This window comes from Glycine soja, chromosome 14, assembly GCF_004193775.1.
Source record: "Glycine soja cultivar W05 chromosome 14, ASM419377v2, whole genome shotgun sequence".
Taxonomy (NCBI): domain Eukaryota; kingdom Viridiplantae; phylum Streptophyta; class Magnoliopsida; order Fabales; family Fabaceae; genus Glycine; species Glycine soja.
The window spans coordinates 43,028,254-43,100,342 of NC_041015.1; the positions used below are offsets into that span (position 1 = coordinate 43,028,254).

A 72,089-nucleotide genomic window follows, 5' to 3' on the forward strand; every position below is an offset into this window, starting at 1 on the left:
GTTTTCTTTATTTTATTATTTCATAAAAAAAGTTCTATTTTAATTCCTATTAAATAAATAAATAAAACATCATTTTTATTTCTAAAAACACGTGTATTTTATTTACCTTAAAACTATTATTTTAATTAATTAAACTATTTCTCTTTATTTGTTTAATTATAAAAACTTTATTATTTTTAATTTATTTTACGAAAAATGGGGTGTTATAGGAGTGACTTTCTATCGAGTTTCATTATGCCCTCTTTGTTGTGTACTACATTTTGATTGTTGTCTTCAAAATTCTGTTGTTGTTTAGGTGCGTAATTTGATCCTTCACCTTGATTCTTCCCTTTCTTCCAATTTCCCTTGCCTTTCTTGTTTCTGCCTTGATCGCTGGAATTCCTTTTGTAAGTTTGAGCCTACAAAGCTTTGTTTGAGGATTTCAATGAATTTATTTCATTGAGTCTCATTTCTTGTGCTTCAAGAATCCCTTGTAGCTCTTCTACTTTCATTCCTTCAAGGTTTGTTCCTTGTTCAATTGTAACAACAATGTGATTGAACCTTGGGGTTAAGGTTCTCAAAATCTTGTCCATTATCATTGCATCTTCTATCTTATCACCATAGTTCTTAATTTGATTTGTGAGGATCAACATTCGAGTGAAGTACTCTGCTAAACTCTCTTGATCATTCATTTGCAGAAGCTTATACTGCTTCCTTAGGGTCTACAATTTCACCTTCTTCAACTTTTCAGCACCCTCATAGGATTTCGCGAGAATATCTAATGCCTCCTTTGTAGTATTCACACCTAATATCTTCTCCAAGATATATGCATCAACACTTTGATGAATGATGAACAAAGTCTTGCCACTTTTGTTATTATTTTCTTCGTATGCTGCCTTCCGCGCTTCTATTAGAGCTACATCGAGTTCTTGAACACCAGATTTGATGATATCAGTAACATTTGGAAGTGAAAGATTGCCTTTATCTACGCATACCATCAATCATAATTCTTCCCATTAAGAATGGGAAGAGAAGCTGGCAAATTCCCTGATGCGGATATCATCTTTGAATTAATCATAAGCTCCCACCAAGATTAGGAACGAAGCTCTGAATACCAGTTGTTTGAGTAGAAAGACAAGCCTCACACATAGACTCACACAGTATAACAAAAACTATGAACTATTGATGGTGAAGGTGATGATCGAGAGAGAGGAAGGAAGAGAGAATAATAGTTTGTATTAATTTTTCATACACAAGGTATCAAATGCTTACACTTAACAATGCACATGCCTCTTAATTATGAGGCTTGTTGGTTATAAAAAACTTAACCAAGTAACTACCTAACTAGTAGAATTAACTACCATATGAATTATCTAACTTCAACAAAAGCAACAAAGGAAGGTTGCAACATGAGAGAGAGAAAGGTTCCAATGGAAAGGAAAAAAAAAACAAAGAAGAGTGAGAATCAAGAGTGGTTGATCAAGGGTTTGTGAGAAAAATAAAGACTAAAATATTGCTTTTGTTGTGGGTTCATCATTAACTAAAAGAAGTTGAAACCAAAGGTTCTCTATTGTATCTTACCAAACTTTGATTCATAGTGGAGTTGCTCTCTCTCGTGGATGTAGGTCACATTGACCAAAATTTTGTGTGTTCTTCATTCTCCCTCTTTTTCTTATTAACTTTATGATTTTTCATTTATGATTTTGGGCATATACGATTCTACATAATTTCTTTATTTCTATTGTTATATACATCAATTTTACTGCATATTTTTATGTTTTTGTTGCTACATTTCTCTACATAAACTATATATGTAGTGTTATTGTTTTGTTGTGTTTTCTCTACTCTGCATAATTTATTTTTTCTAGTTTATGTAAAATTGTTTTTTTTTGTGCATATTTGGTTGTTCTTTGGTATTGATGTATGGTTTTATTAGTGTGCATTAAATTTGCACTTCCTAATTGGTATTAGACCAACAATTGGTGCCTACTATAGGAAATTAGGAAGAATTAGCATCTTGCACAATGGGTAAAAAATATGACTATGAGAAATTCTCTAGAAATAATGATTTCAAGTTATGGATAATCCAGATGCAGGCAATCTTAGTGCAACAAGGATGTGCAAAAGCATTGAAGGGAAAGGAAAATATGTCTTCATGCTTTCTCAAAAGGAGAAGAGTGATATGATTGACAAGGATAAGAGTGTTATAATCTTGTGTCTTGGTAATAAGTCACTAACAAAGGTTGCAAGAGAGAAGACCACAATTGAAATATGGTTTAAATTGGAGTCTCTATACATGACAAAGTTGTTGACTTAAAGAACATTGAGGTGAAGCTTCATGATGAGGAAAAAACTTTGCTCCTTCTCAACTCTACCAAAATCATTTAAGTGTTTCAAGGATGCTATTCTATATGGAAAGGATCAAACTATTACCTTGGATGATGTTCAAAAATCAATTCAAATAAAAGAGCTTCAAAAGCTACAAGATTTGAAAATCGGGGATAATGGTGAAGGCTTGAATGTATCAAGGGGAAGGAGTGAGAAGAAATGACCAAATGGGAAGAAGTCTAGATCAAAATAAAAGGGTAACAAATCAAAGTTCAAGTATTTTAGCTATCATAAAATTGGTCATTTCAAGTAAGATTGTCATGAGAAAAAGGGCAAGGAATCTAGGAATTTGGTTGATTCATTAGATGTTGTGGTTGCTTCGGATGGTTGTGAGAGTGTGGGGGTGTTATTTGCATCAACCTCATAAATGTAAAGGAATTGGGTTATGGATTCTGGGTGTACATATCACATGTGTCATTTGAAGGACTACTTTGAAACCTTGGAGCTCAAAGAAGGTGGAATGGTACTTCTAGGCAATAATAAATCATGTACGGAGCAAGGTATATTTACTATCCGGCTGAAAGTGCATGATAACCATGAAATTATATTGCAAAATGTGAGGTATGTTCCCAAACTTAAGAGATATCTTTTGTCTATGAGCATATATGTTTGATGTTTTAGCTTACTCTACTAAAATAGAACATGGTATGATTAAGGTTTCTAACGGTTCTTCAATAGTTTCTAAGGGAACTAAGAGGAATGGTTTATACATTCTTGATGGTTCTACCATTATTTCTTATGCATCTATGACTAGCCAAACATTGCATGATAGACCAAGTTATGACATTTGAGACTAGGGCATGTTAGTGAAAGAGGTTTAGTGAAATGGAAAAACAAAACTTGTTGAATGGTGACAAATTGGACAAACTATAATTTTGTGGTCATTGCATATTAGGTAAATCATGAAGTGTTAAATTTGGATCCGATATGCATGTTTCTATTAGGCCCTTTGAATATGTTCACTTGGATCTTTGGGGTCTTTCAAAGGTGAAGACACTTAGAGGGGGTTCCTACTTTCTCATCATGATTGATGATTTCTCTAGAATAGCGTGGATCTATATTTTTAAAGATACAACTATAATGTTTCAAAAGCTTAAAGAATGACACACTCTTGTAGAAGTCAATTAGGAACTAAACTGAAATTTTTAATGACTAAAAAGGGCCTAGAATTTGTTTTAGAGTAATTTAATGAGTTTTTCAGGAAACATAGTATTAAAAGGAATAGGACTGTGGCATAGACTCCTCAACAGAATAGCCTAGCCGAGAGGATGAATAGTACCATTTTGGAGTGTGTGAGGTGTATGCTTTTGAGTGTAGGATGCCTAAAAGTTTCTAGGGTGAAGTTGCAAGTACTGCAAATTATTTTATTAACAGATGTCCATCTTAAGCTATAGAATTCAAGACACCTATGGAAATGTGGAGTGGTAAACCGACATATTACTCTAATATTAAAGTATCTAGTTCTCTACCATTTGCTTTTGTTAGACAAGACAAGCTAAAGGCTCGAGCTATGAAGTGTATCTTTATTGGTTATCTACATGGTGTGAAAGGTTACAAGTTGTGGAAGTTAGATCCTGATGATTAAAGAGGCTTTATCAATAGGGATGTCACATTTGATGAGACCAAAATGGGGATGATGTGCAAAGGCCTAGTTAAAAGCAACTTAGAAGCAGAAAAAGAGAACGCTCAATTTGAGGTGGAGTCTCCTACTTGTGCTACTAAAGATGGCAATCCTCCACCAATAAATGTTGTAGATCAACAACCACTAATAATATTAGACCATCAGTTGGTTAGGGATAAAGAGAAGAAGATGGTAATAGCTACTAAGAGATGTGGGTACATTGATCTTATTTTCTATGTTCTTAATATGGGTGAAGAGATTCAAGACTCGAAACCAAAAAGTTTTAAAGAGGCTAAGGAAAGTGAGGAATGTCAAAATTGGTTGCAAGCGATAAATGAAGAAATGAAGTCCATGGCAAAAAACCTGACTTGGAAGCTTGTGGATCTACCTAAGAATTAGAGGGTAGTTGGATGCAAGTGGATCTTCAAGAAAAAGGAAGGCATTTCGGGTGTGAATAAGGAGTGGATTTGTTATAGTGAAAATTTTCACTTGTGGTAAAACATTTTTCTATAAGGATTTTGATGGCAATTGTAAATCAATGATATATAGCTAGAGCAATTGGATGTGAAAACCACTTTCCTACGTGGGGACTTGGAGGAAACTATCTATATGCAACAATCAGAAGGGTTTGCAAAGGACAAGTCCAAGGTATGTCTCTTGAAAAAAATCCTTTTATGGTTTGAAACAAAGTTTGCATCAATGGTACAATAAATTTGATGGCTTTCTTTTGAGATTGGGATTCTTAAGGAGTAGTTACGATAGTTGTACTTACATTTTAAGAAAAGGAGAGAAATATGTTCTTTTCTTGCTTCTATATGTGGATGACATTCTTATAACTAACTCTAGCAAGGATGACATTGGCAAGCTCAAGGAAAAGTTGAATTCATAATTTGAGACGAAGGATCTTGGCATTACAAAGAGGATACTAGGGATGGATATTGTTAGAAACCGAGAGAAAGGGGAATTGTTCTTATCTCAACATGGTTACTTGAGGAAGCTGGTGGAATAGTTTAGGATGCACCAATCGAAGCTGGATAGCACACCTTTGGGTCACCACACAAAGCTTTCTATCACACAAGCTCCTAGCACCGATGAGGAAAGGAGTAAGATCGGTTCTATTCCCTATGCTAGTGGAGTAAGAAGAATCATGTATGATATGGTTTGTAGTAAACTAGACTTGGCTCTTGTGGTTAGAATTATTAGTCATTTTATGGAAAATTCGGGTCAAGCTCATTCAGAGGATTTGAAGTAGGTGTTGAGGTATTTGAATGGTTCTTTAAATGGTGGTTTGAGGTACAAGACAGACAACTAAAGGTGGATATGTTATTAAAGGGTATCAGACTATGCGTGGAATGTGGGTACAAGGAAATAATTATCCAAATATGTGTTCACTTTGTTTAGGATTGCTATTTGTTGGAAAGAAACCTTACAACCGGTGGTAGCTTTATCTACAACTTAAGCTGAGTATATTTCTCTTGTGGAAGATGTTAAGAAAGCTATGTGGCTAAGAGGAAGGATTGGTGAATTGGGAATTAAACAAGGATGTGTTGCAGTCCATTGTAAAGTGACAAAAATAACACAAGAAAAGGGGGTTGAATTGTGTTTTCATAAACTTATAACACTTTTTCAAAATAACTTGTATTTTATACCAGTTGAGAAAGTAATAGTTCAGAATGAAGAACTATTTTGAACTCAGAGCGAAAGTTCAAACAATTTCTGGAAAAAGAATTTTGTCATGTCAGAAGTTTGTTTCAAAAAGGTTATTCATATACAAAGGTTTGGTTGTTTTGTTCCTTTTTGAAAGAGTGTTCAAACTTAGTGTCTTCGAAACAAAGATGTGATTTTGTAGTAAAAATAGTGCAATGAAGAAGGAAAGGGAAGAAGATGATGCATAAAGGTTTTATACCAATTCATCCCAACCTTGAGCTACGTCCAATCCTCATCCTTTAAGATGAAAATTTCACTAACACAATTGACAACTACTAGATCATCCAACCACTTTATTTCAATAACTTTATAGCAACCCTATTAGACTTCACACTTAGCCCACTGCTAGACCAACAATCCCATTGGTTTACACTTTGCTAGCCACTTGTTGGACTTTACAACAAGGTTTTGTGTTTAACTGCACACAGACATATTCTCCTTACAGGAAGGGATTTCCACTCAAGAAATGCTCAAATCTCACTTCTATCTACGAACTATTATAGATCAAAAGCAAACATGGAAGTGGGTCTCTCTCTCTCTCTCTCTCTCTCACTAAGAGGTGTTGAAGCAACAATGACAAATTCTCACATAAAGATGTAGCTTGAGATTTTCTCTCTCTAGATAGCTTCAACTATTTGCACTATTCTCCTTCAAGTCTTTTTAAACTTCCCAAGATAGTCATTGGAATGGAGCCTACACAACCGATAAAGATGATAGTTGTCCAGACTTAATAGTCATGCAAAACTGTTATGAAGTTTCCATTTTAAGGAACACTTATGATGAGCATTCTGAAGACATGTCAGAATGGAAATTCTGATGATGTTGAGGAAGAATTTTTTTCTAAGATGGATCCTTCTAATGTAGATAAACAGGTATGGCTTTATAAGGAATCATAGTTTCACCAATCTTAACACATCTTCATAGCACAAAGCATTCTGAAGTAGAATGCTTCACAGTTTCTTAAGTGAAGGTACAATTGCTGGAGTGTTATAAGTGTTCCATCCTTGAATTAGGTTGGACAATGCCTTTAGTCTTCATTATGATGTTGCACATCAAATCTTCATAAGGACAACACTCAAATTTCAACTAACTAAATCTTGAAATGCTTTGAACATTCATCTTTTGTATATGGTTGCATAGGAAAGATGACATGTCTTCAACCTCTGCCTTTTGATGAGTTAGCATTCTTTAGTAACTTCATATAGAAGACAATATGTTGCCTTGAGGTGTAGAGACAAACAATTCTTAGTTCAATTCTTAGAGTCATATTCTTCATCATTTTGATGTCTATGTTGTAGCTTCCTTCTAAGGTTGATAGCTCCTTTGTAGCCTTTGATAAATCTTCTATGTAAGGCCTTGTTATTGTCTAGAACTTTGACAAGATCAAGTTCTCAGAGGAAATCACAAATCTTCATCATGTTGATAGGCTTCAAATAGTCTTATGAGGTTTTTACTCTTGACAACAATTCTGAGATAACCTTCTAAGCTTGTTCTAAGCACCTCAGAATGCATGCACATATCTGTTTTTCATAAATGTTTTAACACTAAAACACTTCAGAAAACAATTCATTCATTACATAATTTCCCTCATCCTTATAATTTGCATTGCTAATGGTTTGCCATAATTAAAACTTGGGATGTGGATTGACGCATAAAAATAGTGCTCACACAAGGGCAAGTGTACTCTATGCAGTAGTAACAGTAGACTAAAAGCCCGATTATCAAACCTTAAAGACCAATTGTATTCCCAAATAGTCAAAATTATTAAACTAAAAATTTGAGACAATTTAAAAGAAGGTTGAATTAAGGATTAACTAATTTATCAGAGTTACCTAAAAAATCATAATCAAAGGAAAACTAGAAAACCTATAAGAAATTAACATAGACATGCCACAAAGGGAGAACGATGATCACAATCCATCCTTATGATGTTACCCACGCTTCAAAACTCTTAAAACCCCTCAAATTGCTCTCAAATTCGTAAATTTGATAAAAGATAAAAAGATATAGAAAACTACCCCTATTTATAACTTCTTAAAGATATCAGTCAAAAAGACACACTATGGCCATGGTGAACTCCACTATGACCATGGTCAAAAACTTGTGACTTTGAAGCTTTAGGGCCTTGTGGAATGACTATGGCCTTCATGGAGTGGACTACAATCATCATGATGTGACTATAGCCATAGTGAGTTCACTACGACCATTGTCAAAGGGGCATCATCACATTACCAAGGCCATCATGTTCACCACGATCATGCTGGATGTACTACGACCGTGGTCAAGTGATAGAGTCTTCAAATTTTCAGGTAAAAGTGTAATTTTTCACTATTTTCACTTAATTGAGCGACTATGCATCTGCAAGACAAAACTAGCTCCCAAACATGAGTTTTGCCAAAAAAAGTGCATGCAAATAGCACAAAATATCACTGCAAAAGTGGTTTATTAACCTCCCCATACTTGAGCTTTGCTTGTCCTTAAGAAATTATTCTAGTTCTCTAATCAAAATAAATTCTTCCAAGTCAAAACTCATGCATCAAAAACCCTCATTTATTCAAAAGTAAACTCACACATTAGGGCATCAGAAATTGACTTAGGAATCCATCATCCTTATAATCAACACATAAATAGTCTTAAAGAGATTCAAGTTCACTCTGCTCACCATCTCTCGGTGTTATACAAATAGACATTCACACTCAATATCACAATTCAATGAACAAGTTCATGACTCTGTAGATTAATCAACTTAACTTAAATAAATCCCAAAATTTCAGAATAAGTGAGACATATTAGGTTGTAATGGACCAGACATGTAATAGAAGGTAGGTACTGAAAGAAACAAACTAACAAAAGGCTCTAGTCAATCATATGAAAACACTCAGAAAGCAGAGGAACTTTTACCTATTTTTGCACCTTTCTTTTCACTTATACTTTTGATCCATTTTTCCTTCTCTCTTTTTATTTGCTTTGGGGTAAACTTTATTTATTTTATTATTATTATCATTAACCCCTTTTTGTTTTTTTATTTCACTTGAGAGAAGTAATTAGGATTCATTCGCCGACACAACCCGTAATGTACATTAGCTAGTTCCCCATTTTTCGTCAATTGAACTTGTTTTGAGTAGGTAATTCAAACCTAATTGCTGGTATAGATAGTATTGAAGGTGCAAGAATGAAGGTGATTGACAAACGTCAAATTTATCAGATTTTCATATGCATTTTATGACATTTATTTGGCATTTTAGTTAACTTTAGGCCTTGTTTTGAATCAAATTAACTTTAAATTCAGTTTTAACTTTGTTTTAGGTACAATTTTATGTTTTAGTTATTTTTAATGAATCTTTGATAGTTTTTAAGCAAAAAGAAGTCGTTCTGATAGGAGTTATAGAGGCCCAAAATCAACAAAAACTTATGGAAGGAGAAATTGCAAAAAATTAAAGATAAAAGCTAGGAAAATCAAGAGCAAGATATTTTTCAAAGATAAATCAACTGAAGAAGAAGATAATTACTCGAATTAATTATAGATATTATTTGTTTGTAATTTCATGTGATTATCTCATTAATTAAACCTAGTTATAATTCTATAAATGGGAGGCTAGACATTCATGGTAACATGCATAAGTCCCGAGTAGTTCTTAAAATTATATTTTAGACTTCCACCTACTAGACATCTCCATTATTCCATTAGACATTCTAGGTTTCATTGTATTATTTTTATGAGTGCAACTCCTTCCACATAGGAGAGGAAAGGATGAACCTTGTTTCGCTTTCATTCTATAAATTCAATACTTCATCTTGAGTTCTTTATTTGTTTTTGTACTTAATGCTTTTATTTGATTGACCATCTTATAGATGAATTCAAGAATTGACTTGTGCTTTGGCGAGTCTCGTTGAAACCTGGACATGAATCAAGTACTTATTTGGGATTATCTCTAAGGATAGAATAATCTCGATTAAGTCTTGCTAATTCTCAACCTTTAATGCTTATTGCTTGTGTCGGTGTGTTCAAGGGATTGGATATCGGGCAAGTAGTTTAGAATCGACGACCATACGAGAGCTGGATAGAATACATTAGTGAATTGAGGATGAGCATGAAATATGAGTAGAGAATTGTGAAGTTACAATGGATCAAGAGAATTCCAAGTTCAAACCTAGACATTCATTCATCAAGATCGATGTTGCCATCCAAGTCTAGTATTTCTATCATTACTTAATTATTTTTTTATTACAATTTATTTTGTTATTTATTTCATGATAATCACACAAAAAATACAAAAACCTAGTTATTAGTTAAATAATTACATGAAATCCCTCCTTTATTCCTTTGGGAGACTACCTGGATGATAGTTCAATTACTACATCATGATTGGGTTACACTTGGCTTTTACCTAAAGCTCACCAACATGGCTCTACAATTTTCCGATGGTTCTAAAAAGAAAGCACTGTGGAAAATGGTAAATGTGATGATAAAGGTAACTCATTTAACATTTATAACTGATTTTTTTGTCATATATATATAGGAGGACCAGCAAGGTCCAACCATTCTAGGAAGATCCTTCATGAGAACCGTTCATGCAACCATCAATGTTCGTAAAGGAGTGATGTGTCATCATTTTCTCCTATTTCTTAATCCTTTTTGTCACCATTTTAATTACTGATTAAACTTAATTGTCAAATTAATTATGCAGTTTTATCATTTGGGCCTACTGGATTAATTTTGTGTTTTTAATTTAATTTCAGGAGAATTATAAGCAATTTGGCTTGAATCCAGAATTTGGCTTGGACTTGAAGAGAGCAGACTATTTTAATCTACCAAATCTTATCTTATCTAGATTTTATCTCATCTAGATATTATTTCATCTAGACTTTATCTTATCATATCTAGATTTTATCTCATGTAGATATTATTTCATTTAGATCTTATCTTATCTTATCTAGATTTTATTTTATTTATGGGCTTGGACTTAAAACAAATTTGTAAGCTTTGGGGCTGAGAACATATATAACAGCACCAACGTTCTAGTTTGAGCTCTCTCTCTTTTTTGTTTTAGGGAGAAAGAATAATTTTAGGTTTTGCAAGTCCAGTTTTTACTATTTATGTAGCAATAAAATTTCGTTTTCTACTTCAATCTACAATTTTGTTTCTACTGATTAATGGAAGGCTAAGTCTCCAGCTTTGTTTTCTCTTGAGGATCAAGCACAACTCTCTTTGAGGTTTTATTATTTCTATTGAATTCTGATCAATTTTTCCTCTTCACCAATTACTCTATATTTGTTGCTATTAATCCATGCATGCTTAGTGCTTGATTAATTGTCTCTGCACTTAATTTACGTTCATGCTTAATGATCAATTTGTTCATGATTAATCGGTGTATGTGTTGCTTAATCACATAATGAATGCCTTATGTTAAATTTCGCTTAGTAATTCAATTTAGGGTTGGATTAAGTGGTTGAACTGATAAATGATAAATCTTCGTAACTTAGGATAAGAGACTTACTTGTGAATCAAGGGGAAATAACATGTTTTAATTCTGTTAATTTCTAATTCAAATTTGCTTGCTTTTTAATTTACAAAAACAAACAACCCACCCAATTCATCACTATTTTATTACTATCTGTTATGAACATTTGGTTGATCATTGCTCGTTGGGAGACGACCTAGGATCACTTCCTAGATACTGCATTTTTAATGTTTATTTGATTCGGGTATGGCCTCGATCAAATTTGGCGCCGTTGTCGGGGAGCAGTGGGCCAAAGGTTCATAATAGTGTTTAGTTATCTTATTTTGTGTAGCGTTATGTTTTTGTATTTCAGTTGGATTCCTTGTTTAGTGACTTTTTTAGCGACTGTTTTAGTGATGGATTCAGCGACTGATTCAGCCTTTTGTTTTGCTGTGAACAGTGCTAAGCTGTGATTAGCGACTAGGAATTAGTGACGGATTTTGCAATTTAATTAACGATTTTTGTCTTGATAGTTAGAGTTTTTATTTTTGGCTGAATTTTTGTGTGGTAGCTTCTTTTGATCCATATTTTGTGTGAAAAATACTAGGAGCACTTGGTGTGGCATTATTTGAGAGAGACAAAAAAATTTGGAACTTGTTTTTAGCAAAACTTAAAACGGTCATAACTTTTGCTCCGAGTATCAAAACGACTATTATTATATATGCATTTGGGGTAAATAAAATTTCCCATACTGTGGGAACCGGCTAAAGCCGGTTGGGGACTCCCAAACTCCAAAAATCAGCCGTTTACTAAGTTTTTTTTATTTTTTTATTTTTCAAGTATTATTGTCCTATCTTTCTAAACTTTGCTTAGGTAGTTTTCATAGTTAGACTTTGAATTTTTGTTTGAAAATTTTTGTGCTATCTTTTCATGATTTTAGGGTGTTCCTCACAAAATTTCAGCTTATTTTGATATCGTTTGAGTATAGTTGTAGTTTTACCCCCTTGTTAGGTGTTGTTGAGAAACACATTATTTGCTGCATATAGTGCATGACTAGGAGCAATCCAGGTGATTTACAACCCTTCGATCCTGAAATAGATAAAACCTTTCATAGATTAGTTAGGCATAGTGTGCATCTTGGTCATTTTGTGCATTTTGAGCATTTTGTTGAGGGTGATTTTGAATATTCTGATTTTGAGCATTCCACTACTAATTTTTATACTAAGAACATGGCTCAACCTCCACCTCGTGAGAGGACTCTTAGGGAGATGGCTGCACCTGATTTCACTTATGAAAGCTTGTGCATTCAATATCCTGATGAGGGTGTTCCATATGTTCTCAAGACTGGACTAATACATTTGTTGCCCAAGTTTCATGGTCTTGCAGGTGAAGATCCTCATAAACATCTTAAGGAGTTCCATATTGTTTGTTCCACCATGAAGCCCCCTGACGTCCAAGAAGATCATATCTTTCTAAAGGCTCTTCCTCATTCTCTGGAGGGAGTGGCAAAGAATTGGCTATACTACCTTGCTCCCAGGCCTATTTTCAGCTGGGATGACCTTTAGACGGTGTTCTTGGAGAAATTTTTCCCTGCATCTAGGACCACTGCCATCAGAAAAGACATTTCAGGCATCAGGAAACTTAGTGGAGAAAGCTTGTATGAGTACTGGGAAAGATTCAAGAAATTGTGTGCAAGATGCCCTCACCACCAGATTTTTGAGCAACTCCTTCTTCAATATTTCTATGAGGGACTTAGCAACATGGAGAGGATTATGATTGATGCTGCTAGTGGTGGAGCTCTTGGTGATATGACCCCTACTAAAGCTAGGGATTTGATAGAGAAGATGGCTTCCAACTTCCAACAATTCAGTGCAAGAAATGATGTTATTGTCCTTAGAGGAGTCCATGAGGTGGCCACAGATTCATCTTCATCTACTGAAAATAAAAATTTTGAAGGAAAACTTGATGCCTTGGTCAACCTAGTAACTCAGCTTGCCATGAATTAGAAATCTACACCTGTTGCAAGAGTCTGTGGTCTATGTTCTTCTGTAGATCACCATACAGATCTTTGTCCTTCTTTGCAGCAATCTGGAGTCAATGAGCAACCTGAAGCTTATGCTGCAAACATTTATAATAGACCTCCTCAACAGCAAAACCAACAACAGCAGAATAATTATGATCTTTCAAGCAACAGATACAATCCAAGTTGGAGGAATCATCCAAATCTGAGATGGACAAGTCCTCCACAACAACAATAGCTTGTCCTTCCTTTTCAGAATGTTGTTGGTCCAAGCAAGCCATATGTTCCTCCTCCAATACAGTAGCAGCAACAACAACAGTAACAACAAAGACAACCAGCAACTGAAGCTCCTCCTCAACCTTCCTTAGAAGAGTTAGTGAGGCAAATGACCATCCAAAATATGCAATTTCAGCAAAAGACAAGAACCTCCATTCAGAGTCTGACAAATCAGATGGGGCAGATGGCTACTCAGATGAACCAAGCTCAGTCCCAAAATTCTGACAAATTGCCTTCACAAACTATGCAGAATCTGAAAAATGTGAGTGCCATCACCTTCAAGTGCCTCCATCAGTAGCAGCACCTGTACCTAAACCTGTCAAGCTTCATTCTACACCTAAAAAAGAGGATGAGATAGTTGCACAAAAGAGAAAGCTTCCTAACAAAAATTTTCATGTAGGTGGACCTTCTTCTAGTAATTCTGACTTACAGTAGCCTACCATCCCTCTTCCATTCCCACCTAGAGCAATTCCAAACAAAAAAAATGGAAGAAGTGGAAAAGGAGATCTTGGAGACCTTCAGGAAAGTAGAGGTGAACATACCTCTGCTAGATGTCATCAAGAAAATTCCAAGATATGCCAAGTTTCTAAAGGAGTTGTGCACCCACAAAAGGAAGTTCAAAGGCAATGAACGAATTAGCATGGGCAGAAATGTGTCAGCATTGATAGGTAAAGTTGTTCCTCACATTCCTGAGAAATGTAAGGACCCAGGTACTTTTTGTATACCTTGCATTTTTAGGAACAGTAAATTCGAGAATTCCATGCTAGATTTAGGAGCATCAGTTAGTGTCATGCCTCTGTCCATTTTCAATTCTTTATCTCTTGGACCTTTGTAATCTACAGATGTGGTGATTCATTTGGCAAATAGAAGTGTTTCTTATCCCGCAGGTTTCATAGAGGATGTGCTGGTTCGGGTTGGTGAACTTATTTTTCCTGATGATTTTTATGTGCTTAATATGGAAGAGGGATTTTCCCATGGTTCAGTTCCAATTATTTTAGGCAGGCCATTTATGAAAACAGCCTGAACCAAGATAGGTGTTTATGTTGGCATATTGTCTATGAAATTTGGTGATATTGTTGTTCATTTTAACATTCTTGATGCCATGAAACATCCATCTGAGGATCATTCTGTTTTTCATGCTGAGATAATTGATCAGATTGTTGATGATTATATGTTTGATTTTGATTCTCTTCATGGTAAGAAACATTCATTTTTATCTGATCTGCACACTTGTCTTTCCTTATGCATTGAATCTGAATCTGAGTTTGAATTTGAACTTGTATCTAATTTTTATGCTGAGAATGAATTTGAATTTGAGTCTGGTTCTAACTTTCTAGGTGTTGTACCTCTTGATGTTGATTTTTTAGAGTCAAAATGCACTAACCATGTTGCAGGAAGTACATATACTTCTGACTTGCTTTATGAGGTACAGGCTAAGGAACCTTTTTCTTCTCCTACCCTAGTTCCTCCCACTGTTCAGCCACCACCCACACCAGAGTTGAAGCCCTTACCTGCAAACCTCAAATATGCTTACTTGGAGGACAAGGAAAAATTTCCAGTGATCATCTTTGCCATTGGATGGACTTTAGTAGACATTCCTGGTGTTAGCCCATCTACATGCATGCATAGGATAATTTTAGAGGATGGAGCTAAGCCAGTGAGGCAGCCACAGCGGAGACTCAATCCCGTTATTCTAGATGTGGTGAAAAAGGAAGTGACCAAGCTCTTACAAGCTGGAATCATCTACCCCATCTCTGTCAGCCAGTGGGTGAGTCCAGCCCAAGTGGTTCCTAAGAAGACAGGCATCACAGTGATCAAGAATGAAAAGGATGAGCTTATCCCCACAAGAGTGCAGAACAGCTGTCGAGTCTGCATTGATTATAGGAGGCTGAATCAGGTAACCAGAAAATATCATTTTCCCCTGCCTTTCATTGATCAAATGCTTGAGCGCTTGGCAGGTAAGTCTCATTACTGTTTTCTTAATGGTTTTTATGGTTATTTACAAATTCATATTGCTCCTGAGGATCAAGAAAAGACCACATTCACCTGTCCCTTTGGCACTTTTGCCTATAGGAGGATGCCCTTTGGCCTATGCAATGCCTCTAACACTTTCCAGCGGTGTATGCTTAGCATTTTCAGTGACTTTTTAGAGAGTTGCATAGAAGTGTTTATGGATGATTTTACTATTTATGGATCCTCTTTTGATGCATGTTTGGATAGTCTGGATAGAGTTCTTAATAGATGCATTGAAACTAACCTTGTGCTAAATTTTAAAAAATGTCACTTCATGGTATAACAAGGTATAGTGTTAGGGCATATAATTTCCAGTAGGGGCATAGAGGTAGACCCTACAAAAATAGATGTTATTTCACAATTGCCTTACCCTTCTTGCGTGCGAGAGGTTTGTTCTTTTCTTGGTCATGCAGGGTTTTATAGACGCTTTATCAAGGATTTTAGCAAAGTGGCCCTTTCATTATCCAATCTACTGCAAAAGGAGGTGGAGTTTGATTTTGATGACCAATGCAAATAGGCTTTTGATTGCCTCAAGCGTGCAGTGACTACCACCCCTATCATTCAAGCACCTGATTGGACAGCCCCATTATAGCTACTGTGCGATGCATCCAATTACGCATTGGGGGCTGTCCTTGCTCAAAAGATTGATAAGCTACCTCGGGTCATCTACTACACTTCCAGAACTTTGGATGCTGCTCAAGCAAATTACACTACCATAGAGAAGGAGCTACTAGCGATAGTTTTTGCTCTTGAAAAATTTTGTTCATATTTGCTTGGTACTCGTGTTATTGTTTATACTGACCATGCAGCTCTGAAGTACCTGTTGAAGAAGGCTGAATCAAAGCCTAGATTGATCAGGTGGATGCTTTGGCTCCAAGAGTTTGATTTGGAGATCCATGATCAGAGTGGCGCACAGAACCTCGTGGCTGACCACCTGAGTAGGATTGAGCGTGTGTTTGAGGACTCACCCATTCGGGATGATTTTCCGGATGACCATTTGTACATTTTGTATAGTATTTTTGATTCCTTCCCCTCTCCTTGGTTTGCTAATATTGTGAATTATTTGGTTGCTTCTATTTTTCCTCCCTTAGCATCTAAAGCTCAAAATGATAAAATTAAGAGCGATGCTAAGCATTATATTTGGGATGACCCCTATTTGTGGAAGTTGTGTAGTGACCAGGTTATTAGGAGATGCATTCCAGACCATGAGATTGACTCAGTCCTACAATTCTGTCATTCTTCAGTACCAGGTGGCCATCTTGGCATATAGAGGACAACTCGCAAGGTGCTTGACTGGGGTTTCTATTGGCCCACCATCTTCAAGGATGCGTGGAGAATTTGTAGCACTTGTGAGCCTTGTCAGAGAGCAGGCGGCTCACTTTCATGGAGACAGCAAATGCCTCAACAACCCATGTTATTTTGTGAGGTGTTTGATGTTTGGGGTATAGATTTTATGGGGCCTTTCCCTGTCTCTTTTGGTTTTGTTTATATTCTCCATGTTGTTGATTATGTTTCAAAATGGGTGGAAGCCAAACCCACCAGAACTAACGATGCTAAGGTTGTTATGGATTTTGTTAGATCTAATTTGTTTTGCAGGTTTGGAGTCCCTAGAGCCATCGTTAGTGATCAAGGCACCCACTTTTGTAACAGATCCATGTATGCCTTGCTCAAAAAGCATGGGGTCGTGCATAAAATTTCCACACCATACCACCCCCAAACTAATGGGCAGGCTGATATTTCAAACAGGGAGATAAAAAGGATCTTGGAGAAGATTGTGCAACCGAACAGAAAGGATTGGAGCACCAAGCTAGATGATGCTCTTTGGGCGCATAGGACTACCTACAAAGCACCCATAGGAATGTCTCCTTATCAGGTTGTCTTTGGCAAGGCATGTCATCTTCCTGTAGAGATAGAGCACAAAGCCTACTGGGCTGTAAAGACCTACAACTTCTCTATTGATCAGGCTGGAGAGGAAAGGAAGTTGCAACTAAGTGAGCTAGATGAGATCCATTTAGAAGCCTATGAGAATTCCAAATTCTACAAGGAGAAGACCAAGAAGTTCTATGACAGCTTGATAGCTAAGAAGGACTTCGTGATTGGACAGAAAGTTTTATTGTATAACTCTAGGCTCGGACTCATGAGTGGTAAGTTGAGGTCAAAGTGGATTGGTCCTTTTGTGGTGACTAATGTTTTTCCTTATGGTACAGTTGAGATCAAAAGTGAGTCCACAGATAAGAGCTTCAAGATCAATGGACACCGGCTGAAACCATTCCTCACAAATCCCTCCTTAGTGGATGTAGTGGTGGAGGAGACCTCCTTACTTCACCCTACTTCTCTTCCGCCATGACTTAGGGAGTTTTCTTTTTCTGTCTCCTTCTTTACTTTTATTGCACTTGTCCAAATTTATTGACTGCTTTGATTGTTCTTGATCTTATGATTGTGCTACATTGAGGACAATGTGTTGTTTAAGTGTGAGGGGGGGGGGAGGAGAAGATTGTTCTTTAATTTTTTTGGGTATTCTAGTTTAATTTTGTTAGGTTTTCTAGGTTAATTTTGTTATTTTGGTTTTATGTTTTGTGTACAACATTGAATGTTCTCTTTGAATTATAGGTTATGTAAAGGTAATGGGTAATTATTTTTGAAATAGGAGTTTCTTGGCATTTTGTGAATTGAAATCCTTGTTTTTCTCTGCATGTCGAGTTAGTTTTGAAAGTTCGAATTGAAGGTGATAGATTTACCCTTGGTAAGAATTTGAGCCATCATCATCTATTTTATTTGGTGTGTTTCGCCCCATTGATTGCTTGCACAATAGCCTTGGCTTGACTCTTGTTGATACTTCTTGCTTCACATGCATGTTGGGAGATGATTTAGGAATTTTATTCTTATAAGCCTCTAGCCAAATGAGCCTACCTTGAATTAATTCCTTTGATAGCCCATTTGAGCCTATGTCCTCCTTTCTTTGTTTTGAAGCTCATTACAAGCCTTAAGTGAAAAACCATGATTTCACCCTACCCTTAAGGAATTTTGGAGCTTTGGAATTGTTTTGGGAATAAGTGTGAGGGGGGGGGGGGGGGTATGTTTCATTGAATGATATGTTTTTATTGGCCATGCTTGATGATGTATACATATATTGCCTAATTGTTGCTTTATTTTTCAATTGCTTTCAAATGCTACTGTCCACAATAATAAAAAAATCAAATAAAAAAAAGAATGAAGTTGAATGAATAAATGAGGTCTTGGTTTGAAGACTTGGATTGGTTTGAGGACTTGGTTGATTTTGTTTTGGGTTTACTTTTTAAAGCTTAATTTGTAATTTTGGTTTTGGGGTTATTACTTTTTCTTACTTCCCACTTATTCCCCAATGCTCCTCTATTCCTTTGGGTTTTAGCTACTATCCCATACTTTCATCTACCTTGTCCTTGGCCCCATTACAACCTTAAAAGACCTTTTGATCCTCATGTGCATGTGCTTGTGATGTGGTTGTCAATTTTAGAGTCTTGCCAAGTCTATGTGGTGTTTGTTTTCATGGGTGCTCTGAGAGTAAACAATAGCCTAGACACTTGAGAGATAGAGTGCATATCTTGTGAGGCTCTATCACTTTTTGTTCTTGAGCTGATTGATTATCTTGCCATGTTTGAGATGCTTGGATGATTTCCATGACGGCCTTGATTCTTTAACTCTTTACGTGTTGGATGTTACCAATTCTTTTCATTCCTTGAGATTCATTGAGAAATATGTAATTGTTGTTGTGCCTGTTTGTTTCTCTTTAATGTCTTTGGATTTGTCCCTTGCTTTGTTTTTGTAATTTTATTTTGTCCAGGAGTGCAAAAGGCTAAGTGTGAGGGGATTTGATGTGTCATCATTTTCTCCTATTTCTTAACCCTTTTTGTCACCATTTTAATTACTGATTAGCCTTACTTGTCAAATTAATTATGCAGTTTTATCATTTAGGCCTACTGGATTAATTTTGTGTTTTTAATTTAATTTCAGGAGAATTATAAGCAATTGGGCTTGAATCCAGAATTGGGCTTGGACTTGAAGTGAGCAGACTATTTTATTCTACCAATTCTTATCTTATCTAGATTTTATCTCATGTAGATATTATTTCATCTAGATTTTATCTTATCATATCTAGATTTTATCTCATCTAGATATTATTTCATCTAGATCTTATCTTATCTTATCTTATCTAGATTTTATTTTATTCATGGGCTTGGACTTAAAACAGATTTGTAAGCTTTGGGGCTGAGAACATATATAACAGCACCAATGTTCTAGTTTGAGCTATCTCTCTTTTTTGTTTTAGTATTTTTCGTTTTAGGGAGAAAGAATAATTTTAGGTTTTGCAAGTCCAGTTTTTACTATTCACGTAGCAATAAAGTTTTGTTTTATGCTTCAATCTAAAATTTCGTTTCTACTGATTAATGGAAGGCTAAGTCTCCAGCGTTGTTTTCTCTTGAGGATCAAGCACAACTCTCTTTGAGGTTTTATTATTTCTATTGAATTCTGACCAGTTTTTCCTCTTCACCAATTACTCTATATTTGTTGCTATTAATCCATGCATGCTTAGTGCTTGATTAATTGTCTCTGCACTTAATTTACGTTCATGCTTAATGATCAATTTGTTCATGATTAATCGGTGTATGTGTTGCTTAATCACATAATGAATGCCTTATGTTAAATTTCGCTTAGTAATTTAATTTAGGGTTGGATTAAGTGGTTGAATTGATAAATGATAAATCCTGGTAACTTAGGATAAGAGACTTACTTGTGAATCAAGGGGAAACAACATGTTTTAATTCTGTTAATTTCTAATTCAAATTTGCTTGTTGTTTAATTTACAAAAACAAACAAGCCACCCAATTCGTTACTGTTTTATTACTATCTGTTATGAACATTTGGTTGACCATTGCTCGTTGGGAGACGACCTAGGATCACTTCCTAGATACTGCATTTTTAATGTTTATTTGATTCGGGTACGGCCTCAATCAAGGATTCTACACACATAGAAGGGGCAAGAAACAAATGTTCTACTACATTCAAGAAATTGAAGATTTTCCCAATGAATCGGCTCTCCAACAACACCATCATACAACACCTTGGCAATCCATATGTCATATGTCATGCTATTCACGTTAAAGAAGCGCTTCGAGGAGGCAACCTAGCATTTTAACTTTAACTTATTCTTTTTGCATTTTAAATTTTTAGGATAGTTTAAATTTAAATTTATTGCATTTTAATTCTTAGTATAGGTTTTAATTTTAAGTTTGGAGTTCAAAAAAATAAAATAAATTATCACTCAGTAGCATAGCGCTAACTTGCATTTTTGAGTTTTGTTCATCATGTGCAGCGTTATTAATGACCAGCTAGTTTGGAGGACCACATACTCACTGTCTAGGGAGGTGGCGAGGCTGCAATGGATAAGAAGAGATGTTAAGGGCTCTTCAACCCTAAGTGAAGCCTTTCTTACTTTTTAATTTTGCTTTATTAGTTTAGTTGTTTGGTATATGTATGGTAGTTTAGGAATATGTTTATTATTAGGAAGATAAAGAAACACAAGTAATTAAGAAGGATCATCATTTTCTTGCAAACCCACCATAAAATATTCTTTTTTGCTTAAATCATTCTTTGTATGGTTGAACTCAAATGCTAAAAGTGAAAACCATTGATTTTCCTTGATTGAGATGTGTAATGAGTTTGGCATGAAAAATTGAAAGCAAATAAAGCAACTTGTATACCTAGTCCGGTGAGTGAGTGATCCTTATAATGATACAAATATATATTAAGAGACACTGTTATTTCTCTCATAGTAGACTTGATTAAATCTCTTGTACATTGATTGCAATTGTATGCATTGAAATGATCAAGGTCATATTTTCATGTTTAACCAAAAGCAAAAAGTCTACCCTACATTGTTTATCCCTTGCACCTTACTTTGAGCTTAATTGATGTATCCTTTTCTAATTCCCTAACCTTAAAATTTATATGCTTATATATGTGCTACTACCCTTATCTTAAAGGATAGGAGAGCATAGGTCTAGGAATTAGGATATGTTTTAAGTTTGGAGTGGAAATGCACCACTCAAAGGGAACAAAATAAAGGGTACCAACAAGCTTTCACGTGAACAAAGGTTGAAAGTATTATCCTCATTCTCTTTTGTAGAGTATTGAAAAAAAAAATTTTAAAAAAACAGAAAAATAAAGAAAATCAAGAGAGAAGCAAGTAAAGAAAAAAAATCAAAAATTGAGGACAAAACAAAGTATGTATGAAATTGAAAATCTGGGGTACCAAGGATTGGTAGGAAGTGAATGAAAAACCAATGAATAGACTAAATGCTTTACTTCCTTTGAGTTACTTTTGAATATCTAAAGAAACCAATTTTCCTTGTTAGCCAAGCCCCATTACAAGCCAAGAAAGTCCTTAGTGATCTTTGCATGCATTTGATGGGTTGATTAACTTGAGATGAAAGCCAAAGTTAAACTATGGTGTCTTAAGTTGTGAATTGAGTAAACACTAACCCAAAAGCTTAAGAGTGAAACACTTATTGTGAGGGCAAGTTGCTATGCCATTAAAGTTGATTTTCATCCTTGTTTCATATTTCTAACCATACATTTGATTTGGTTGAGCTAAAAATTTGAATGTGGGAACCATAGTTAGTTGATTGAAGTACATGAACAAAAAATTGTTGAATAAAGGGTAATGCAAGAAGAGTGTGCATGTAACTTGTCATTGTATATCCTTAGTCTTTGGTTTTAATTAGTCTTTTGTTTTTGAGTCTTAGTTTAAATTTTGTTTTTGAGGACAAGCAAGGTTCTAAGTTTGGAGTGTTGATCAACGTCAAATTTATCAGATTTTCAAATGTATTTTATGATGTTCATTTGACATTTTAGTTAAATTTAGGCCTTGTTTTGAATCAAATTAACTTTAAATTCAATTTTTACTTTGTCTTAGGTAGAATTTTATGTTTTAGTTATTTTTAATGAATTTTTCATATTTTTTTATAGCAAAAACAGGTCATTCTAACAAGAGCTCTAGAGGCCCAAAATCAACAAAAAGTTCTGGAAGGAGAAATTGCAAAAAAAAATGAAGATAAAAGTTAGGAAAATCAAGAAAAAGATATTTTTCAAAGCTAAATCAGCTGAAGAAGAAGATAATTACTTGAATTAATTAGTACTATTATTTGTTTGTAATTTCTTATGATTATTTCCTTAACTAAACCTAGCTATAATTCTATAGCTATAATTCTATAGATAGAAGGTTGGGCATTCATTGTAACGTGTAGAAGTCCCGAACAATTCTTAGAATTATATTTTAGACTTCCACCTACTAGACACCTCCATTATTCCATTAGACACTCTCGATTTCATTGTATTATTTTTATGAGTGCAATTCCTTCCACCTAGGAGAGGAAATGATGAACCTTGTTTCGCTTTAATTCTATCAATTCAATACTTCATCTTGAGTTTTTTTATTTATTTATTTCCATACTTAATGCTATTATTTGATTGGTTATCTTATAGATGAATTCCAGAATTGACTTGCACTTTGGCGAGCCTAGTTGAGACCTGAACATGAATCAAGTACTTAATTGGGATTATCTCTAGGAATAGAATAATATTGGTTAAGCCTTGCTAATTCTCAATCATAAATGTTAATCGCTTGTGTCGGTATGTCCAAGGGATTGAGTATCGGACATATAGTTTAGAATCTACGACCATGCGGGAGCTGGGTAGAATACATTAGTGAATTGGGGGTGAGCAAGAGAGATGATTAGAAAATTGTGAAGGTATAGTGAATTGAGCAAATTCCAAGTCCAAAGCTAGACATTCATTCATCAAGATCGACGTCACCATCCAAGTCTAATATTTCTATCTTTACTTAATTATTTTATTTTTTATTGCAATTTATTTTATGTTATTTATTTAGTGACAATCACCAAACAAAAATACAAAATTCTAGTTCTTAGTTAAATAATTACATGAAATCCCTCCTTTATTCCTTTGGTACACGACCTAGACGATAGTTCACTTACTACATCATGATTGGGTTACACTTGGCCTATAAGTTGAATCTAACGTGAAATAAAATCCTAAGAGTAATGCTCGTCTTAAATTGCTATTCACTTCCTATCTATTACATTTTTTAACTTCCTTAAGGTGTTTACGAAAATGCCACAGGAACTGAAGAGAAATAGTGCTTTTGTGTGTTTTTTCTTAAATTTATTTCAGTAAAAAGTACTGATGATTTTTGTTTATGACATGATCAATGATTTCTTCATGGTAATATTTTTTTTGTTGTGATAAAGTATCAATTAATGAGCTTGATCTCCATGACCACTGTGAGTATAATTTTTAAATATTGTTCAATTATTATATCTAAAGCAACAAATTTAATTGTAATATTCTTCATTCTTTTCTTTTCGCTACCACAAAAATGGTCTTCTACAACACAGGTTTTACAATGGTTGTATAAAAACAAATGTTGTAAGTAAAGCAGTGGCAATTTTGTAAATAAATGGAAAATTTAAAGACGGTGTTGCCAAAACCGTCTTTGAAAATGCACTACGACATCAGTTCTTGGAGAACCAACGTAGAATGCGAGAATACAATGTCTTCGAGGAATGCACGGACTAGCTCTCTCTCTCTCTCACTCTCTCTCTCTCTCTCTCTCCTTATTTTCATCTTCTTTTTAATCTCTCTCTCCCTCAATTTTAGAAAACCCTAAATTCTCTTCCTCGCTCTCTCTCTCTTCATACCTCCATCGTTGTGGAGATCCCCACAGAGCCGGTGAAGATATAGAGGCACAGGTGTTCGTTGCTCACGAGATTGAGTTGGATTCTTCACCACCGGAAGCTATCCTCTTTCTTGTCCGAACATGGCATTTGCATCCTCCTTATCAAGTACGTCTACTAAACCTCCGTTTAAACCCCCATCTCCATGCACGTATGGCAAATTCAAAAACCTTATCTTGTTATTGAAAATGTTGAATAACAGGGTCCTACAACTAATCACGGTGGATCTTTGTTTGGTAAAGTTTGGTCTTTCATTCTTTAACAACACCTTATCTTGTTATTCAATCCAAATCCCTTTGTGGGCACTTTGCTTTGATGTTGATAGGCCAAGAAGTAATTCATAAACCTCCTTATAGTTTTCCTTCTAATTACAAAGTCCATGTAATTCTTCTTTTCCATCTAAAGTTTTTGGTTCATTCAAATGTAGGAGTAGAAGTCATGTTCGGTGGGACATAAATTTGGGTTTAGTGGGGATAAGAAACCTGATGTTGCATTTGGGTTACCTCAACCAGGTGGAACAACTAGTGTTCTGCGATAGATGGAATCATCACAATACTATGCTGAGAACAATCTTGCCATGGCAAGACGATGGGTAAGCTCTATTGTAAAGTGTTATTCATTAGATTTGACCATTTTCTGCCTGTATGTTGCTTAGTTAGACACCATGGTTTTTTTTATTGTTTTTATAGTTCCATGGAAATATGTGAGTCAGAGAATAAATTTTTTGTGTCAATAAGACAATGTTTTTATAATAATTTGTGAAGAGAGAGTGATCCATTCCAAAAAATTTCAAGTGTCAATGAGACAATGATTAAACTAATATTCCATTGTCTTTGTTTACTAGGAGGGGATATAACATTGTAATGACAACCATCCTATCATCTGATGTTCTTGTTGGATATTTTTCATGGGCTGAGTATGATATCATGGCACCAGTGCAACCAAAAACTGAAGTTGCTCTTGCAGCTGCATTCATTTTCAATTGCGGTGCTCGAAATATGCGATTGCAAGATCTTGAAGCCCTTGAAAAATCTAACATCAAGATTGACTCTTATGGTGGTTGTCATAGGAACCGTGATGGAAGAGGTACATTATAATAATTTTTATAAATCTATTTAACTATAATATCTATTAGGAATATTTTATCCCTGTTAATATTATTATAGATGTTTTCTTGTCGGAATTGTAATTGCAGTATCCCCCTTTGTGCTTGATCTTGTTAAGTGTGTCTCTGTTTAAATCACATTTCTTCTACCTTTTAGATGATACTCTATTTACTATAAGCAATTGCACTTTATATATTAATGCTTGTTTATTTTGTTTGGAAAAAGAGGTAAGAAAGTAATTAAATTGCCAATTTTAGACACTGAAAGATTGTAACATGGTTCTAATGTGCCTGCAAAGGCTTCCAAGTTTCTAGGGATAACTTTTCTTTATGTCGAATACTGTTCTAATTTTCATTGGACCTGATAGCATGGACTGAGCACAAATTGACCAACAACCTTGTGCTGAAATACTATCATCTATCATTATATATTTTCCTACTGTACTCTCTTTCACCTCAAGATATATATGGCTTCTTTCTGTTTAGCACCTTTTTCTTATGTTTTTTAAAAAGGGACAAAACTCAAGTACAAGACCTCAGGTGTTTTTAATGTTGTTCTCTAATCAAAATTGGACTTTTGCCTTGGTCACCCATAACATAAAGGTTGACATTAAAGGAACACACTGGTTAATGAGGTAAAAGTCTAATTTTGATTAGAGAATAACATCAAAAGGACCTTAGAAGTTGCACTTAAGTTTTCTTGTTTTGAATCAATTGTTCCAGTCTTATGTATGAAATTAGAGTATAGAAGTATCTTAAGAATAACTTTAGTCTACACTCATCATTATTAACTTCTTTAAAAATGTTAAATTCAAATTCTTTTGAATTAATTATGCATATCTTTTTTAAAATTATAATTCTCCCCCTCCAATATATTTAGATTCTACCTGAATTAGTTATGCAAAAATCCCTTATAATTTTAAATTTTTATTATTTCAAATATATATGTATATATATTTTTTTTAATTTTACCTAAGCTTGAAATACCTGTGCAATGCGCAGGATACCTACTAGATATAAAACTATAAGTCCCATACCTTGCTATATTGGTTACTAGGTGAAAGGCTTTAATGCCTTTTTTAAAACATAGAAAAGCATGCAAACTTAATGTTATGTTGTCAAGCTAGTGTCCAAGTCTAGTTTTGAATTTTTAATTACATTAAATCTTCTATTATTTACTTTGAAATTTTCTACCAATGCATCTCATAATTTGACTTAGTTAAGTATATCTCTGGCACTGTGATATAGAATATATAGAAATCCAAAAAGGAATGAAAGTGTTATGTTAGGCATAAACAGAGGAACATACTTTTAGGAATTTACTATTAAGGTAGATTTTGTGTAACTTATTAAGGATTTTTTTATATATTTTCTTTAGAATTATTTTTGGCATTTAATTTTTTCACTTAGAGTCCTTTAAAAGGCTCTTGTTCTAAACTTGAATTCAGTTCAGGGTTTTGAGTAATATTATCAATTTGTTCTCTTCAATTTTCTACTTCCCATTCTCTCCTTTTTCCATTTTGTTCACTCCAGTTTTCTTGATAAAAGGAGAAAAAAAAACTGGAGCAATTTTCTTAATAATTCATTTTGTTCACTCCAGTCTCACTCCTTTTTGTTCTAAACTTGAGGAAGATTATGTAACTGAAAAATTCTTCCAATCCCTTGTTGCTGGTATGGATATATAATTTATCTCCATTCTCTTACTTGCATTTAATCTATATACAACATTATTAATGTAAGACTAGATGTTCGTGGGCTTCAGGAACACTTGCATCCCATCTGATTTCTTTTACATATAATTCCATAACTTGCCAAGATTTTCTGTTGCAGAAAGGCTATTGCCAAAATTTAGCTGGATTTCAATGCTTAATTTGGAATAACTTGATCGATATTAATGATGATAAGTTCTTCACAAATAAATTTAGGAAAATATTTCTTGAATACATGGTGTCAATTTTTTGATGTTCAAATAAAGAAATTCTTAAATTTATTGATAAACTAATCCTTTTTTTAGTTCTTGGATAAAGTAGATGTTGTTTAGTTATAATTAATTGTTACAAAATGTTTTCAATTTTATGTTGGATTAAGTGGCCTCGAAATAATTAAGAAGAGGGGGTTGAATTAATTATGAACGTGTCTTGTATAATTAAAAATCTATCCTTCTTAATGTTACTAGATTCAATTAGGCTTTTACTACTAAGTAAAGAACAAAAATAGAAACTTAACCAAAAGTAAAAGCAATAATTAAAAGTACACAGCGGAAATTAAAGAGTGTAGGGAAGAAGAAGACAAACACAAGATTTATACTGGTTCGGATACAAACCGTGCCTACATCCAGTCCCCAAGCAACTTGCGGTTCTTGATATTTCTTTCATCCTTGTAAAATCCTTTACAAGCCAAAGATCCACAAGGGGTGTACTCTCCCTTGTTCTCTTTGAATAACCAAGTGGATGTACCCTCCACTTGAATTGATCCACAAGAGATGTACCCTCTCTTGTTCTCGGTATAACAATCCCCAAGTAGATGTACCTTCTACTAGTACCACAAAGGATGTACCCTCCAATGTGTTGGGACAAAGAATTCTCAGGCGGTTAGTCCTTTGAAATCTTTTGCTTAAGGGGAAGCGAAGAATCAAAAGAATTCTTAGGCGGTTAGTCCTTTGAATCTTTTGTATGGGAGAAGAGAGACACAAAAGAATTCAGGCTGTTAGTCCTTCGTTCTTTTGGAAAAGGGAGAAGAGAATGATAAAGATGAATAGCACAAGTTTTTTTTAACAAAGAACTTTTCTTGGAAGAGAAAGTGTTGATCAAAAACTTTTAGAAAGATAAAGAGAAATGAATCAAAAAATTCTGTAGAAAGATATTGAAAGATTGATTGAAAGATGTTTGAGAGACGATGTTGAAAAAAGATTGAAAGAGAGATGATTCAAAGATGATTGATGATTATTAAAACTCATGCCATGGTCACATATTTATAATCTCTTGATGACTCAAGTCAAAGCTTGTGACTCTTGGTAATTTCTTTAAAACTAGTCACTTAAAAAGTTGTGAATTTTGAAAAAATCTTCAAAAACAAGTCACTTGAAGATTTGTGACTTTTGGAAATGTATTTTTCGAAATTAGTCACTGGTAATCGATTATCATTAAGGTGTAATCGATTACACATCAACAGATGTGACTCTTCATTTTGAATTTTGAAAATTAAAACGTTTAGAAGCTCTGGTAATCGATTACAAGTATCGTGTAATCGATTACACAAGTTTAAAATGATTTAAAATTGTTTAAACACAAGTTGTAACTCTTGAAATTTGAAATCTTAACGTTTTAAAACACTGGTAATCGATTACTATCTTCTGGTAATCAATTACCAGAGAGTAAAACTCTTTGGTAATGATTTTGTGAAAAATTCTTGTGCTACTCAAAGTTTTGGAAAACTTTTTTTGTACTTATCTTGATTGAGTCTTCTCTTGATTCTTGAATCTTGAGTCTTGAATCTTGATCTTGATTATTCTTGAATCTTGATTCTTGAAACTTGATTCTTGAATTCTTGAATATTGATTCTTGAATCTTTGAAATTTTCTTAGCTCTTGATTCTTTGGCATAATCAAAATAACCTTGGAGGCATTGCTTCCACATTTTACACACTTGAATATGATATACTCTCAATGTCTTGAGTTCATTCCTTCATAGTAATTGGCAATATACTATGCATTTGTGAATGAGCTTTGAAATGATAAACCAAACTTAAAATAGTGTGCAAGTTACATTTGGTAATGGGCATTGTTGGCATAAATTAAATAAATTATACTGTGAATGATGTGGATAGTTACAATAATTCCTTAAAGACAATTTTTTCTCTAACATGTGATAATATATTAATAATGTTAAATCAAGTCCAGTGTTGTTAAACAACAGCTATGGCGGAATGATATTAAAATGTGAATGGATTTTGTGTTGTGGTTCTTCTGTATTTATGATCAATGGGGTGCATCCTAAGTTATCTTATTAATATAGGTGGAAGTATGAGGGCCCATCTGATTCCTTCAAGGCCCTTGTGGATATGGCAGTTGTACATTCTTCTTGCCGCCTTTGCATTCACTTGGCCAAAGTGAGTAGAGAGAAGGAAGAAAATAGTCCAGGCTTCAACAAATGCCCTTGCAACTCTACTAGAGGGCAAAAAATTGTGTATCATATTTATGTGAGAGAAAAGGGAAGGTTTGAGATGGAATCCATTTACTTGAGGTATACTATTTACTTTGATTAGTAACTTTTTCTTTAGGCTATAGTCCTATTATAAGTTTTCATCTTATAGTATGATAATTCTTTCCCATCAAAATTTATGATTGTGTTTGATCAGAATTAGTCTAACTCAAAAGACTTACACGAGAAGAAAATAAGAAAGGTATAATGAATTTAATTTCTCCTATAAATTAAAATGAACTTGTAGACTTTAACTTTTATTGAAATTTTCCCATCTAATGTTTCCAAAAGCTGAGGTTATGAGTTGATTTTAATGTATTGGAGATGATCAATTCATTATACTTCTTATTTTCTTCTCCTATCAATAAGTACTTTTGGAGTTTATTCAAACAAGACTATATTCATTATGGCTCTTCCCATTTTAACTGTCATGAAATAACATAATGACAACTCATTGTTTTAATGCCATTTGGCAGGTCTAGCAATATAACTCTAGAGGCCTTGAAGTTTGAGTTGTTTCAAAGTTCACATCCCTGAATCATGTACCTATATGGAAGACAAAAAGACCTGAAGTTCTTAGAGGGGCCAATGATTTAAAACTCTACAAAATATACCTAGTTGGCTTGACACAAAAGGCAAGCACTTTATCACTTCAGCTTCAAAGGGATGTGGATTTCAGGAGTCACTTGGAAAGCCATCCTTGTGCAAAGTTTGAAGCCATTTTTGTGTAGCATGCACTAAAGAAATTGTAGCCAATGCCCTGCAGGTAAGTCATTAGCCAATGCTTTGTGTCCTAATTAAAAGTGTGATTGATTGCGTTTTTTTATTGGCTTTGATAATGCATGATTGTGTGACAATCTCAATTTCAAAATTAATAATTGGGTTGGGTGAAATTTCAGAATTCAGTTGGGATGTTGATGTATATGAAATTTATATTTTTTTTTTTGAAAAAATACATTCTAAGATGATTATCTGAAAAACCGTTTTAGAATGTCTACCAAAAAACCGTCTTAGAATCCTCAAAATATTTTTAACTTTTTTATAAAAAAAATAAATTCTAAGACGGTTCTTTGAAAAATCGTCTTATAATGTCTACATTCTAAGATGATTTTTCAAAGAACTGTCTTAGAATCCTCTAAATATGTTAATTTTTTAAAAAATATATATTTTAAGACGGTTCTCTGGAAAACCGGTTTAGAAAGTGTACTCTTCTAAGAAGGTTTTTAACTAAAAATCATCTTAGAAAGATACCCTTCTAAGACGGTTCTCTATGAAACCATCGTAAAAAGTTCGCACTTTCTATGATGTTGGCTAGGATAACGGTTGATAACTGACATAATATGCACAAATTAACCGACGTAAAAAGTGTTTTTCATAGTAGTGTTTCTTTCTCCGCCCTTGAATATTTTTTTTGCACTATCATCCATTTATTTATAATTAGTACAATCCATGTAATCCATTCATTTATTAGTACAATGCAATTTTTTCATGATTCTAAATGCATGTCAATATGTAATTTTCAACAAAAGCTTTTTTATTTTAATTAATTTCTTACACAATAGGTAGTGAATTTGCATCCTTTTAATGGAGTGAATTTGCATCTCAAATTTTGCATCCTTTTACGGTTATACTCATTGGAAGATTATTACAGGAGTTTGAAACTTACCATTGATGTCCAAGTAATTCATGTTTCTTTACATGCCTATTAATGGAAGTTTACGACCATCTCACAAGAGGTCTTTTTTTTTTTTGGTGCTCAAGAAGATGAGGTTGTTGTTGTGAAGCCTCTTTCACATGTAGATTGGATGAAAAGTTGTTGAAAGATATTGTAATATTGTGCATTATGAATAAATTATCAAAAAAACAAAATTTAGGTATTACGATTTTTCTTAGACTAATAAAGAATACTTTGATATGCTTGGAGAATATTGTAGAGTTTCAAGCTAAAAGATAAGATGCATGTATATTGGGAATTGAATTTTTATCACTAAGGTTTAAGTGGCTTAAATGCAAAGTGAAAGATTGCATTTTACTATATGAACCTTAGTTGAATAGAAGTATTGAAAGTTGTTTTTGTTTCAACTTCCAAGAGAGCTTATTTATTATAGTTGGTGAAAATCTTCACTATAAATAAAGAAGAGAATTAGTGGAGAAACACAACACATGAAAAAGAGAGTGTGTGAGAAGAGAGATTGTGAATCAAAGTCACTTTGTTGAGAGAAAAAATGTCTTTGTGTGAGAGTGTTATCATTTCTTGTAACCATTGAGTGAGACACTTGGGTTTGTAGAATCATACACTATTTGGGGTGAGTTACAATCTTGTAATCATTGTGATAATAAAATACTTTTTGAAACAATTTCGTGGGCATAGGCAAGAGGTGCCGAACTACATTAAATTCATGCGTTTGTTATTATTTTTCCTACGATGTAATCTTTGTGTGTGTTCTCACGATCTTTTGTGGGTGTAAGTAATTTTATTTGTGAGAGCATTGATTTTCCAACAGTGATATCAGAGCGTTGATTTCCTAACAAATATTTAGTGGTACCTTTTGCCTAAATTAATAGTCAGATAAATGATTTTCTCATCTTTTGTCAAATATAATATTAGTTGATTGTTTTACTTTAGTTAGTAAATAGTTATATAAACTAAAGGATGGAAAACTTTGCATACAAGTGAGAACAAAGAATTGTGAGGCCAAGGTGTTCAACCCTAAGGAAACCAGTGTCGTAGTTCAGACTAAGATTAAGTAAACTATTAAACCATTCCTTTAGAAGAAAATTAATGGTGTTGTGATCATTATCCTTGATAATTGGAACACATTAAGAGTCAAGACTATTTCTCCAGTAATCTTGATTGTTTTCATTCTGTTTTTTTTTTATATATATACTAATTCTAATTTCTCTATTTTTCCTTTCCAGTGTACAACTTATTTCAACAATACTTAGAGGCAGGCAATCGAGGATGCTGGCCGGTGTCATTGTTGGTCTCAATGTTGCTAGAATTATTAAGGAACCCACTGCGGCTGCCATTGCGCGTGGATTGGACAAGAAAGGTGGTGAGAAGAACAAGAATAGAAATGTGAAATACAAGGACATTGATGAGATTGATCTTGTTCGTGGAAGCATAAGGATAGGTGTAGATGCAATTGCCTTTGATGTTTTGATGATGATCATGATGATGAGTTGCAATTGATGCAAATGGGCTTTTCAAGATTAAATTCAAGACAATACTTCAAGATTACAAGTCACAACATCAAGATGATCACTAGAATATTAGGAAGGGAATTCCTAATTGAATTAGCAAAGGTTTGGCCAAGTGATTTAAATTAAAAAAGTGTTTCTCAAAGGTTTTACTCTCTGGTAATCGATTACCAGAGGATGTAATCGATTACCAGTGGCCAAATACGTTTTATAACAGCTACAAAAATTTGAATTCGAAATTTTAGACTGTGTAATCGATTACACAATTTTGGTAATCGATTACCAGCAGTTAGTAAACGTTTTAATTCAAATTTTAAAAGCTGTAATCGATTACACAATTATTGTAATCGATTACCAGAGGAGATTTTTAGAAAATAACTTTCAAGAGTCACATCTATTCAAATGGTTTATGAATGGCCATGAAAGGTCTATTTATATGTGACTTGGAAACACGAATAAAGAGAGTTTTTGATTGCCCAAAAAGTTTTATCCTCTCAAAAGATTAAGAGAGTTTTTCTAAATTGAAATGTCTTATCCTCTCAAAGATTCCTTGGTCAAACACTTGCATATTCAAATAAGGAATTGTGATTGATCTTCATTGTACAATCTGTCTCTTTCAAGAGAGATTTCTTCTTCTTTTCTTTTTACTTGTGAAAAAGGGTTAAGAGACTGAGGGTCTCTTGTTGTAAAGGATTCCTGAACACAAGGGAAGGGTTGTCCCTGTGTGATTCAGACTTTGTAAAAAGATTTTGCAAAGAGAGTGGAAAATCTCAAGTGGGTTGCTTGAGGACTGGACGTAGGCACAGGAAGTGACCGAACCAGTATAAATCAAGTTTGCATTTCTCTCTTCCCTTAAACTTCTTTTATTTATTGCTATTTATCTTTTGTCTTTAAAGAAGTTTATTCTGAATTATCTTTTGAGTAATTCATGTTAAGGGTGCATTGTTAATCTAAAAAGAGAGAGCGAAATTTTTAATTGGGGAATAGTTCTTGTTATCTTAATTCAACCCCCCCTTCTTAAGATAACTGAGGTCATTTGTGTAACAATAGGGAAGTAGAGGAGCTGCCATAGCAAATTCTATATCGTATTGGGTGAATGTTTTGATATTGACGCTCTATGTCAAGTTTTCTCTTTCGTGTATCAAAACATGGGCAAGCTTTTCAAAAGAGGCACTTCATAACATCCCTTCTTTTCTGAGGCCTTCCATTCCTTAAACTTTTATGGTTTGGTAATTCAATTCTCTGATATTTTAATTACCTATTTCATGTCTATGACTGATCAGAAGTGCTAAGTTATATTTTAATTATCTAGTTTGTAATCTAGCTTTTTTTATTACTTGTCCAAAATTCATAAATATTATTTATGCAAGTAGATTGGTAAGTTATTCACTTTCTAATTGTTGTGTGCTCTGTATCCAAATATAACCTGGATGTTGCTCCTTTCACCGTTGGAATACTATTGGTGGAGTGATGACAAAATTGATTCCCAGAAACAATGTTATCCCTACCAAGAAATCTCAGGTGGTTAACACCTACCAAGACCAACAGACAATTTGTCTCCATTTAGGTATGGCTCTATTAGTTGACTGCAATCCTTATTCTTCGCTACTTTTTAATTTTAATTTATTTCCTCCTTCACCATATATTTCCTATTTATGTAATGCCTAGCTTCCCTTTTCTTACTGCTTCTTATGACTACACCTTTAAACTGACTTGGGTATTTTCTACCATGTATCTCTGTATTACATTTTCCTTTTCTTTTATAATATTTTCTAAATGTTTTTCCATTTATTTCGGTGTAGAAGTAAATGACCAAATTATATCCATTATCTATGTATAGCATATTTTACTTGGATTTTTTAATTCATCCTAGTGAAGACCATTAGATCACTGTTAGCTTCTCTTCAAGGGGTTGTCTCATTTCTTGTTGGCTAGTTTTCATACATGAAAAAATAAAAAGAAGCCACAGTAATAATAACGGGTTAGTGGATCTTGAATATTGCATCTTTGCCATCTTTGATATTTGGTTAGATTGAAAATTATCAACTTGATTGCTTGCACTTTGGTTAGAATAAAAGGAATTTGGCATATTTGCTCTGACTCTAATGTGTGATTATAAGTCTATAAGAGATGCGGAAAAATCCCCATGTGATAAAGGTAAATTTAGTTAAAATTGGACCCTGTATGTATTGTGAACTTCATTTTTATGCACTTCTTGCTTGCTAGATTTTAATAAGAAACATAGTTTTATGATTTTATTTTGTAATTACATGTATTCCCTGGTTTTCTAAAAAGCTGTTGTTTGGTGAGTGATCGTTATGGCTATGTTGTCCTAGGTCCTTCCATTTTATTTGAATTTTGTGTTTCAAATTAGGTTGTCTTTTATCTTGGTCATAGTATGTGATTGCTTCTTGTTGATTTTTTGAAGAAAATTAAAATTTAGCTTGAATACTATAGGATAAATATGCATTGAAAGTGCATGATGTTAGGATGAATGTGGCATTTATGGAATATTTTTCTGTGACTATAATTTTTTATGAGCAAGGTTGGTAGTAATATGTTGAACTGTACCGTGTATCTAATCCCCTCTCCTACCTAGATGCTTACATACATCAAACTACCTACCCTATGTCTGACTATATGAGTTTCTCTGCTCTATCCACTCCTTATCAAACGTTCATATGCAATATTGATCAACATTATGAACCAAAATACTATCACCAAGCTGTGAAGTATCCTCAATGGAGGAATGCTATGAATGAGGAAATAAAAGCCTTGGAAGAGAACAAGACTTGGTCCATTGTCACTTTACCTCCAGGCAAGCAAACAATAGGCTGCAGGTGGTTGTATAAGAACAAATTCAACTCTGATGGTAGTCTAGACAAGCATAAGGCACGTCTAGTTGCCAAGGGTTACACACAGCAGTTGGGTGTAGACTTTGTTGACACCTTTTCACCTGTAGCAAAGTTGACAACAGTTAGGTTATTGCTTGCCATGGCAGCTCAAAAACAGTGGAATCTCACACAACTTGACATCAACAATGCCTTCTTAAATGGAGATTTATTTGAAGAAGTGTACATGGATCTGCCCTTAGGTTATCTTGGAAAGGGGGAGCATCAAGTGTGCAAGTTACACAAGTCCTTGTATGGCTTGAGGCAAGCATCAAGGTAGTGGTTCCAGAAATTTTCCAATTCCATCATCAAGCTAGGATTCAATCAATCTACTGTAGATAACTCTCTATTTTCTAAAGGGAGAAATGATTCTCTGATTCTCCTGTTAGTCTATGTGGACGATATCATCATAGCTGGCCCAAACAAACCTCTAATTACTGAAGTCACTGTACAGTTGCAAGGTTTGTTCAAACTCAAGGTCCTAGGTGATTTAAAGTATTTTCTTGGTTTGGAAATAGCTAAGTCTGTAAAAGGCATTCACTTAAACCAAAGGAAATACACCCTAGAGTTGTTAGAAGATACTGGTTTCACCAATTGCAAACCTGCAAAAATTCCAATGGATCCTGGTCTTCAATTGGATGGCACTGCAGGTGAAGTTCTTGAAGACCCTACTCAATTCAGAAGACTGCTGGGAAGGTTAATGTATTTGACTATCTCAAGGCCAGATATTATTTTTCCCATAAACAAGCTTAGTCAGTTTATGCAAACTCCAAGGACACCTCACCTTCAAGCTCTTCATCAAGTCCTTCAATACCTCAAAGCAGCTCCTGCCCAAGGTTTGTTCTTTTCTGCAAACAACAATTCCACCGTCACAGCTTATGTAGACTCTGATTGGGGCAATTGCAAGGATACTAGAAGGTCAACAACTGGTTTTTGTATCTACTTGGGCTCATCTCTCATATGTTGGAAGTCAAAAAAGCAACCCACTATTGCAAGGTCCTCAGCAGAGGCTGAGTATAGAGCTTTAGCTTCTCTTACCGGTGAGTTATTGTGGCTGCGGCAGCTTCTTCGTGTGTTCCAGATTACTCTTGATTCCACAATGATCATGTGTGACAATAAATCAGCTATTGCATTGGCTGAGAATCCAACTTCAAATGATGGGTCTAAACACATAGATATTGATTGTCATTTCATAAGGCAATATGTGCACTCTGGTTTTATCAAGCTGGTATACTTACCTACTCATCAACAGCTTGCTGACATCTTCACCAAGGCCTTGCCTCACTGCAAATTCTCTGTTTTTTTGTCCAAGTTAGGCCTTCTAGACATCTATGCACCTAACTTGAGGGGGAGTATTACAACCAACTCTAGTTAGGATTATTACCATAGTTAGCTTAGCTATTAGTCTATTATGATTAGTTTGTTAAGTTAGTCTTTTAGTTAGTCTTTTCTGTTTCTGTTATTGTATGTATTGTACATTGTACAATGAGCTAAAATAATAAGAATTCAGTTTTCAATTGCTTTTACCTTTTGTTCTAATACTGTAATTTGACACGAGAGAAGTATAGTTACTCATCTCTTTGTCATCATTGCATTCATTTGATCTATGAACTTGGATTTAGTAAGTTCGACGTCGTTATGTTATATCCTCTTACATATATGAGTAACTTATCTCTTTTTTCATTGGTGCGTATTTTCAACACTTACATTTTTTTTTCCTACCAGCTTTAGCCATTTCTATGCTAGAAATTATGCAGAAATCTATTTTCAATTTTCTACTCCTTCTAATTTGTTTTCTCTGTAAATTTTAGGTGACCTGCAGTGTCAAAGGGAAACTTATGAGATATATTGACTGAGAGTTGCTTTGAATTAGTCACATGTGTAAGCATCCAGCATAGACTAGATCTAAATTGTTTCACTATTATATCCTGGAAACTAATTTTACTCTAAATTTGAAACACTTGCTGTTGAAATTTTCAAACACTAACTGCCTTTAAGTGCTGCAGACTTGCCCTAAGAAATCCCTATATGAAGGACCTTTTAAAAGGACTCCTTCATGGTATTATGCTCCTTTTAAGCCAAAATGAATTTTAAGGTATGTTTATATGATCACTAAATCATCTTATTGTATGTTTGGTTTAGTTGAAATCCAGAACAATTTTAAATATTAAGATAATATTTCTTATTTTTTAAAAGCTAAATTAATTACTACCTAGTAATTTTGTAGAATAACATGTTTGTTGATTTAAGCTTCACACTTGCACTTGCAGTTCCAAAGAGTTGAATATATAAGGATTCAATATAAAATAAAAATTTATTAATAAAAATATATTTAAGTCTTGTGTTTATTAATAACATATTTATTGAACTACAGATTCAAGATGATGAGATATATGTAACAATCCATTAAAAGAGTATGAATTATATATTTAAAATATTACATAATAAGACATTTTATTGTGTTTAAAAAACAAATTAGTAATATTTGTTGAATGTTAAACAAGTTATATACTAGCAACATTTTTAAAATTTTGCCTATATATTAAAAAAATGTTCCTAAAAATCTTTAGCAACATGAAATATATATAACATTCAATAAAATATCATCAAAATATATTAGTAAAATTTATTCATGGTTTGACGATATTTTTCGAATGTTGCAAAAAATATACTTTGTTGTACCTTATTAGGTGGAGGACCCTTATTATCACGATTAAGCGACGGTTGAAGTTAGTTACTAGGAGTTAGGTGAATAGTTACTTAGTTATGTTACTAGAAGTTATTAAAGTTAGTTACTAGGAGTTATTCTCTATATTTGTATAAATAAACCACCTTTGTAATACTTTGATGAATGAATTCGAAAACTATCATTCATTTCTTTTATTCTTGATACTTATCACTTAATACTGAAGGTGTTGTAAGGAGTCGAGATGAAATGGTTGGATGTGGCGGTTTTATAAGGGATTTAAGAGGCAGCAGGAGTTGTGGATTTGCTAAAAGAATTGGTTATGCAAATTCCTTTTTGGCTAAGCTATGGGGTGTTTATGAAAGGCTATTTACTCGTGTGAAGGGTTACCAATTGATTGAGGTTTGGATGTTGATTCTGAAGTTGTTGTGAAGTGCATAATTGGAGGTAGGGAAGGTTGTGCTACAGGTTGGAGTTTGATTCAGGAAACTCACAAACTATCAAATTCGAGTTGGAGAGTACAAGTCTCCATAGTTTTTGACTAGCTAGGTAATGTTTGTGTAGATGACTTAGCTAATATAGCATGTCATCTTAAGGATAGTTATGTGATGTACGAACAACCTCCGCCTATTATTAGGCCATTGCTCCTAGTTGATGTCAATGGGGGTTTCAACTTCCCGTCTCATTCTGATGTACGTGGTTCTGCTTTTTGGTCTTTGACCCTGTTTAATTAAAAAAAAATATGTTAATTAATCTATATGAATAATTGAATACAAAATGATCTATATTAATAGGATCTTTAGTTAAACTATTTCGTTGTCCCGTGAGTTGCCGGGAATGTAGCTTTGAAAAATAAAAAAATAAAAGATTATATCATATTCTTTTTTTAATAATTAAGAAATATTGAAGTATATAACCGAAAAATATAATATACTTTACATTATTAAATATGCATTAAAAATAACATACGACTAACTAAATTAGTGTATATAAATTATCCACTTGTGATTTCGGTCAAATATCTTTTTTTTTTAAAAAGTTTAACATCTATCTAATCTATTTTAACATTCCGTACGATTTCATGTAGCATTGCTTTGTACCATATAACATTACTTTCTATTCCAACTTTTATTTTTGTTAGCATACAACTTTTTTAGTATTAATAAAATGATTTTGTATCATTTGATGAAATTAAAATTAATAAATTTGTTGTGGAATAACTAAATTATATATATATATATACGCGCATAAAAATCAACTTTGACTGTAATAAATGGTCATTATTAATTTTACTTGCAATTTTGACTTGTGCAAATTATTATTCCAAAATCCGTTGTTGCCACGAGGATCTTCACTCTGGTTGCTTTTAGAACAATTCACGGTCTACGAATGGGGAGAGAAATCTTCTAAAAATTTGCGCGCATGTGTTCTGAAAACAAGACCCCAGTTGCAGCAAAATCTCCAATCTCCACAATTCTTTGTTTGCTTCCTAATCGTTAAAAGGACATACAATTTGATGCCCCGTGGAGTGAAACTTCTTTCATTTCTAAAACGCTCACCACATCAACCCAAAAAAAGGCATCAAAGAATAACCAAAGTGAGAACATGCAAAACAAAAACCCCACCATTACAAACGGAGTGGTTATCACATCCTATGTAGAATCACCAAGAACTCGCTCAATTAAACCATCAGACGATCCCACAAAGAAAACTAAGCCACACCCACGTTTTAGAATCTCGCAAACCGCAAGATCACAAGGTTATGATCATAGGGCTCAACTTCTTGCTTACTCTAGACAACTCAGAGAAAATGCTCGGTCCCATAAAAATGTTCAAGTTCAATTTCCCCAAAATCAGTCAAACCCTAAAGGCCAGGCAAGTTCTCTCTTTCTTCTTTTGCATCTACTTAGTTTTCTTCAAATGCCAAAAATATGTAGGGAATTAATGGATGCCATCAAATTTTGGAATTTTGTAAATTTTGGCAGAAGCGGTTATTGTTGGCTGAACCGGTTCGAGTATACTCGCCTTTAACCCAAATACTACCTAGCTCTAGTACCCAGTTTGGATGTGATGAATGTGTTGAACATAAGGGAAGAGAAGTAATGAACAGGTCCAAGAAGAGAATGGGAAATGGAAATAAGTGTTGCAAGGTTTTGGTAATATATCATATGATTAAGCATGTATTGTGGTTTGTTACATTTATGATAATAGTACCCTTGACTGTGTGTTTTGAATTGGATTTGTTGACCTTTTGCAGAGGAAACTGAAGAGCATGTTCAAAGCATTGTCATGTAAAGTAATCGAGTGGTAAAGAAGATTAAAATTGTGGGGCATTCAATAGTTTCAATTCATTAATGTCTCCTTTTTTTTATTTCTCGTTGTCTTTAAACTCACATTTGGTTTTGATGTTTATGGTCTCTTTCTCCTAGTGCCAATTCTTTTAGTTGAATTCTTAAAGCCTGATATTGTTGTGCACTAAATTAAAAAAAGAAATAAAGAAAAAAGTGTAAAAATGAAAATTACACGCGTTAATGGATTAGGTGGAAGAGTGGTTACTAGATCCGTTATTTTTTGAAGCGGTTGGAATCATCGATTCTATCATCGATCATAATGTCATGGTAATCCTTAATCCAGGATTTGGAAGGTTGCAAAAAATGGGAGAAAAAAACGCCCGTCCATGTGAGTGTGTTTTTACCGAGTAATATAGAGAGATATACTCTAATACTACTGAACAGATAAGCCACCAATGATTAACAGTTTTCTTCGGTAATAATTAATCAACTAGTTCCTAAACACAAATGATTTTTCCCAGAAGAACATGAGTTTTGTCCATTCTTAAACAACAACGTTATGATTTGTTGTTCAAGCCGTCCTATAATTTGTTTTGAAAAACTCATTGAAACTATAAGTATAAAAGAAGGCACATATATTTACACATTTCAAAAGGCTCCTCTCCCCTCTACTATCCTTAGTACTTGCGTACCTTTTTTTTTTATTCTTTTCCCAATATTCTGTATGTTACTTTGTTCGAGATTTGAGAAATACTACTACCAAAACGTGTTTTACGAATTCTTATTATTTGTCTGTTTTATTGAAAAATATATTGTATTTTTAACCACTCATAAATGTTCATGCAAATATAATATTAGTCAGTTTATATATATATATATATATATATATATATATATAAAGGGGCGTATCCAAAACTATGTTTAAGGGGGATATTGGAAAAATTTTGTGAGGAACACACAATAATTACAAAATTAACTATGTCATCATGCAATAAAATAATTACTTTCAACAAAAAAAAAAATCTAAAGTATTAACGATATGCACAAAAATATTAGCCGATAAGGATTGGAATAAAATATTTATTATTTACTAATTTGTATAATGATATAATTTTGATTTATATATAGAGAGAACAATAGTTAATAAAAGAAAATATACCGGATCAATTTAATTGATATGATTGTAAAAAAAAAAATATAATCTCATTTATCCAATTCTTATTATTTTATGCTATCACAACAAAATTTCTTATATTTAAGTAATTATGTTAACATGAATATATATGTAAAAAAAATTGTGGAATCAATTATCGAGAGGTTTCAAGAAGAGAAAAATTACATATAAAAAGAAAAGTAATTTAGAAAAATATATATTATATATTATATTTTTTAAGAACAAGGAAAAAGTCAGTTTATATACCGATGGAAAGGTAAGCCACATATAACTATTAGCCTGTCAGAACTGAACTAATAGTAAGGAAAAACAAAGTAACTAACTAATAAACAAAACCAAACATAATTGGTAGCAGATTAGCATGACCGAGGGAGGGGGCTAGGACCCGTTCTATCCGTCCATATATATATATATATATATATATATATATATATATCAGAAATTCAGAACAGAACACTTGGTAGCAGAATAGATTGATCATCTATAATATTTTATCATAGTAAACTCCAAAAATGTCTTGAAGCCGTAGTGCTATGCAGTACATACTACGTAGTGAAGACTGCAAAGTAGCATGGCATGTGAAAGACCGTTTAACAGTGTACGCTATAGTCAGTCAAACATAATTATTACAAACACACGCCTCTGGATCTTGATGAGTAAGGACTTCAATCAATGCACATATTTTATAAATAGTTGCGGTAGCATGATTTAAATGAATAATGAACGCTATATAGTAAAGAATTAGAACACTTGACCCTGGATTTAACGGCTTCAAGGGCATGCTACTTGCAACAATGACATTCCACATTGCTACCAATAAACACCAGAAAAGATGAGTATAGAAAAATTGATCGTTAGAGGATAGAACAAAGCATCACTTTCAAAATGCAATTATTTGGCAATTGGAACATCTCCCACTTTGTCTCCAAATGTTCATGATTGAATCCAATGCATGGAATCTAACAATTGCAATGACCTTGATCTCCCTAAACTAGGGACCACGGATAGGCAATATTGAAGAACTCTAAAATTTAATCTTTTACATTCAATTTGTAAAACAAAAACAGTGACAACCATGTGTGCCATGCATCACATCATACAAATTTCACATTCTTTCATGTACAAACAAAATCTTAATAGATGTAATATTAAGGTTCCCTTTGATGATGAGACGGAACTTGCAATAGTGCATGCACCTTGCCAACTTTAACTGAACCTGAGATTGATACAAGAGAAAGAAAAAGAGATTATCTTGAGCGTAACCCTCTCTTCTCGCTTGTTACTTTCACGTTGCCACAAAAGATATGCAAATGGATCCATAGAAAAGATCCAACTCCGAACCATAAAATAACCCCATTGCCACTTGTGCTTTCATTTTGTTCCTTCGCTTAGGTGACGGAGAGGCTTGGCATGTGCTCTCTCAGCTCGAACTCTGGTCTTTACGACCGTTAGGTCCAATGGGTCCAAGGAGAACGACAACATTTTGGACTATGTGCCCTTATTGCTGGAACCTTTTCAAATGTTTAGACGATATATTGAATTTGATTTGAGACAAAAAATAGTATCTAGGTAGATTTTTGAGATTCACAATATTGCAAGAAAAACCATTCAATGACAGTTAAGAATCGTCTTAGAAGGATTTATTTTTCTAAGATAGGTTTTAGTGGAATTGTCGTTGAAAGTCTGGATGAAGCTGTATTGTAAGATGATTCTTACCTAAAAATCATCTTAGAAGGCTTGCATTCTAAGATGGTTCTCAGATAATAACCATCTTAGAATGAAGCTCTTCTAAGACGGTTTTTATCCAAGAACCGTCTTAAAATGTAGGGTTTCTAAGACGGCTCTTAGATAAGAATCGTCTTTGAATGCGTTGTATACTACATTGAGCAGATTAATACTGTCCTTCTTAATGCATTTCAAGCTAAATAGATCCACTAAATGACTATGAAATACAATAATCAAACATAAACCAAGCATCCAACCCTCAATAATTTGATCATCAACCCAAATGACATAGAAAAGAAAAAAGAAAAAAACAAACTCATGGACAAACAATTTGAATTGAAAGACAACCCGTCCACAACATCACTGTACATATTTACTCACCAAAGCAATAGACTTTGCATCCATATAGTCATCAATATGATGAAATGAAGGTATACAGATTAATTCCAACAAGCATGCAGTGTGAATGTGAATGTAGTTCATTGTTCTTCTATTTTCTCACAAACGCAAGACAAAGCATCAATTAAAATTGAAGTGTAGGCGATTCAAATTTAATGACATTAAACAATGTTCGCTCATTAGGATATTCAACTATGGTTTTCATCAACGGTATATTTAATGCTAGAGCATGTCAAACAACACAAGTAAAATTACAACTGAAAAAAAAAGTATGGGGTGCACCCTAACATTTTTTAATATTGAAAAAAACTTTAGATAAAAAAAATTCTTTCATAAAATAGATCCTTCAATTTCAATTCTGATCCATACAGCATACAACAACATCAGGAAAATAAAACCATCAATAAATGAAACCAGCAAGGTATATCTGAAACACACCTTCAGAAAGTGTACATCCAATTATGCTTGAAAACCATCTCCCATCTAGATAAGTGTATGATCTAGCTTATTTAGGAGAAGTTTAATTCTCATAATGTTCCCATAAATAGAGAACAAGTTCAATAGTTTATCTTCATCAATTTTCTGAAATAAACATATTTGAAGCTAAACAAGCTTACATTAGGATTAAGATTTGATACAACAACTGTACACCTGTCATTTGTCCCACTTACTCCAGGAGGCAGACCTCCCCCAAAGGCAGCTGCAATGGCGGCAACATTTGCCATCTATAATTGAAAAAAATAATAAGTAAATTGTTTTTTCAAAAAGAAAGCATCTCATTGTCATCCATGTCTGTAATCATTTTACTAAAAATTAAAAATGAAAAATAACATGTTCATATTATCATGTCTTTTCGTCAGTACATTAAAAAATAACACAATGTGATAAACAAACTAAACCAAACCAACCAAAGCAGTTTAAAATATTTAGCACCTGCCCTGGCTCTAGAATCCTGAGCTGGATACATGTTTCCTACATCACCATATCCAGGCTGCTTAACGGAAGATGAAAGGAAAAGTATATATATTAGAATGGACTTCACAAAGATCAACATATTTGATTCATAAATAGACAAATAAAGAACCAACAGAACATACTTGTGAAGGTTTGCCTTTCTGCTCTGTGGGGAGATCTGGGTTTGTGAAGTCCCTATGCAAGATGCAATAAAGTCAACAACAATTTGATAATAAAATGTCAAAAAGAGATTAACTAGCAAACAAAAACAAAATCACAATAACTGACTGAATCACCTTGAACGGTCATTATTGTAGTTCACTTGTAATTCATCAAGGCTGCAAATTAAGATGAATTAAATGTCCATATAAGAAATTAAAGTAAATAAAAAAATAAATGGAAAATGGAAAGACAATTTTTTTTGTTGGGGGGATACAAGTGGGTTAAGCATAAGTTCTATAAACCCACAATTGCCACAAGCCAATACACAATGAAATTGCTTAAATAAATTTTAACATACTTTGAGAACTGAATGTCCAGCTAACAACAGCCATCATAAATATTGTGTCCCTAGAAATTTCCAAAAGTTCAATCACCATTCAGAAACAATATTAAAATTAACAAGGCAAGTAAAGCTTGAAAGGAATGTTAAACAACCTGAAGTGTACTTCTTGCCGAAATAGCACTCTGACGTTATTGATACTGGATGAGAGCCTCAAAGCCTACAAAGTTTGCAAGTACATGATAAAACAATTAGTGGAACATATAGTACACTAACTATACATGCATAAATCAAATATAACAATGATTTTTTGCCATAAAAGTTTTATTAACAATCCTCATAACTGATTACAGGAAAAGAATGTTAGTTAGTTAATTAGTTAGTCATCTAATGTTAGTTAGGATTTTATAGCTATTAGGTAACTTCCTATAAATAAAGCATGATTGTTATATTTTAGATAGATAGGAATAATAATAATAATAATAGAAGTGTAGTACTCAGTTCTTTCATCTCTCAGTTTCTTTCATTTGTCATCTCTATCTCTCTCTCTGTTTTGTTCTTCTTCCCTCTTTCTCACCTAAATCCTATATCATTGGTATCTAGAGCCTACCTATCCTCAACCACCAAACCAGAATTTTTTCACCCAGGGGCACAGAAACACGATCACTGGAGATGATGTGCAATATGGAAAAACGCTAAGATTAATCTGAACAGATGCTTGCAAAGGTCGATACACCATTAGACATGGCGGAGGGCATTTCAAATCATCTTCAACGACTAATGAATGAAAAGGATGATGCCTCTGAAAATCTTGAAAATGGTCGCAAAGGAGGGAGCCATCATACGCACAAAGAAAATAACATGCGTTTGAAACAACATGGCACCTTGGCATATTTTAATGATGAATTTGATGCAACTTTTTGTAAACTTTGCTCTTCTGAAGAATACCTTGTTTGTGCTTATATGGCTTGTTTTCAGGAAGAATACGCTAGCCTAATCCATTTTTTTCAAGCGAAGAACCATGAGAGAAGCTCACAACTTGGCACATATGCAAGAAACCATGCTGCAAAAGTAGGCTAAGAGGAAAATCTCAACCAAGAACATGGCTTCTAGGAGTGCTAGCACAACAGCAAGTACATAAGATAACTAAAAGTTCAGCAAGAACACGATAGTGGGTAGTAGGTCCCAGCCAAAAGAGAAGTTAGCAGCTGGGATAACAAAGAATATTCCTTTTTCCCTCAAGATTTCTTCAAAAACATTGAAAACTTTAACTTCAAAAAAAGAAGATAACATAGAGCCTAGAAATTTTGTTTACTGCCATGGGCAAAGATACTATTTGGGTCATCAATGATCTTATAAGAGCAAGTATGCCCATTTTGTTACTCTTTCAAATCCTTATACAATAGCAACACTTGCTCAACACTTCATGAATCAGATCTTTAGATTTCATGGAACACAAGTTGAGATAATCAGTGATAGGGATCCTGTTTGTGTAAGTATTTTTTGGAAGGAGTTATTTGATCTTTATGTTTTTCTCATCTCTTCCAATCCTTTCTATTCTGTTTTTCCCACTTCCCTTCTTCCCTTTTATTTCTTTCTCTTTCCCACCTAAACCCTAAATCACATACTCACATTATGCATCGAAAACGGAGAAGAATTTCACAACACATTAGAAACACTAGAGCCATTAAAATTCATTAAACTTAAACAACCTTGTTCTACTACTTCTATTTTCCCATTTACACACAACAACCAAGTTTTATCCTATTATGGGGGTTGGCTACATGGATCAATAAACAACAACATTCAGTACTTCCCAATACAAAACTTTCAGAAAAATATTAAATAAAAAATAAAAATATATATTTTCTTATTTTAAAAATAAAAAAAAATGCATGACAAAAATATAACCTCAATCTACCTAGTTAAAGTCCAAAAACACAAAAATGTTAATATGATGGAAAGAAGAGAAAGGGAGAAATCTGAGAGCATTTGACCAGCTGACTTCTGAAATGTTACAATCTTTTCCACTGATCCATGGGGAGAAAATACTTGATACAACACATCCACTGTCATAGGATATAGCACGTGATGAACTGTGACTAAGAGAATTCGGTTTGGCTGTGTATCTAGAGAGTTCCCGATAGCAGGACGACATAGAGAAAGCAAAGACATAGAGAGAAGAATAAATAGAGAAGTGCATCATAAAGAGAAAAAGGAAAGTACAAAATATAACAATTTAATTCACTGACCCTGCTGAAATGGGACAGTCCAAAGATGACAATTCAAAGATATGGGAGGAATATCATAGAAAAAATTAAAAAAAAAATACAAATGCCAAAAAGAAAAAGGTCAACCATTTGTCTCTGCTTTTGTAAGCAACTGACTAGATAAAGCATGCAATTTTCAATCCAAAATATAAACACAAAAAAGGCCAACCTCATCTCCTCGTCCTTGACTTTGATCCATTGTTGTTAATTCCTGATGTGAGGAAAATTGAACATAAACATTCCTCCCCCTAGAATAAAACAAAAGGAAAATTATATTGTTAAGGAATCTTATATCAAAGGGAATAAGTGAAGCATTAAAAATATCCAAATTTGAAACCAAAAATCAAATTATGAAAACTACAGTCGATGCAATCATGTACACCCTTAAAAGATAGAAATAAACAAGCCATTTGCACCTTATGTTTGGCTGAACATTTGCATAAAATTTTAAAGCATTAACTGCAGAAGGAACATGTTGCATTTGGACAAGAACATGCAAGTATAGCACAAATTTTACAAAAAAAAAAAAATGAAATGAAACAACCTTAAGATTTTAAGAAAAATAGTCAATCTTGTTTAAAGTCATGAAAAAGAAAACTTGATTTTTTGTACACAGCATGACAAGCTTTGTTATGACTCCAAAAGGCTGAAACAACTGAAGTAAATCATTCCTTAATCGAAGGAGGAATACATTATTAATCTTTCAAGAACTTGTGAAAGTAAAAACTCTACTGGTAAAGGAAGCACTATTCATTCTCTGCTAAGACAATAAATACTAAGTTCTACAACTATGAATAGAAATGCTCATTTCAACTCCGCTAAGACAAGATAGCCCTGCAACTTCTATGATATACTCTGTATGCGTCCACATGTGCATGTTATTTTACAGAAGTAGAACACTTGATCCAATAAAAGTCAACGTCATGGCATGACACCAAGTAAACATATAATAAACCACATATAGAGCATAAGAATGCAGCAGGAAGTGTACTGAAGCATTTAAATCAAGCAACTTTGACCTAAGGTTGAACATCAAATAATTATCAAGACATGTAATATAATAGCATATTGCTTATAGCATGTAATATACTCACTTTTGAAACAACCTCTCAATAGTTCGAAATTGCTTCTCTGAAGAAAACAAGTTTTCTCTTACTGTTATTAGACCACTAACATATGATTTCAAAGACTCAAATTCTAGCTTCACTCTAGAAAGTTCTTCCTCATTTTCAGCATCTCGTTCTTTCTGTCTGGTTGTTTTTCCACCAAGTCATCAACTCTCAGCCGCATCTCAGTTAGTATACTATTTGCAAGCCTTTAACTCTATCTGTAAATTTTTTTTTTTGCAATACATCCACTTGGGATTGGCTTCTTGCAATCTCCTGCTTCCATGTCTCATGCGATTGACTCAAGTGGGACTTAACATCTGACATGTCAAAAAGTTCATCTTTTGCCATGCCCTGTCCAATGTTTCATAGAAATGAAGTACACAATATATATGAAGGACATGTATTGTCATAAAAATAAGCTAATAAGACTAATATGTCATCATATAAGAATCCTTGGCAAAGCTCCATCAAATAGTAATCTGGAATTTATCAAGTTAGCTTAAAGTGGGCTTTAAACGAATTACATAACTAAAAGGATACAAGACAATATATATTAAAACAAAATAAAATCAAAGTAAACAATAAAAGTAAATTCAATTGTACTTTACGCATATATGTGTGTGTGTGTGTGTGTGTGTCATTGTACAATTTGGGGTAACCTTTGTCCATTTCATAAGCAAAACCTAGACAACAATGTAAGGTATAAGTTGAATCACCTGCAATATTAAAGAAGAAACCCTAACACAAATCAAAAGGTCGGTCAATATTATCCGATATAAATACAAAAATACCAATACATTATTTCCTTACTATACAGACCTAAGGGAGGTTACCCTTCCAGTAACCTTGAATACCTTCTTCTTTCCCTATAAATGCTATGAAAAGATGATGCACTTGGCGAACTTAGAAAAGCTCAAACATGCATGGGGCCTAATAAGTAAACAAGCTTCAAATCAATTGGGATATCATCAAGGCTATCAAAATACTCCACTTCACAATGACCTGCAAAATGGGCAACTTGGTCGCACAAAAAACACTTATCTTGTCAACGCGACTTCCCATTGCAAATACAATGCATTTTTCAACAGATTTGGTGCAAACAAGGTGAAATACACAAATACGTATATTTATTCTCAAATAATTGTCAATATTTGTACAAATGTGTTTCTAATGTTTACAGTAACCATCAAATATACCATAGTTGTTTGTCCTATATCATCTAAACCTTTCTACATCGGATGCTTTTAACTTTTACAAAATATGCTGCCCATTTCTTGCGAATTGTTGTTATGGTCTCGATGTCTAATGCTGTACCATCACCAAACCACTACAAAATATGAAATATACAAATAATAAGTGACGTACATGTAAAATGATTAAAAAATGATAGCCAACTAATAATTTAAGTTGTTCAAGTAAATATACCATGCTACAATCATTCTTTAAACCCCGACTTACTATGTTACATATCCAATGCATCACATAATAGCCACACTCATAGCCTCCACCTTGAACATGGCTCTACATTCAATAAGAAAAATAATTGAATCTAACAATTATGAAGTTACCATCTAAACATCACCAGTCAGAAATAAGCATTAATTAAATGACTAACCTTTACATCAATCCACTTAGGAGTTCCTTGATTATTTTCACCATCCACTGTGGTCTTTAATGTCTTCATTGCACTGTTAGAAAAAAACATCAACGTATATACGACGATAAAAAATTTATCATTCAAATTTTAGAATAGATTAAATGAATTACAATATAAAACTTAACTTGTTAATTGCAGCTTTGATATGAATATCAGGCTTTTTACATAATGAACAGAATCAGACAACAACATTGTTCCTAGGACACAAAACAACCAGCTGCCAATGGGCCCTGAATTAAAACAAAATAACTACGTATAATGCAAACATTTTTTACAGCATTTGCATAAATACTACTTATTGATTCAAGTAAGCTCCTAGCTACACTTCTTGTTGGGATTCCTTCACCCATGTTTATATGTAATGTTGACATTCAGCATGTCGATCCTTTGCATTGTGTATCGACTAAGGCTCAAGGAATCTATACACCGAACCATGACCCAAACTTGAGCTCCAGTCATCCATAAACCTATTTTTAACATTTGAAATGAAAATTGATAATGAGGTATATCATAAGGAATATTAATTATTAGTCAATGATATGAAATTTACTTACATCATCCACAATTATAGTATAGCTATGTTCAAATATTTGTCACCTGGTATTATTTTATTTACATCAGAATATGTTAAGAAGAAGGATGCATCTATGTTTGGAATCCCAAATTTAGTCCCATCCCACATCAACTCAATGGGCTTCTCATAAATATCATACAGGCTCTTAATCAAGTGATGCAAGGGATCATCTACAGCAACATTATTCGACCTTTGAACAGGTTCAGCCAGTTTCTTTGTACTAATATGTGAATCCTATATGGTTAATTAAAACAAGAATTAAACAAGTGTTAGTAGCTAATTTATATCAATCTATGATTGTCTTAATACATGTTAAGAAAAATAAAAATTACCTCCTGTGATACAACTTTCACAAGATTTGTTGACCATGCAATGAATGTGTGAAGGGCACGCCTGACATATTGTATTTTTATGTTGGGAATGTGATTTAGGCGTCACCGTCAAAAACTTTTTCAACACTGACCCTTTCCAAATCATCTTCATAAGCAACATTGTGAATGCTAGACCCCTCCCCCCTCATATATTTTTCCAAGGCCATCAGGTGTGTATAATTATCACGTTTCATATACAACCCCATAGTCAGTATCACATAACCATCATGTTCTTCCCCATATGGGTTGACAGCAGTTTCAGCATTGCTCCCCTTTGTGCTGACACGTGCACCTAATACATGTATATCTGCCTCAATCAAGGGTGAGTATTGTGATCCCCTTTGGGAAAACTCAATTTTAATGGCATCCTTCAACTCATGTTTCATTTTCTCTAGACTCCGCTTATTTTCTTCTTCAATCTCATTCCTGACTTCTTCCTTAAGGTTTCCGATAATCTCATTCCTCCAATCTTCCTTAAGGCTTCCAATTATCTCAACTAATTGTTGTTGGTTGATTGATGCCCATCCATAGTATTGACTGATTGTCATACCAGACCCTGCTACATGAACATGACCTGGATGCTCCAATCACCCAATGGCAGTATTGAGTATGTCGTCACGACCATGGGGAACAAAACTACCATGTGTCGTTTGTTCTTGTAACTAGTCTTATAACAAGCACGACATAAAAAAAACATAAAATGAGGTGGTTATTATAATACAAAAAAAATAAGATTAAACTTGACATGAACTCACAATTTTATCAGATATTTCTTGTGTCGTCTAAGATGTCATTTGCCCATATCATTTTGTGCAGGCCATCTTCCACATGACATGTCTTTCAATGGGAGATGGAGGGTCCTCGATCAATGGTGTATTCTCAGTCAATGTTGCCTCTTCATGTCTTTTCTTCCTTTTCTCCTCTAATAGCTTTTTTTCAAGCAAATCATAACCCCTACAAGACAGTACGTGGGGCCAGTCATTGTATTTTTGAATTTCCTGTGCCTTTTTCCTGATTTCTTGTCATACACCATGTAGTATTTCCATCTAACTAATTCAAATGAAATGATATATTTCAATAGCTTATTTAAAGTAAAACTGATGGACATCTAACCTGCCAGTTAGGGGTCTTGCGACTTGCAACAAACTCCTCCCAAGTTTGTTGATCCATAACATATTTTATAGAAGGATCTTATTTTTGTTGACTGTCAATGTCAACATACAGAAATTTAGTGGTTAGCGAAGACTTAAATTGCTTCCATCTAGTGGCCACCGTGGACATGACCTTCTTCTTGGCATTTGAGGCTTCTAGGATATCAAATTTGGTCTGCATAACATATTGTTGTGTAACATTTAGTGCATGTCAACATTTTCAAGTGTTAATAACAAAAAGTTAAATACATCTCCCTATTAAGTTGACTTACCAAAATGTCATCCCATACTAGGTCCTTTAGAGATTTCAACACATCTTTCCAATTGCTATGTATAATAAGAATCTTTTCTCGAGCTACGACCCCCAAATAGTTGTGGAACTTCTGTTTTGGTGGGCTTGATCCTCTCCCAGTTGCAGGATCAATGTTAACTGTTGGTCCGGGCTGATTTAAGGTTCTTAAAGTCCACCTTCTTAGTCGTGTGGATTGTCTAGTATTCTTATACGTAGCCTCCGATTGACCATCTGAATATGGAGGGAACCTTGGTGGTGTTCCCATGACCTTGTGCAAATAAAAAAAATTCATTAATGTACAACAATTAAAAATAACATATACATAACAAATTGTAAATATGCACATTACATAAATTGGTTACAAATAACATAATATGATAAACATTACTTTGATACAACACAGTTACGTAAGAATGTTCTTTCATAAACCTTCATGATGATCATTACGAATTGCATGTACGTCATTGACCTTGTTTTGTTCGATTATAGAAGGCATTTTTGTGGAAAAAACATGCGTCTCACAAATGTCAAGTGTTGAATCATCATTCTGGTCACTGATACCAATTGGTCTTCCTTGTAGAGCCACTGAAAATCTTCAACCACACGAATCTTGGACATAAAACACCTACCTGGCTTGTTCTACCATAATGAAAGGTTCGACCTTGTAAGCCACCTTATTAAGGTCTACTAAAGTAAATCCCAATTGATCTGCATGCACACCGATATTTCCATTAACCAATTGACATTTAAATACAAGCACTCTGAATTGACTATAATCAAGCTCCCAGATTTCTTCAATCACTCCAAAGTAAGGCATTAAGGTTTGAATCGGGTTGTTATATGATACACTAGAAAAGTGTTCAGAATCACCCTCAAGACTCACCCCACTATTCTGCACACTACTTTTATCATCTTGTGACTTTGTATAGAATGAATAATTGCTAATATCATATCCCTTCCAAGTAGGGACATTAAGATTTTGGCCAACAGTCTTAATGTTTTGGAAGCATTGTCATCACTAAAGATTATTTCTTTAACCAGTTTATGAAAGTTCTATTATGTTCTTGCAACACTTTGATCATGTTCATTTTTGGGTGAATAGTTGTTAGTTATTCTTTGTGAGTACGCATGTAGGGAATGACCTCATGTGTGTTATTCAAGATATACAGATGCCCTTGTGAGACCTCCTATTGAGTCTTTGTTACAACATTGTATCCTCGTGTACCCTTACCTCCTCATGTCCGATCATGACGAGTTTCAGGAAGCCCAACAGATGGAACTATTTCAATGTACTAAGAACAAAACTCAATGGCTTCTTCGGCCATATACCTTTCAACAATGGAAGCTTCTGGTCGATATTGATTCTTGGTATAACCCTTTAACACCTTCATGTATTGCTCAACTGGATACATCCACCGTAAAAAAACCAAATCACACAACCAGATCTCCCTCATAAGATGAACAATTAAGTGAACCATTATGTCAAAAAATGATGGAGTAAAATACATCTCCAATTGACAAAGGACAATGGCAACCTCATTCTTTAAATCATCCAATTGTCGAGGGTTAATGACTTTGCTACAAATAGCATTAAAAACAACACAAACGGGTTATGGAAACCCTAACTTTGTCAGGCAAGATTCCACGAATCGCTACAGCCAATAGTTGTTGCATTAAGACATGGCAATCATGAGACTTCAAGCCAACCAACTTTAGATCATTGAGGGCTACAAGGCTTTTGATATTTGAAGAGTATCCTTGTGGGACTTTTACACTCTGCAGACATTGACAAAAACTTCTCTTCTCTGTTGTTGACATTGTGTGGCATGCTGGGGGCAGATACGTTTGTCGACCTTGTGATACCAGATGCAACTATTTTCGTATTCCTAGTCAACCAAGTCTTGACGACATTTCAAACCATCCTTTGTCTTGCCTTTAATGTTTAGAAGGGTACCAATTAAACTATCACATTCATTTTTCTCGACATGCATTATGTCTAGACAGTGACACACATGTAGATCGAACCAGTATGGAAGATTAAAGAATATTGACATTTTCTTCCATATGTTCATCTCAAATGATGTCTTCTTTTGGGTCTTCCCAAAGATAGTTATGATGTCCTTCACCTGATCATAAACTTCATATCCAACTAATGGTTGCGGCGCATTTTCATTCTCTTGACTTCCATTAAAAGCTTTCTTCAATCGTCGATGCGATTGATAGGGTTTGAGAAATCTTTGGTGCCTAGTATATACTGTTTTCTTTCCATGTTTCAGTTGGATGAAGCTCGCGTTTCTCTCACATATAGGGCATGCATGATATCCTTTGACACTATATCCACTTAAATTTTCATATGATGGAAAGTCATTAATAGTACAAAACACCATTGACCTTAACCTGAAGGTCTGCTAGAGATTCCCATCCCACACATCAACCCCGTCTTTCCATAATTTTCTCAAGTCTTCTATCAATCGAGTGAGATACACATCAATATCATTCCTCGGCCGCCTTAGACCCGCTATCATCATACATACGATAATCTATTTTCGCTTGATGCACAACTAAGGAGGGAGGTTGTAAATCATCAGCAAAGCAAGTCATGAACTATGGTTTATGCTTAAGTTACCAAAAGGATTCATTCCGTCTGAAGCAAGACCAAGCCTTAGGTTTCCTGGCTCGTCTCCAAAATATGGATACAAATAATCAATTGTCTTCCATTGTGGAGAATCGGTCGGATGTCAGAGCAATCCATCACTTTTTCTGTCATCTGCATGCCATGTAAGGTTTTTTGCATCATGTCCATTAGCAAATAGTCGCTTAAAGCTTAGTATTATTGGTAGATACCAACACACCTTTGCTGGATGACTATTGTTTTTGCTTGCATCATCACTGAATTCATCATCCTTGACTTTGTACAATGATACCCCACATGTGGGGCACTTACACATTTCTACAAACCGATTTCTATACAATATGCAATCATTAGGGCTTGCATGGATTTTCTTGTACTCCATTCCCACCGGACATAAAATCTTCTTCACCTTGTAGTGATTTTTCGGCAATGTGTTTTCTTCAGGAAGCATCTTCTTCAATAACACAAGCAATTTAGTGAAGCTTTTGTCACTCCTCCCAAATTTTTCCTTCAAGTTCACCAAAGCTAACACCGCTGACAACCTTGTGAAACTTGTGCACCCCGAATACAATGACTTCTTTGAATCACTTTCTATTTTCTCATACAAAGGTGCATGTGCTTGATGAAAATAGTCTTATCCAAGATCGTGCATCATGTTTTATATACGATCTCTTATGTCTTCATCAACCGGCTTAGTGCGAGAAACTGTTGGGATGTCTGGCAATTCCCCATGTCATATCCATTTTGTGTAATTCGGAATGATCCCGTGACATATAAGATGTGATCTTATTTCATTTACTGACTGGTGTATCCCGTTCACACACTTAACACATGGATAAAAAAAATTCTCCCCTAAACTTTGTGCATTAAGTTTAGTAAATTGTACAAAAGTTCAACCCCATTCTCATACTCGTCAATGATGCGTGATGCTTTCATCCAACTATGATCCATGTTTCCTCTTTGCCATCAAACTTCATTAAGTTATCTATCATGCATGCTAAACTCATTTTCTTCATGAAAGGTGTGGTCCTATCCCATTTAGGAAGACATTTTTATAGTAGATTCATACCTAAAGGTTTACTCTCTTTTCTTAGATTTGACAAAATTTTGGCATCATTTCGCATTGATCTCCAGGTACACAAGATGAAAGTGGTGACATGTTCCACATCCACTGCAGTCAAGTATGCACCCGAAGAACAAAGTGAAATGCAGTATACCAAAATTTCTTCAAATCATAGAAAAGAGAATTTACCTATACATATGAATCAACTATAAAAATAAGTCTTCCCAAACTATCCAAATGGATAATTCAAGATTCAATGCATCGATTAATCTAAACTGTCCATATTAATCAATGTATTGAATCTCAAACGGGAAACTAAGGTTCACTCACAAATGCACGTAACTACTAATATAAAACAATACTCATATATCAACAAGCATGTAATAAGCACAACAATGTCACAAATAAATACATACCTCAGAAGATGATGACTAAGAAACACAAGGAGTGCAGTGATGTAGTGCTATGATATAGAAAAATGTCGACTTGATTACACTGGTAATAAAATAAGACTTAACTGGTTCTCAAGAGCAGATATAATCTATAAGGTGAATGGGGGAAATAATCAAAACATGAAGTAAAACAATACACAGTCAGGCACAGTGTAAGCTATTAAGGCCTTATCAAATGAACCCACGGCAGACTAATAAAGATAATGGTTTATTCAGCTACAATACAAAAAAATATGATATATGCACAACATGGAAAATGAAGAATTTTTAATTACAATAGAAACAAACATCCAACTTCTTCCAAGAAACAATAAATATTAATCAATGTATTGAATCTCAAACGGGAAACTAAGGTTCACTCACAAATGCACGTAACTACTAATATAAAACAATACTCATATATCAACAAGCATGTAATAAGCACAACAATGTCACAAATAAATACATACCTCAGAAGATGATGACTAACAAACACAAGGAGTGCAGTGATGTAGTGCTATGGTATAGAAAAATGTCGACTTGATTACACTGGTAATAAAATAAGACTTAACTGGTCCTCAAGAGCAGATATAATCTATAAGGTGAATGGGGGAAATAATCAAAACATGAAGTAAAACAATACACAGTCAGGCACAGTGTAAGCTATTATGGCCTTATCAAATGAACCCACAACAGACTAATAAAGATAATGGTTTATTCAGCTACGATACAAAAAAATATGATATATGCACAAAATGGAAAATGAAGAATTTGTAATTACAATAGAAACAAACATCCAACTTCTTCCAAGAAACAATAAATATGGGTTCACATATAATTAAAGGAACTGGAAAAAATACATGAAGGAGGAACATGGGTCTTTAAAAGATCCATAGTTGACGTTGCTGTGTCAAAATGTTGAAACTTTGTTACGAAAGAGGTTCCTATATTTGTCTATGCACTCTTTTACTTCTAGTACATGGAATTAAATTGATTTTTTAGTTTTATGTTTGTTCCAGTTTTATATGTGGATTGTATAACAGAAACATCAAATTGGTTTATGCATTATGACAACCTATGCAGAATTCAGAAAGCCATTTGCAACTATGGTATTAATGACAAAATGTTACATTATTTGTCCAACTTGTAATAGACAAGTTTAATAATTGACCATGAATTTTGTTTTAATTGAACAATGGTGCAATTCATTTTCTTTTTCCTAATGAAACTGAAATGCACCAAAGATTATTATAATGCTGGAAGTTGGAGGCAGAGAAACAAGGGTCCTATGTTTCTCATATGGAAAATTTGTTAATACATCAATGTCACTTCCATTAAGCTTTTGATGTCAGTGGTATCTGAATTCAAGGACAAAGCTTTTGATGTCACTAGGCATGGCAATAAGGTCCGAACCTACCCAATTTTGATGGGGAAAACCTGAGATGACTGGGGTCGGGGTCGGGTTTAGGTTTTCCACGACAATCAAAGTCGGGTTTGGGGTCGAGTATGGGATTATTAATACCCGACCTGAACCCGCCCCGCTAATAATTAATTTACAAAAATATTTGTGCATATATATAATACACTAAAACCTAAAACTATCCGATTGAATTTTATGCTACTATTGGATTAAATTTTATGTTGTCATGTATAATCTAAAAACATGTTGTGGTTGCTATTTAAAATTTTTTTTTCATTCTATGAAAAATTGTATTTTTTATAGGATTTTGTAAGCAAGTCGGGGGTAGAGCGGAGCAGGGAAAACCTAATCCCGTCGGGGGTAGGGATGGAGGGTAAATCTACACTCCTGTCCAACAAAACTACATTCCAATTTATTTCAATGTGATAATATATTATATAGCGATAATATATTTCAATGTGCCCAACAAAACTACATTCCAATTTAGGACCCACTTTTGTTTTCAGTTTTCTTCAAATGATGCAATTGAACCACCCGCAGTTGCCTACATGTTATAGGCGTGGGGGTCCTCCCCCACAATTAGAATTACAAAAATTTCTCCTTTTCTACCATGTGTTTCGGTTTATGTTCTACAGTGTATAAACACATGTACTGTATGGGATCAACTGCAAGTAACCTTCATGATGATCTCACATTGTCCTTAGTGGACAACATGAATGGTTACCAACTCAATTATGCTCCTCAGCTAATAAGAGAAGAACAAACAGAAGTGGATAAGGGACATTTCATTGATTCTACACATATGAAACATACACTCATTTGAGCATTGAAATCCCTTTTCAAGTCCTCACCTCACCACTGAAGAAGGAGCTCGGACATAGAAGAAGACCACTCACTGGTCGAAAAATTGAAAACCTGGTAAGAACAACACACAAACACTGGTCATACTCTATGTTGAAGCATAAAATTGCAATAAGTTGATATCATAGACGTGGGCTTGCGGGGATTGTATTGTGCCCAAGTTCAGAACCTCTAAGTTAGCAACAAAATTAGAAATTTGTAGGTATTTTGAAATAAAAGTTGATTTATTTCTTTTGATTTTCTTTTAAACCGTGTAGTTATTAGCATATGATATATGTATTTCGGTTAAATTAACTACTTAAAAATAGTAGATATATTATTAAGAATTTAAGATCACTTTAGTTAAGAAGAGCATTATTATGTTTATTTTAATGGAATTATTATGTCTACAACTAAAGGAGTACATACATGTTACCTTGTAGTACATAATTTACATTGAGCAAATTGGAAGACAACCTCAAACATTTTCCAACAATAATGGACTATTAAGACAACACCTTGTCAGGTACGATGTTTCTGCTTCATATCTTAGTAATAGTTAAATAACTGCTATATAACAAGTTGTATTTATACGTACTTATTTTTTATATACAATAACTTTTGCACGCAAGGATGAGATACCAAGAAAAGAAAGAATTGTGATAAAATGAGTAATAATAGAGAAATGGAGAAAAAATGAACATAGATAAATTATTATTACAAAAAATTTGGTCTTTGTATATAAATAGTATTATTCTAGACTGGTATTGGGAAGACACTAGATACACAGCAGGAATACCAAAACCAAATTCAATTATTGTTTACAGTACCCTCAGAAAAGGATGGCAAAAAAAAGGTTCATCCTTGTTGATTGCCTCAGTTTATTCTAACCATGATTCTATAAATTCTTTACCACATACAGTACCGCACAAGATGCATATAGATTTTTTTTTACTTCGTCGTATTTATTTATATTATTATGACTTTGTTTATTTGGTTTGGCTTCACTCATGGTCAATACATAATTTATTTCAAAAGCACACCTAGAAAAACAATGTGTAGTTAAATAAATTTCCCGTTTCATCCAATTAAAAAAAGAGAGCACTTAAGACAGACTCTGATTCTCATTTAGGTTGTCCCTATTTATAAATTGTCATGTTATTTCCTCCATATTCTATTTATTTCCTCCTTTGTGTACTTTTTTGGTGCATACAAGGCCTCATGGGTTTCCCCTAATGAGGGCTGCATCAAAGGGTGGTCCTTATTGCTATCACTTGCAATTCCAACTTGTGTCTCAGTTTAGATAAAACAAAATCATGAGAAAGAGTGACCATGTGATCTTGTCACCACCTAAATTTGTTAAGCCTACATTCAGTTTTATTCACCTCACCAACCAACAATTCTCACTTAAAAAATAATAATTTGATAATATTTTGCATTTTTGTTTTGGAAAAAATACTTTTAGGTGGAGCTTTGGACCTATAAATTCTTACCAGAAATGCCCACTGCTTTGAAAATCCAAATCTTAACATAGATAATCTAATCTCCATCAAAAATCAAGCAATAATATACTAGCTCATAGCTGCTAAATGAGTACTTTTAGCTCCACCTGTATTTGTTAACCCAGTCTCTGGCTCTCAGTTTGAACATCATTTTCTGTGGTTGAATAACAATCAATCATTTTTTTAGATATAAGATCGACCTAATAATAAAAGGAGATGAAATGAGAAAGGGATGAGATTGTGAGTTCAAATCTTTTTGCTAATAACTAATATTTGCCTATCAAAGTAAACAATTATGTTTTTCTTTGAGCTCTACAACATCACCAGTTTTTTTGTCTCCTAATAGTAAAAAGAGACGAAATGAAAAAGAGATGAGATGGTGAGTTCAAATCTTTATGCTAATAACTAATATTTTCCTATCAAATTAAGCAATTATGTTTTTCTTTGAGCTCTACAACATCATGGCTTTTTCGTGTTTTTGGTTTGTTTTGGTCCATATAGGCTTTTCATTTTTAATGAATATTTTGTAAGGCCCAAAAACAAACAAGGGAAGGCTACTAGGGTTGCTGATCCAAATTTTGGATGGACTTGATCGAACAATTCCATTTTTCAATTATACATTGAAAAAAGGATCATTTAAAAGTTTTTTATTTGACCAAAAATCATACAAAATGAACTCAAAGCCTTATCCTTGACAAAATTGAGACCCAAAAGGAAAATCATACGAGGATTAGGGCCTACTAAATCACCTCAAAAAAGGTAAATTAAATTCATAATAACTTTGAATTTCTTTTGTATAAGACCTACCAAATAACCGGCCTGACTCGATGCTTAGAGAACCATATGATGCGGTGCCTAAGCCCAAATGTTATTTCTATTTAAGCTAGGAACATTTATTTTCATGTTTTCATGAGTTGTAGATTTTAGGTAAGTCTTAGAAGTATTCTACATTCTCTTAATATATGTTTGGTTTATCAATAATGTATGACATGATTAATCCTTAGCTTTATGCCGAGAAATATCTTATTTTACCAAATAAGATAAACTATATGTTTGATTTATTGAAGAAAATAAAATAAATTACATTAATTATTTCTAAAGTTTTGTGAAATAATACAAAAGCAATTCCAACTTGTGTCTCAATTTGCCTTCAATGGTGGTGGTATGAGTTCATGATAATGTTGTGTGGCCTTTTGGTGAATCCAAAAGCAACCATTGCTTCAATGGTAACATCTTTGGTATATGTGTTCCCATGATCACTCAGCCTTGGTGTTTCAACAAGTGTAGGGAATGAGTTTGGTGCAAAGAATCCTAGAAAGGCAAGAGTTTCAATGATAGTTTAGCCAAATTCATCCATTTAAACCGATGTTTGAGCTTCTTGAAGTTTTAGAACTTTCTCCTAGATTCTAAACAAGTTTATTTTTCACATATGTATCATAAAGGACTTGCAGGCATCCCAACATTTGTCAAAATATTTCACTAGTAGGCTCTTTACCAGATTTAGTAATTTCATGATACACCAGTAAGGGCAATAAATATTATTTCATCTATAAATATCACATGAGAAACAAGAAAAGAGGAGAATGAAGTACGACGGAAAAATTAAAATATAAACTCAAGGAGCTATAGTCATATATATTATTACTTGATCCTGAGTACTTCCGATAGCAAACTCATCAACAATGATAAAAAGAATGAATCATGGTTCATGATGCTTCCTGGCTCTAGACTACTTGCTAAGAGCTCATTATGTTTTTCTACTAAGGTGCAAATTTAGCTCATGCAAGTGTGATAAGTTTGGATGAGCTGAATACAAACTTCAATTATTTTTCTAGGGATAAAAGAACACATATAACTTGCTTTAATATCATTTTTTTAAACGACCTAAACCATGCTCTTTAATTACCAATTTCATGTTTTGTTACTTTTGTTGAAAAAGTCACAAAACCAACCGGTCTCATATAGGATGATAGTTTGATACTCAATAGTTAGCAAAGGGTACATTAGCATTTATAACATTGAATAATTACAACTTCTTTAGAACACTAAATCAAATCTTACACATTAGCTAAGAGTTCTTCTCTATTGCAAAAAGGAAATCTTAGAATTTCCAGGTCACTATTGTAAGAAAAACAATGATTCATTCTTGCACAAAAAACATCCCTACAATCCATAATGGTGTTTGTAAATTGATATTCAATCTGAGTAAGGTGGATGTGTATGCCAATTTTTACTAAAAGCAATCACAATGTGAGAAAGAAATAACTTCTATTTTGTATGCTTCTTGTTTTACTAAATACAGAAGAATGAAATTAGTTCCCAAGATAGGGTTATGTTGGGATAATATTAAATTAAATTAAGTTATATTAAAATCTAATAATAAAATGATGAAATGAATTGCAAGCAGTATGGCAAGGATAATGACCAAACGTGTATTGCAAGCTAAGGATACAGCACTTGCCACTGTCAAAACAGATGAATTGTTCAAGAAATTTCATAGAGGCTACAAGAATGGACTGAATATTTCATAATTGAAATATGCTTTTCCCCAACTTTGAATTACTTTCAAGGTTATTTTGTTTTGTTTTCTACATAGGTTATTTTCTACTAGTGTGTGTTCTTCTGCTCCCTTTATTTTTTGTTTACTAAAACCAGTATTAAGGAATACAGCTTGGACCATTGTCCTCTAGAGCAAGATTTCTCCCTTGAAAATTTTCAAATTCTATGCTCCAATCTTGGATGCATTCACCTTCTGTCTACATTATAAATTAATAACATAGAAACCTTGTATAGTTACTAATTAATTTTTCATTTCCAAACTAGATGGAGTGAAAGGGATATGGAAAGATGAAAAATGCAAGTTGGGCCATGTTTATATGTAGCCATTTTCACACAGTATTTGTTGTCTTCGCCATTCTCATTTGCCACACAGAAAAACACACTTGCAAAAATAGCTTGAACTGCCTTAATAAATACTTTGAATGAAATCTGAGTATGAGTAAATGAGACCAAATGGTGATTGTATTCATCCATAAAAAAAATAAAATATAGGGTGATACTTCCAGAAACAAACTAGAAGCATGAACGAAATGCAGGAGAATTAACTTTTATTTTGGTGGAGAGTTTTGTGTCGATTATTATTTGAACTTCTTAGAAATTATCATAAGCATAAGTTGATTGCATATAATTATAACGTTATATGTATTTTATTTTTTAAGTTTGTTTCTGTAACATCCTGGAAATTTCTACCCGGAATTTTTGAAGACGATGTATTTTGAATGATTATATATATAAGTATTATTCAGTGTCTATGCCTATATGTTCTTGGTAAGGGTAGGAATAGTAGAGGCAAGATACGCGGGTTAGACTAATTAAGGAAGAGAAATCCATAACTGGGAGGTTATGGGTTAATTCCTAATTAATTAGTTTAAAAATCATCATTTTGCGTGCGACTTAAAATTTAACGAAACCAACCTCTGAACCACGCTCGGGGTTTTATTCTGAGCGTTTTGATATATATATTGCTTGCTTTCGAAAACTGGCCCCGACGGACGCAGAGAAACGCGAGAAACTGGAATCAGAGAAACGACACGCAAACCGAGGCAGGATTTTAGCGTTTCAAAGGTCAAATTTTTTCCTCACTTTTGTGACTGAGTATGGGTCACAGTCAAAAAGAGAAGTGGACCCTTTTTGCTCCAATCAAATAGGGACATGTGGCAGAGCTTGAATAAAATAATAGAAAAAGAGAAAAAACCTTTTATTTAAAACCAAAAAGCTTTTCTCTCTCTTCACTCAGCCACACTTTTTCAGACAGCTCTCTCTCCCTCTCCCTCACATTGCTTTTTCTTCCTCCCTCATTCACCATTGAAGCTCCACACAAAGCTTCAACCTTTGGCCATCATTTATGCTCCAAATCGCGAAAGGAGGGCATTTTCGGGGTCGTGAAGTGCGTGGCTACGAGTGGGACTTCGAAAATCCAGGTTTGGGTGGACTTCTTTCTCTCTTAAATTTCGTGGGTATGGGGTTTTGGGAGATATGATGGGTAGTTTTGTTAGTTTTCTGCTGTGTGATGTTTATTTGTGAAGGAACTTGTTGAGAACTTGTTGAAATTGCCATGTTGGAATGAGTTAAACATACCCATTCTGTTTTAGGGTTTTTGTGATGATGTTTGTGATGTTTATATGCTGAAATTGCTGATGGAAATCTGTTAGAGACGAAGGGTAGAACTAACCTAGGGTTAGAAAGTGAGAATGTGATGTTATGAGTGGAAAAAGAGTGAGACTTTGAGGGTTAGAAGGCTAAGTCTGAATTCTGTGGTAAATGGAGGTTAAAGTGAGTTAACACTAGCTTGAAATGTCATTTAGGACTTATGAGAAAGCTTGGACTGTGCTAGAGAGAAAAACAAATGACCAAAGTGAACCAAGAGCCATTTCTAGGGCAAAATTGGGTGTTGAAGAGTCAAATTTTGATTCGGTGGAATTTTAGGTGTAAATCCAGTTTGGGCAAGTTTAGATTGATGTTATGGACTGGTGTGAGGTGAGAGTTTGCTTCATAGTTACCTCATTCTAAATTTCACTTTTCAAACCTAGAAGACCCATTGAATTGAGGGGTTTTGGACACCTAGATTTTGTGTTGCTGTGGTTTGAAGCTTGGCTTTGGTTTAGACATGTTTGATACCTGATTTGGGACTTGTAGGATTTGATTTGAGCAAGATTGGATGAAGGGAAGTGTGATTTTCGAAATCTGCACTTATGCAGAATTTTGCTGTCAAAATAGGTGCAGCAGGATTTTAGCTTGGTGCAGAAAAATGCTTGTGTGTGGTTGGCTGTGGAAAGTCTAGTGCAGAATGAGTTCTGGATGTTTGCTAGTAGATCCCAACGGTCAAAATGTAGGCTTATGCACTATAGACTTCCAGTAAACTTTTGGAGTCGATCCAACGGTTAACGAATTGGATCGAAGGAATTGTTACTGTGGTCTTTAAGTGAGAAAAGCTGTGATTTTGGTTGATGTGTTGAGCAGAGTTTTCTGCCTTTGCTCTGTTTTGCTTGGCTGTGATAGCTTGTGTTGTTTGAATGTTGTTTTGCTTGGATGTTGTGGAAGCTTGGGAGGATTGATGGGGACCCGGTGTTGAGAGAAACGAGGATATGGGCTACGTGGGAGTACGTGAGCTCAGTTGGAGGTGGGCAACAGGGGATGGTGGGTTTATGCGCGCATTGTGGATGTGGAAAACTTGTTGTGCACCATCGCCCGACCGCCACCTAGTACCACATGTGATGGGTACCCCATAATCCTACAAGTTTGAGATGAGGAAGTGTTGAAGGGTGAAACTTCCTGCTTTTATTGTTGACCACAGAGTGGTACCTGGAGATATGTCACGGGGGTCAGGAGACCTTGGGGACGTCAGGTGGGGTGCTATTGCCCAAAACCAAGCTTGACCAATCCCGACCCAACCCGGGCATAGTCGGTCAGTGAGAACCTGTGATGTACCTAAGCAGGCGAGCTCCTGGCAGTCAACAGATAAAAGGAAAACAAGACCACAAAGCAAGGAGGCTTGTGGTGGCTGGCCAGCTGTGAATTTTGTGTAATATGTGGATTGTGGCCTCTGGTAATCGATTACCAAGGGTGGGTAATCGATTACAAGGCTTAAAATTGAAGACAGGAGGCTAAGATGGTCTCTGGTAATCGATTACCACGGGGTGTAATCGATTACCAGGCTTGAAAACGAGGTCAGGAAGCTAAGGAAGCCTCTGGTAATCGATTACCAAGGGGTGTAATCGATTACCAGGCTTAAAAAGGGATCTGGGAGATGATAGAAGCCTCTAGTAATCGATTACCAGCCTGTGTAATCGATTACACAGAGGAATGGGGCACTGGTAATCGATTACCAGGCATGTGTAATCGATTACACAGTGCATTATTGCATATTTCATGTCCTGAGGCTGTGTAATTCAAGTTTAGCCTCTGGTAATCGATTACCAAGGCTGTGTAATCGATTACCAGAGATGGAAAGCCTTAAAATACCCATTTTATTTGCATGTAGTGGTTATGAGACAAATTGTGTGTAGCGCAGTTAGATTCTTGTGAAAGAGTCTACCCCTTTCTCTTCTTTCTTGTAGATCGTGATGGCGGCGCAGCTAACCCGTGATCGAATAGAGATGGAGTGCCTAGAGGGAGCTTGGGAGACCCTCGAAGGCAACACGAGGTGCCGATTTCGGGGCACCATTCGACTCACGGCTACTTCTTTGGTGCATCCAGATGAACCTGCACAGACGCTTCAGCGCACGGTGGAGTGGACAGCTCCTTGGATTAGTTTTGTGTATTTTGAGGGTGGGTGTATCTAGGACTGACTGTTAGGTTTACTCTTTTGTTTTGTATGGGTAGACTTGATGTATAGGAATTTGATTATTGTACACTTGTGGCTGAAGCCACCACTATGGATACCTTTGCTCTGGATGACACTGTATTTTGTAAAACTCCCATATTTTGGACAGCTTTAAATGATGAATGCATTTACGATCGATCTTGTTATTTGAAAAGAAAGCGTTAGCAACTTTATTGGTAAAAGCGTTTATCGACCGTATTTTATTCTTTTATTTTCACGTGACGACCTAAAGTAATGGCTGGTACATTCTTCCTTTTGAAACAGCAAAATAATTTAGAGAATTATGAGCGATAAGAAAGAAATGACTCCGAATAGAGTTGTGAACTGGCCATTCAGGACTTTATAGTGAGGATTTTCCTTCTAAACCTAGTTATGGTGAAAAGAGAAAGAAACGAAAAAGAAAAAAAAAAAAATTTACCATGGTTTTTGTTATTTAAATTATTTCTATTAAACCAGTCATTAATTTAGGGACGCCACAGTTTCCTTTACAGACCTAACTCATGCTGGATTAGCTTTTTGATCTTCAACTCTAAGGTATGAGACAATTTTGCTTTCCTTTGACATCTTCTTTCAATACCACCATTTGCTTACCAATTTATGCCACTAGTGTAGAACCATACTTGCTAAGTGAGGTGAACAGGTCTATTAGACAAAGGGTAACAACTAATCTATTTATGCAAAAATGCATAATATCTCATAATGGCACATCGGCACTAAGAGTTGAAGTAGACTTGCAACTAATGTTGCACCTAATTTTTTGTTTCCTGAATCTAGATACTCCAATGCATTTGTTGTCTGATATATTTTTTCATTCCAAAAATTAAAAATCCTCTTTTGTGTTGTGGCTTTAAGCCTTGTAGCAATGCTATTCACCACCTTGATGAGGCACCAATTGGGGAGATTCTTCACCAATGACCATGAGATTTGAGAACTCACATCACTGATGCTGCCAATTGCTATGACTATAACTATTACTACGAGTTCTTGTTACGACTGTTATCTCTGCCAAACAATTCAGATGATGCAAAAAGAAAAATTAGAGGGTATTTGATTTTGATTAGTTTGGAGATAAAAAAAAAAAAGATAGAAAGAGCACAACATGATATGTTTTTATGTTAGGTAAGGCTTTGGCGTCATTGTTTCACTCTTGTCCTATGAAGCATAGTTCATTGCGAACTCTTATGGAGCTTGTCAAGAATTGTGGCTTGAAGCACTATTAGAGGAGATACACTTGAAGAATGATGGCTAAATGCAATTGATGATTTACATTTGAGTCATCTATAAATTTAGAAAAGAATCCTATGGCGTATGGAAGGAGTAAGCACATTGAGACACAATTTCATTTTTTGAGAGATTAAGTGAATAAAGGAAAGATAAGTTTGGCCTACTGCAAATCTGAACAACAACTAGTTAAAGCATTTGACAAAGCTTCCAAAGAACATATGCTTAGAGATAAGCTAGGTGTTGTGTCTTTAGTCAATACTTAAACAATTATTACAAAAGTCAACCATTTTCCCATTAATAATAATTTATATTTGAATATTCTTTGATTATTTTCTCATGACAACTATATAATTTAAATCCAAATCATGTATTCCTCATTGATGTGTAATCTATTATCAATTGCTTACTCTCGTTAAGATTATTGTTCTCTTAACTTTATAATGGGGCAACTTTCCCTCAACTCTAAACTTTTGATAATAAACAATAAAAAGGGAAAGAAATGTTCTTATAAGTTGAAGAAAAAAAAAAGATAACACTCATATGTCATAGAATACAATCACATAAATTATCATCACTGCTATCCTAGCTTATACCAATTATGTATATTTTTTGCTTCATTAGTTGGTGGATGGAAATGCAATCAAAATGCCAAATGAGTGGTGGCATGGAAACTAAAAGCTCATTAGTTATTTCCTGCATTGATGGCCTGGATTTTGGATGGGGGCACAAGCATGCTAATACTAATATTACGATAAGCACAATTTCTTGCATATCCTTTCGATAAAAGGGTAGTGGAATTCGTGAGTCCAATAAATGAGGCAGAAATGTTAGACCAGAGATGCACATGCTATCAAGATAATAGTCATAGCAATTGGCAGAGATAATCAATTACAACTCACATCACTTGCTACGACTACAACTATTGCTACGACTTCTTGTTCTACTTCTCCTAATTGTAACTCTAAATTGTTACCTACACTCACCAAGAAAGAAGCTAACATGAACAAGAATGCACATGTTTGTCTTGAAGTGATAGTTATTACTAGTGGTGGTGGTGGTAATGAGCTTACCAAGATATCTTCAATTGAAACAGATCCACTGATCATTCCAACTACCAAACATACTCAAGTTTAGTTAAGTTAACCAGAGTGCTTTTGGTTTTTTTTTTTTGGCACCCTACTCACTTTTTTTTACCTTCCTTTATTGGATTGTGTTGTAGGATAAAATTTCCCTTCCTCCTATTATTTTGTCTTGTCTCTTCAGGTTGTATTATTAATACCGCATGCTTTTCTTTTCTTTTATTTCTTCAGGTTGTATCAGTAATAATTGCAATTGAGAAAAAATAATGTTTTTTTCTTGTTCTTCTAATTACTTCCTCATAGAGACATTCATGGAAAGTGGTTGGAGAGAGGGCAAAAGGGATTTCTACTTGACTTTGGTACCGATTCTATTCCATAAAAACCCAAACAAACTAAAAATTGAAAAATAACCTCTGATATCATTGTTAACACTAGGTCTAACAACCCACTGTAAGTAAATTCTCTGAGCATCCAATTCGTATTCGTATTCTTTTGTCCTATTTGACAACAATAAAGTAAATGAAATGATGTAATATTTGAGCTATGCATCAAAAAACTTGTATCCTAATCTCTTGCAATTCTGTAATGTGTGTGAAAACATTATATTTTTAAAATGCTAACTTTCTATGGTTCTACTTAAAAAGGGCATTTGTTTTGATGTGCTGCAAGAATATCTCCCATCAATAGTTAAAATTAATACCTTTAGAGAGGCAAGAACTACCTATGATTCCTCTCGCTCCTCGTGAGCCCTCCTTCTCTATTAATTGATTAATTTCTTCCTTTTATATTACTTTTCATACCATAATGAACCAAAATCTGAATGAACAATAAACATGCAACTACTATACATAGAACTTTTTCTAATACCATTCATAAATTATAATTAAGGATATGAAAAAGGACTCAAACTACTTACTCCACAACTAGTATAGCAGAAGCTAAATATAATACTAAGTAATAGCAGTAGCAAGCAAAGTAGAACAACCAGAATTCATAACTTCATGAAGAAAAGTAGATACGGTAAACTCCTTGTTTTCCAAAAGAAAAAAATCATAAACACAATAAAACAGTTTAGTAAAAAAACTAAAAATGAAAGGTCGTTGCAACATATGATAGTATTCCAACCCAAAAGAAAATGGGAGTGTTTCTTTCAACTTACAGCTTCAAACATTTTGATTTCTTACAATTACAACGCTTGCAAGACTCCACTTCCCCAGCTGGTTCCAACTTGCGCCTGCAAAATGGATTTGTACTTATAACTTAGACTATCTAGGGTTTAAACAAACACAAATTGGAAATGTCAATAAAATTAACCATGTTGCCAACACCAGGCACATATAAATGAAAACTATAACAAATGACCGACCAAGAACAAGAAAGAAATTGTATTCAAGGACCATGAAGTTGCTACTTACTGCACAACAAAGTTTTCCAGCAATAGAGGGAAGCTCACGGTGGGACGAGAGTGAGATAGGCCAGAGTAAAGAAGCAGATGAAACGACATGATGGAGGTTGTGGCAAACTACGAAGGTCACGGCAGAGTAGTGAAGGTCACACGGCAGATCGAGTAAAGGGTATACGACAATGAGGGTGCGAGAGGTGAAATAAAACTTTTGTAGAATTCAAAGACAATTTTTACAAAAAACCGCCTTCATAACATTCAAATCAAAGGCGATTTTTCAAAAACCTCCTTCATAACCTTGAAATCAAAGCCGGATTTATAAAGACTGTCATTAACGCCTACATTCAAAAACAATTATGAAAACCGTCTTAAAAATGTTGGAATTAATTTCAAAAATGTCACCGCCTAGTTTTCTACATCGGTTTTTTGACAACTGACGTAGATGCATCGATGTTAAATCATTATTCTTTTAGTAGTGTCAGTAGATAAGAAATCTTATAAAAGAAATCTTATTTCAATAGTGATATCAACAACTAGCTAGCTGCAAACAAAAAGGCCTTTAATTTCCTATTGGCTATCTAGCTGGTAAGTTATCTCTTCATAGTGCAACCTAGGTTAGACGTGTGGAATGTAGGTGAGACAATGGTTGGCACTACTATGAGTATGTATGCACTTTCTTCGCCACCGTCCAACGTTATATATTCAGCTGGTGAAGATGAGTGATGATAAGGACCCTGTATGTTGAATGATAGCGGTTTCTGTTTTGTATAGGAATAGCTAGGTAGTGACCACTTTTTTGAAACTTTTTTGTTCTGTATAGTTGTATATGGTTTTTTCAATAAGTTTAGTGTTTTTCCAAAGGTGTGTGTTGGCTTGTGAACAATGTGTATATGTAAAGAACTCAATAATGTTCATTGAGGTTGACTGGAGTTAACCTACAATTTAGTAGGTTAGATCCCATTTGGGATGGTAATTTCTAAGTTAGTTTCGGTTGATTTACTGATGTTTTAGTAGAAGGTTGGTTCATGCTTAGTGGTTTTGTTTGTTTATTGAGATTGTAATTTTTTAATTAAAATTAAGTATTTGTATATGAATTTCTTACGATTGATTTCCTTTTTTATAAATGATAAAGTATTCTAAGGGTGGTCACCAATTAGATAAATGAATTTGGTAAACATGCATAAGTGTGCAATCTATGCTCCATTACTATTAAAGCAATCATGCGGATTCAAGCTAATAATCCTCACAAGTTTTTTTAAATTCAATTATGTTTTTGTATAAATCCATGCTTTACTTTCGCCCTATGTATCATTCCATTTATTCATC

The 72,089-nt window shown here is 34.2% G+C and overlaps 1 protein-coding gene, 1 non-coding gene and 1 pseudogene across 3 annotated transcripts; 2 read left to right on the forward strand and 1 right to left on the reverse strand.

Annotated features, from left to right (window-relative positions):
* Positions 1-12,743: 12,743 nt before the first annotated feature.
* LOC114385536 lies at positions 12,744-12,850 on the reverse strand. The gene has a single exon (XR_003660906.1). It is a non-coding gene; the product is annotated as a small nucleolar RNA R71 (small nucleolar RNA).
* Positions 12,851-23,879: 11,029 nt separating this feature from the next.
* LOC114384085 lies at positions 23,880-30,272 on the forward strand (annotated as a pseudogene).
* A 9,392-nt stretch (positions 30,273-39,664) lies between these two features.
* On the forward strand, positions 39,665-40,747 carry LOC114383023. Of its 2 annotated transcripts, none has more exons than XM_028342601.1 (3): positions 39,665-40,194; positions 40,305-40,469; positions 40,577-40,747. In XM_028342601.1, the coding sequence occupies exons 1-3, from the start codon at positions 39,925-39,927 to the stop codon at positions 40,628-40,630; spliced, it is 489 nt and encodes a 162-aa protein (XP_028198402.1). In that variant the 5' UTR covers positions 39,665-39,924; the 3' UTR covers positions 40,631-40,747. The 2 variants fall into 2 exon arrangements, with proteins under 2 accessions (XP_028198402.1, XP_028198401.1); XM_028342600.1 differs by having other exon boundaries at positions 39,667-40,194; positions 40,305-40,475.
* Positions 40,748-72,089: the final 31,342 nt, after the last annotated feature.

What these genes read in the sequence shown, in the direction of transcription:
- LOC114383023 (XM_028342600.1), top strand. Translation starts at nt 39,925, where the DNA reads ATGCAAAACAAAAACCCCACCATTACAAACGGAGTGGTTATCACATCC. An exon ending in AGTCAAACCCTAAAGGCCAG is followed by an intron (nt 40,195 to 40,304) that starts GCAAGTTCTCTC and finishes AAATTTTGGCAG; the next exon opens with AAGCGGTTATTGTTGGCTGA. An exon ending in ATAAGTGTTGCAAGGTTTTG is followed by an intron (nt 40,476 to 40,576) that starts GTAATATATCAT and finishes GACCTTTTGCAG; the next exon opens with AGGAAACTGAAGAGCATGTT.